We start from the raw sequence: 53555 nt of genomic DNA, 5'->3' as shown, positions 1-53555 counted from the left end.
CACATGTTATACTTGCATACAAGATTGATTCTCAGTTGGTCTTTCGATAAATTATGAAACTCAACACTTCGGATTAATTAGGTCCGCTTAAATTAACCGTCAAGTTTTCCTTAAGTTAATGAATTGGATGGGTTTGCGCAACGCAATTCACAACATTCTCCAAAAGTCCTTTACGTGAACAGCACAATAAAGATACAATCAAAGATCATTAAGTATTATGAAAACTATAAGTGTTGACGAGGCATTCGTTACTATGATGAGCATGAAACTCGTGCCAAGAATTCATTTAACACGATTGTTTATAAGCAACCTCCACTACTTGTGAATATAAGTTCATAACGATTAGGTGAAAATTACTTATATTCTAGCGTCATATTTATGCATGAAAATTAAGCGCGCATTCTTAATAAACATTCATAAATAAGTTATCAATCAAACGGTTAAACAAATTGAATCCACAACTTATGAAATTCCAACGAAAGTTAATCAATTCATATTGCAAATATAAACATAGTTTCGAATCACCCCCTAGCTAAAGGGGGTTTAGTTCCTCATACCTTTGAAATCAAAGAAACACCTAAACATTCCAACAACTCAAAACTTGAATTGTATGAACGTTTAAGCACTCTTCTCTTCCATTCCTTATACGTACAAAACAAAGAGAATTAAAATGAAACTTTGAAATCAAAGAAACACCTAAACATTCCAACAACTCAAACTTGAATTGTATGAACGTTTAGGCACTCTTCTCTTCCTCGTTGTTGTAGCACAAGGTTTAAGGATAGGTTGTGTGATGGTATGAAATGGAAGGAGAAGTGTTTGTGTATTGCAATGGAAAATGAGATGATTTGGTGAATGGAATGAATGGGTATTTATAGGAAGAGAATGGGTGTTAATGGATGTTTGTTTAAGGTATTTGGTGGATGGGAAAAGGTGTGGATGGTGGGAATTATGGTGGATGGATGGTTTAGTGGATGTAATTTAGGGTTTATTTAGGTGAATGTGGATGCATGGTTTAGTGGATGTAAAGGATAATGGGATGGTGTGGAATTAAAAGCTAAAAAAAATGGGATAATGGGCATTTAAGTGTGAATGGAATGGTGGGATGCACTAATGGAAATTATGGAATGGAATGGTGGGATGCACTAATTAGGAATTATGGAATGGAATGGTGGGATGCACTAATTAGGAGGAAGAATTAGGGTGAAGGGCTTAATGCATGGATTTGGGCCAATTAGGGTGAAGGGCTTAATGCATGGATTTGGGCCTAAAATGCCCCCCCTTGCATGGCAAGGGAAAGGACTTGGGCTAAAGCCCACGGCAATGGCTCTAAAATGGGCTAAGGTTAGGGTTTAGGTGCGGCATAGGCTTAGGGTCCACAAAGAGTTAGGGTTTAGGTCATCTAAAAGCCCAAAGCCAAGAATAGAAACTCACGACAATGGAAACCTCCAAGAAACTTCCAACTTTAGAAACTTTGGTTACCAATTCCGACTTCCTTGCTCTTCACTTTCATTTCTTCATTTCTTAAGCTCCTTTGACCTTCAACCTCGTTCATTCCTCGTGCTCCATTTGCATACACCACATTCCAGCTCAGTTTTGCTCCAAAAGCTCCCAATTGCATCATTTCATGTAATATGTCCTTTAAACCTGAAAACACATGAAAGTAGCTTAAAAGACTACTTTAACGAATAAAACATAACAAAAATGCATAAGAACTAGCTAACTAAGGCGCATAAATATGCTCCTATCAAATTCCCCCATACTTAGCTTTTGCTAGTCCTCGAGCAAAACAAACAAAAGAAAGAAAAACAAAACGAAACAAACTAACCAAAACCAAAAACTAAACCTTCCAATGTTCGCCTCAGGGATTTCCAATGAAACATGACATGTCAAAAATCATTACTCACATAGCTTTTAGTCTTACTTCCCCTCAAGCACATACTTAATCATAGTCACCATTCACTAGTTCGCATTTAATCAATTAAAACACATTTTGCATGTAGTAACATGCCTTAGAGAATTCCCTCAATTCCTCACTAGTTATGCACTCAATTTTCACTCAGATTTTCTGACTACACACCCTACACTAGTTATATGTGAGAAGATTGATGTAAACATGAAAGACCAGTACTCACATAGGTTATAACAAAGAATGCACTTTCTGGAGTAATTAAACGTGTTTAGATATGATCTCATGAATGGAATGCTACTACTTAGATGCGAGAACCAGTGACACCATATGCTCATACCAAATTCAAACTCCACAATTGAAATGCACAACACTCAAGATAGAAGTAGAGGGTTGTAACGGGGCTTGGGGTGTTGGCTAACAAGGAAAGGTAGGGATAAACAAAAGTTCTTTCAGCAATAATAAGTAAAGTAATGAAATTAAGACCTAGAATTCCCTTAGAATGCAGAAATCAACTTTTAAACAATTAGGGGAGATTCAAACAACTCGTAGGGCCTAATTCATTGTTTTGGGCCTTTACTTCAACAAACAATACTTTGGAACTCTTTTTCAAATTTTTTTTTTTTTTTTTCTTTTTCTAGCCGTGCCTATGGCACATCAACTCACATCAATAAAAATTCCCCCACACTTATTTCCTGCAACACATTAATCAAAAGGAATTCCTTGCTTACTATGCTTCAAGAACAAGGGTAAGGATGGTCCTAATCTAGGCTAGGTGAGGATAATGCGGGTTAACAAAGAATATGGGCTAACACGGCTCAATGGGGTTAAACTTAAACACAAAATGAGTGAAGGGCACATGGCTGTTTGGCTTTGATGGTAGTCACTACACAACTTCATCTTGAATATATGGTATGCAAATCAATGACATGCTTTGAATGAAATGGGCATGAGTTCTAGCATTTGGAACTAAGTGATGAAACGCCTTCTAAGTAGTAACCAAACAAAGAATAATGAGATCATGCAACGACTTTAGAAAACAATGACGCACAGATTATTACTCTCCAAATAACTTTTAGGCTCAAGTCTCACAGGGATGTAGCGTTTGTTTGAGTTCCTTCCTTCAAGCATGTTACAAAAACTAATTTTTATTATTTGTGATTACATGTGAATTCGTAAACTATAACGACAACCAAGCATAAACCAAAGAGTATATCAAACGTCCATCCATGTTTGTAACTTTCTTTAACCATCATGCAATTAAAAACCAAATCCTCATCATTGTGTTGGAAGGTGACCTACGACACAAACACACAAAAACAACTCTTTTTGGGTTTTTCAAAACAATTTTTCAAATTTTTATGGTATTTTCGGATTTTTAAGTCAACACACACTAAAACAGTTTAAAAACATTTTAAAACAGCAAGGAACAACACTTGAAGTTATGGGTGATAAAATCCAACAAATTTGCATCAACATACTTAGTTACCCCCCCCCCCCCCACACTTAAATCAAACATTGTCCTCAATGTTTTAAGCTTAAAACACACCAAACAAAAGAAAACATATAAAACAACAACTAAACATACTAAACATGGCAGAATGTATCTATCAAAGAGAAGAGTTTTAGAGATGCAAATCTGGTTATGGAGTGTAAATTCCATCTTCTCCTTGGTGATTGCAGTGAGGCTTCATCTTGAGTGATTCCACAGGCTTACTCTTGAAATGCGCTGCTCCCATCGTTGATTTTCCTTTGTGCTACTCTTGAACTGGGTAGCAGGCTTCCTTTGGTCTCCCCCGAAGGTCTGAGCTTCCTCCTCTTATCTGTTTCTTTGTTCAATCTCTTTGCTTTTGAAGAAGCGGTGAATGAATCAGCACATGCTTCCATCTACCGTTTCCTCCTGGGTCATCTGTACTCCAGGCATCTGGTATCATCTTTGGGGAAGAAGAAAAAATTGAGTATTTTGAAAGGCTTTGCTGGGAGTGCGCCCTCAGAGGTGAGAAAGAGTTGGGCATTTTCTTCAGTTCTGCTTTGCCAAAAAATGAAGGTCGACATATATAGGGAATTCAATAGCAAGTGGTGGTACTGTTCTTTTACCGTTGTCGACAAACGTTTTGATCCCGCAAATCCGGCTTTTTGAAATAGTGACGACTCTTCGATCTTTGAATTTGCCTCTTCGATTTCTGAACAGTCGCCCCTTCGATTTCTGAACGATGCCCTTCGCTTTCTGAACGACACGTAGTAGCGCGGATGCGGCTCTGTCTGAGATCTTTTGACAAGTGGCACGCGTTTTCTACAAAGCCGGGAGTTTTCGACAAATATGCACACGCTTTCTGGAAAGCCGGGAGCTTTCGGCTTTGTCTCCCACATTTGTCGACTAAAGTGTGCAGCTGATTTCTCGCCTTCCACGCGTCTTCTGAAAAGCTGGGATTGCGTCTGACGAGCTGGCGATCTTTACGCCGGAAATTCCGGTTTTGAAGAGTGGTGTCTCTTCATTCTGAATTGGTGAACGCCTCTCCTTTAATAGAGGTGATTGATCACCTCTAGCATGCACACTTGAAAATTGCCCAGAAATCGTCTCCGGCCCGTTTGAAAATCTACTCCGTCCACCCCTTCTCTTTTAACTTCGTGAACAATGGCTAGCTCATCCAACCCATCGAACCTTTGCTTAGATTTGAGTCTAAGCAGTGATCCGGTCGCGTCTCGTCAGGGTAAGGTATGGTGCCCGTCTTTCTTATCCTCCCATGGCCCTCTTACAGATGAGGACTCTGTGATGACGGATCCCACAACGGCTACGATAGTGGCTCGGAACCTCCTCACTCCCAAAGACAGTCAGCTGCTTTCTGGATGGTCCGATGAGTTGGCTGTTCAAGAGTCCTTGGCTCTTAGCGTTCAGTGCGCTGGCTCTGTGTCCAACATGGGCCAACGCCTTCTTGCTCGCTCCCGTCAGGTTGAATCCTTGATGGCGGAGGTGGAGAGTCTTAAGCAGGAGATCAAACAGCTTAAGTACGAGAACCGAAGTTTGCACGTGCTTGCCAACAATTATTCGTCAGGCATGAAGAGGAAGCTTGATGAGCTTGATGACCGTCAAAAGCTTGCGGCTTTCTTCCACAGGCACCTCTTTCCTGGGTCATCCAGCGTTCCACCAAGGTTTGAGGCCTTGAATGATCTATCTTTGGTACCTCCCGCTCCGATGCCTTCCGCTCCGATGCCTCTTGCTCCGATACCTTCTGCTCCGAGACCTCCTGCTCCGATACCTTCTGCTCCGAGACCTCCTGCTCCGAGAGTATTGCCATGTAGTGGGGCCTCACGTACACAACCCTTGTGAAGGCTCCATCTTTCTGCCATGTTTAGATACAATTGTAATTTCTCAAAAATAAATGAACAAGTTTTTTTTTCTTTTTTTTTTTTAATTACAATCACTCGGAAATCAATGAACAAGGTTTATTCACTGTATTGGGTTGCCTCCCAAGTAGCGCTTTCTTTTACGTCTTGCAGCCGGACGAAACCTTCTTAAGCTCATTTAGGACTCATGACATGGAATTTATCTCTGAATGGGGGGTGATACTTGAGATGATCCGGTAATGGTTCAAATTCTAAAGTGGGTGCCTGGATCATTAACAACATATTAGTATAAAAGAAAATTGAAATTCGGGGAGGCGGCTTACCTGTGTGCTCCGACAAGAACTCAAGGATAAACACATCTTCTTTGAACGTTTCAGGGACTTTGCACTCGCCCAAATGTGGTGTGAGGATTGGTCCTTGTCCTGTGTCATAAAATTCAATTTCTTTGGGGTTGTTTGCCTCAAGTATATCCTCTTCTAGACATTCCCCAGTCACATCTTGCTCTTGATTCTTTGGAAAGGATTCGAAGATGCCTTTCTCACCCTCTTCTTCCTTGGATTGCATGATCCTGCAAGGAATAGGGACATTCAGTGGAATGGGGTTAGAATTAATTAAATTTGGAACAACCTTACTTGAATTAGATGGCGTGAGAGCAATAGGTGCCTGCGGCAAAGGTGTTTCCACCCTTGCCATAGGTTGCGTGTGTTCCTCTTCCTCAAATTGCAACCTTTCATCTTCCTTGTAATTTGATTTAAGGTCCGTTCCAACCTCCATAGCATTTCCCAAAGTTATAGCATTATGGATTTCAAAATCTTCCTTCGAGTTTTCAATAGTTGAGTTGGAGAGTTCACTTTGCTCTTGAATTTGTTTCATGAACCCCATAATCTGCTCAATTTGCTCCTCCAATTCACCCAACTTCTTGTCTTGATTTTGTTCGTCCTTGTTTTGAGTTTGGACTTCATTGCTTTGGGCAGGTTGTGGTGGCTGCATAGGTGTTGTATAGAACTCCTCATATGGTTGCCAATATGCTTCTTGTAGAGCCTCCGTGGCTTGATTTTGTGACCCCTGCACCAAAGAATTTAATTCATTAAGAATTTGATTATAATCTATTGACGAACTTGAATTTAATTGAACATATTGCATATCAAGTTGTGGTGGCTGCATAGGTCTTGAATAGAACTCCTCATATGGCTGCCAATATGCTTCACGTTGAACTTGTTGAGCTTCCCACCACATAGAGTTTGAATGATCCCTCCAATCTCTTTGTGGACATTGATTGGCTTGAAATCCTTGCCTATATGAAGCACCAAACGTAGGGATACTCTGCATTGTGGTCCCTTCGGCATACGGCGACAATTGAGAAGTAAGATTTGCCAATTGAGCTTGAATGCTAGCAAAATCCATTTCTTACTTCTCTAGTACTTAACATCAAAGAAAGAGAACTAAATCAACTATCAAAAGTAGCAACAAACAAAGAAAACAACACTAAGTTAGAAACTAAAACGAAAACAACTAAACCAAAAAGAAAAGAACCAAGGGATTAGCAAAGTTGCTAATCCCCGGCAACGGCGCCAAAATTTGATGTGAGAATTACTTGACACTCAAATTAAACCCTCGTTTGACAATTGTAGTAGAATGGATAAGTGAGGGATCGTTCTAGACCGGGGATTAGGAGGGCTTGCTAAAACCTTCTAAATTGACTTAAGAACGTAAAAACAATATAAAACACTAAACTAGACTCAAAGAATGCAAAACTAAAATTTAAAACATTAAGACAAACCAAAAGACTCAAAACTAATTTTGGACGAATTTAAGATTATGGCTTGATTCAAAATACTTTAAAACATAAACTAAACAGATTCTAAGCACTAAAGAACAAGAAAGTAAAAGAGGGGGAAAAAGTTTTGATTTGACGAAAATTGAAATAACAAAACAAAGTAACAAACTAAGCGGAATGTAAATATGAATTTGTGATTAGGTCCGCTTAAATTAACCGTCAAGTTTTCCTTAAGTTAATGAATTGGATGGGTTTGCGCAACGCAATTCACAACATTCTCCAAAAGTCCTTTACGTGAACAGCACAATAAAGATACAATCAAAGATCATTAAGTATTATGAAAACTATAAGTGTTGACGAGGCATTCGTTACTATGATGAGCATGAAACTCGTGCCAAGAATTCATTTAACACGATTGTTTATAAGCAACCTCCACTACTTGTGAATATAAGTTCATAACGATTAGGTGAAAATTACTTATATTCTAGCGTCATATTTATGCATGAAAATTAAGCGCGCATTCTTAATAAACATTCATAAATAAGTTATCAATCAAACGGTTAAACAAATTGAATCCACAACTTATGAAATTCCAACGAAAGTTAATCAATTCATATTGCAAATATAAACATAGTTTCGAATCACCCCCTAGCTAAAGGGGGTTTAGTTCCTCATACCTTTGAAATCAAAGAAACACCTAAACATTCCAACAACTCAAAACTTGAATTGTATGAACGTTTAAGCACTCTTCTCTTCCATTCCTTATACGTACAAAACAAAGAGAATTAAAATGAAACTTTGAAATCAAAGAAACACCTAAACATTCCAACAACTCAAACTTGAATTGTATGAACGTTTAGGCACTCTTCTCTTCCTCGTTGTTGTAGCACAAGGTTTAAGGATAGGTTGTGTGATGGTATGAAATGGAAGGAGAAGTGTTTGTGTATTGCAATGGAAAATGAGATGATTTGGTGAATGGAATGAATGGGTATTTATAGGAAGAGAATGGGTGTTAATGGATGTTTGTTTAAGGTATTTGGTGGATGGGAAAAGGTGTGGATGGTGGGAATTATGGTGGATGGATGGTTTAGTGGATGTAATTTAGGGTTTATTTAGGTGAATGTGGATGCATGGTTTAGTGGATGTAAAGGATAATGGGATGGTGTGGAATTAAAAGCTAAAAAAAATGGGATAATGGGCATTTAAGTGTGAATGGAATGGTGGGATGCACTAATGGAAATTATGGAATGGAATGGTGGGATGCACTAATTAGGAATTATGGAATGGAATGGTGGGATGCACTAATTAGGAGGAAGAATTAGGGTGAAGGGCTTAATGCATGGATTTGGGCCAATTAGGGTGAAGGGCTTAATGCATGGATTTGGGCCTAAAATGCCCCCCCTTGCATGGCAAGGGAAAGGACTTGGGCTAAAGCCCACGGCAATGGCTCTAAAATGGGCTAAGGTTAGGGTTTAGGTGCGGCATAGGCTTAGGGTCCACAAAGAGTTAGGGTTTAGGTCATCTAAAAGCCCAAAGCCAAGAATAGAAACTCACGACAATGGAAACCTCCAAGAAACTTCCAACTTTAGAAACTTTGGATACCAATTCCGACTTCCTTGCTCTTCACTTTCATTTCTTCATTTCTTAAGCTCCTTTGACCTTCAACCTCGTTCATTCCTCGTGCTCCATTTGCATACACCACATTCCAGCTCAGTTTTGCTCCAAAAGCTCCCAATTGCATCATTTCATGTAATATGTCCTTTAAACCTGAAAACACATGAAAGTAGCTTAAAAGACTACTTTAACGAATAAAACATAACAAAAATGCATAAGAACTAGCTAACTAAGGCGCATAAATATGCTCCTATCACAACCATACCCATTTAGGTAGGAAATCCTTCAATTTCACGTCAAACCAGGGAACCTCGATTTTGGTCACTGTTCATGCATACGTGAAATGTTTTTTTTTTCAGGGAATTTGAAGCTTGTAGAAAGCTTAGTGAGGTCCTTAGGAAGCTTGGGGTGGTTCGTTGGAAGGTTTTGGATGTCGGGATCGTGAGTTACAGTTTTAGCCGGAATATCGTGGGTTTTTCCGGCGAGATTCTGTTGGTTTTAGGGCTCCAAAGTGGTAAGGTTTTGTTCTACTTGTTGTAAGCTTCATTTTGGTACCAATTTCGTGGGATTTGGTTGAGAAATGAAGAAGTTATGAAGTTTTGAAAATTTTCCCAGTTTCCGACAACGCAGACGGCGGCGGCTCCGGCGAGACTCACCGAAGAAGACAGGGGAATATTGATAGGAGCATATTCATGCGACTTAAATGGCTTGTTCTCGTGCATTTACGTTATGTTTCTCTAGTTATTTTAGTCCTTTATGCTTCTTTTGTGTGTTTTCAGGTTCTAAGGGCTTAAGGAAGAAAAAAGATGCATTTTGGAGCATTTTGGAGCAAAATTGGGCTTGGAATGGATGGCATATGATTGGAGCCAAAATGTTGGACGAATTTGAAGGCCTTGTATTCACTTTGGACATAAAACAAAGGGCCTAGCCCATTCTCTCTTAAACCAAGCCCTTTGCCATGCATTTCCTTCCAATTCCAAAGCCCACAATCAATTCAAATGCCATGCAAATCCATATTCAACACCCTAAACTACAAGCATGCATCATCTCACCAAGCAATCAAACAAGCCACATGCATGTCCCTTTAATCATTCAACCACATTCCCACTTTCCTAGCTAACCCTACATGCATTCTTTATTCACTCTTCATCATTGCACCACAAATCATTCACCCACATGCACTCATATTCCCATTTCCTTTCCAACATCTCACATGCATTTCCACCTTCCTACTTCATCATTTCACCACATTCTCCCTCTTTAATTCCACATGCAATTCTTCATCATTCCTTCACACAAATGCTTAAACAAACATCCATATGTTCCCTCCACTCCTCCTATAAATACCCTTGCATTCCCATTCATTCAAATCATCTCATTCACAACACAACAACACACCACAAACACATTCCTTTCTCCCTTAGAATCCAAAAACCATCTTCCATTTCCACCAATCCTCATCCATTTCCATAATTCCCCAACACTTCCATCCCCCCAACCAACCTATCCTTAAACCTTGTGCTACAACAACGAGGAAGAGAAGAGTGCCTAAACGTTCATACAATTCAAGTTTTGAGTTGTTGGAATGTTTAGGTGTTTCTTTGATTTCAAAGTTTCATTTTAATTCTCTTTGTTTTGTACGTATGAGAAATGGAAGAAAAGAGTGCTTAAACGTTCATACAATTCAAGTTTTGAGTTGTTGGAATGTTTAGGTGTTTCTTTGATTTCAAAGTTATGAGGAACTAAACCCCCTTTAGCTAGGGGGTGATTCGAAACTATGTTTATGTTTGTAATATGATTTGATTACTTTTAATTACGTTTCATAAGTTATGAATTCAATTTGTTTAACTGTTTGATTGATAACCTATTTATGTATGTTTATTAAGAATGAACGCTTAATTTTCATGCATGAATTTGACGCTAGAATATAAGTGAGTTTCACGTAATAGTTATGAACTTATATTCACAAGTAGTGGAGGTTGCTTATAAACAATCGCGTTAAACATATTCTTGGCATAAGTTTCATGCAATCATAGTAACGAATGCCTCGTCAACACTTATAGTTTTCATGATGCTTAATGATTCTTGCTTGTATCTCTATTATGCAATTCATGTAGGGAACTTGTGAGGAATACTTTGGATTGTCGTATGCAATCATCCAATTCATTAACTTAAGGAAAACTTGACGGTTAATTTAAGCGGACCTAATTAACCCGGGGCGTTGAGAATTCATGGTTTATTGAAAAGCAATTAGAAATCTTTTTATTATGCAAGTGTAACATGTGTGGAGATGAACCCCTTGGCTAGCATCCATTCATTCCATTTCATCAATTTCATATTTACATTATGTTTTAATTGCAATTTGTTCATTTAGTTTAATTCCGTCCAAAACTCAATCCCCCTTTACTTTATTGTTCAATTTAGTTAGAAATCATTTTAGTTTGTGTTTTTAAAGCATTTTGAGTCTTTTGGTTTGTCTTAGTGTTTTAACGTTTACTTTCACATTCTTTGAGTCTAGTTTAGTGTTTTATATTGTTTTTTACGTTTTTGAAGTCAAATCCAAGTGGTTAACAATCCCTCCTAATCCCCGGTCCAGAACGATCCCTACTTACGTACTTACTACAATTGATAAAAAGAGGGTTTAATTTGTGCGCGTATAATTCTCGCATCAAATTTTGGCGCCGTTGCCGGGGATTAGCAACTTTGCTAATCCCTTGGATTGTTTTATTTTCGTTTGTGTGTATATATTTTTAGTTTTATTTTGTTGATTTTAGAAGCACAACATGGCATTTGATAATGCTTATCTTTTGTCACAGCTCATGGAAAGGTCCCAAATGCAAAACGTTGATATAGTTGATCTTCAATCAAGGAATAACGTGTTTTCCAATACTTACAATTCGGATTGGAGTGATCATTCAACTTCTATGTGGTGGGAACCTCAAAATGTTCAACAAGAAAGATATTGGGAGCCACCTCATATTCAATATGCCCAACCAAACTCAAATTCGTCAATAGATTATAATCAAATTCTTAATGAATTAAACTCTTTGGTGCAGGGTTCACAAAATCAAGCTAAGGAGACTCACCAAGAAACATATTGGCAACCATATGAGGATTCATATGCACCACCACAGCCTTCCCCTCAATCTTCACATCCAAATTCAGGTATATCAAATTATTATAATGAAGTTATTCAACAACTGAATTCTGTGGAGCAGGGCAGGGAAGCTCAACCATTTCAACAAGACGCATTTTGGCGACCAATTGAGGATTTCTATCAAGCAAAAAAGTTGGCTGAGTGGAACAGTCAATTTAGGCAGAATGCAGAATGCATGGAACAAATTCAAGAACAAATGGTTGAAGATGAGCCCATGGATGAATTGCTACTGCTCGAAGAGGAGGAGGATGCACAAGGCACGGCAAGGGAAGAACAACCCTTGCCGCAACCTCCCAATATTCCTACACCACCCCATTCAAGTAAGGTTGTTCCAAATTTAATTATTTCTAACTTTGTTCCCCCAAATGCACCCTTCCCTGGCAGGTTCATGCAATCCATGAAAGATGAGGGGAAGAAAGACATCTTGGACACCTTTCCAACAATTCACGAGGAAAAAGTGGTTGAGGAGCATCTTGAATTCATCAAGGAGGAAATTGGAGTGGATCACACAGCCACAACCTTCAAAATGTCCAATCTGAATGAAAACATCCCTTGTGCATTTGTTGAATGTGCTGCGACTTTAGAGCCAATATTGCAGCCCATAGGTAAGCCACCAACTCAAAATCCAAAGTCGTTTTTGACTAATATGTTGTTGATGTCAATGATTAGGGCACCCACTCTTGAAATTCAACCATTGCCGGAACATTTCAAGTATCATCATCCATTCAATGATCAACTCCATGCCGTGGGTTCCATTAAGGCATGATTGTGTTCTTCGTCCGGCTACAAGACGTAAAAGAAAGCGCTACTTGGGAGGCAACCCAATACAGTGAATAAAACAAAGCTTTTTCATTAATTTTCGAGAAATTACAAATGTATCTAACAAATGGAGCTTCACAAAGGTTGTTTTTGTTTTTGTTTGCGTGAAGACCCACCACGAGGCAAAACTCTAGAAGCGGAAGGCATCGAAGTAGGAGGCATCGGAGCAAGAGGCATAGGAGCAGAAGACATCGGATATAGAGCATTCCAGGCCCCAATACTTGGCGGAACGCTGGATGACCCAGGAAAAAGGTGCCCCTGGAAGAAAGACGCAAGCCGTTGACGGTCACTTTGCAACCGACCTTGAGATTCTAGCATCTCATCAAGCTTCCTCTTCATGCCTGATGAATAATTATTTGCAAGCACGTGCAAAGTTCTATTCTCGTGCTTAAGTTGTTTTATCTCTTGCTTCAGGTTCTCCACCTCCGCCATCAATGATTCAACCTGACGGGAGCGAGCAAGGAGGCGTTGGCCCATGTTTGACACAGAACCAGCGCACTGAACGCTGAGAGCCAGGGACTCTTGAACGGCCAACTCATCGGACCGTCCTGAAAGTAGCTGACTGTCTTTGGGAGTGAGGAGGTTCCGAGCCACTATCGTAGCCATTGTGGGATCCGTCATCACAGAGTCCTCATCTATAAGAGGGCCATGGGAAGATAAGAAAGACGGGCACCATACCTTACCCTGACGAGACGCGACCGGATCACTGCTTAGACTCAAATCTAAGCAAAGGTTCGATGGGTTGGATGAGCTAGCCATTGTTCACGAAGTTAAAAGAGAAGGGGTGGACGGAGTAGATTTTCAAAGGGCCGGAGACGAGTTTCAAGAATGGAAAATCTTCAGAGTGTGTAAGTTGGCGGTGATCGATAGCTCTATAAAAAGCCAAGGCAACGCGTCCACCGATTCAAAAAGCCGACAAGCGCAAAGTTCGGCGACGCTTTATCTGTTTTTCAGAAAACGCGTTCAACACGTGGAGGCCATCATCACAACTACACGTCTTTAGCCGACAAGCGCAAAGTTCGGCGACGCTTTATCTGCTTTTCAGAAAACGCGTGCAGCTTTATCGAAGAGGCGTTTTCAAAGATCGAAGAGGCGTCTTCAAAGATCGAAGAGTCGTCACTATTCCAAAAAGCCGGATTTGCAGGATCGAAATGTTTGTCGACAACGGTAAAAGAACAGTATCACCACTTGCTATTGAATTCCCTATATATGTCGACCTTCATCTTTTATGGCAAGACAGAACTGAAGAAAATGCCCAACTCTTCCTCACCTCTGAGGGCGCACTCCCAGCAAAGCCTTTCGAAATACTCCATTCTTTCTTCTTCCCCAAAGATGATACCAGATGCCTGGAGTACAGATGACCCAGGAGGAAACAGCACCACAAATACATGTGCTGATTCATTCACCGCTTCTTCAAAAGCAAAGGTATCTCATATCATCAAGGGCAAAAGCAAAGGTATCTCATATCATGCTCTTTCCCTGTCTTTTCCTTTGTCCTTGATATTACTTGCATGGCAAAGTGAAAGAAGCAATCAGCCGGCACTTGGAGTCTATCTGGACTCTATTTCCTGGTTGCTTACCTAGCTTTGCTGAGCTATCCTCTAACCCTCTTCAATACGAATTGGAGAGATTGAACAAAGAAACAGATAAGAGGAGGAAGCTCAGACCTTCGGGGGAGACCAAAGGAAGCCTGCTGCCCAGTTCAAGAGTAGCACAAAGGAAAATCAACGATGGGAGCAGCGCAGTTCAAGAGTAAGCCTGTGGAATCACAAAGATCCAAGCCTCACTGTAATCACCAAGGAGAAGATGGAACGAACACTCCATAACCAGATTTGCATCTCTAAACTCTTCTCTTTGTTAGATACATTCTGCCATGTTTAGTATGTTTAATTGTTGTTTATATGTTTGTTTGTGTTTAGTGTGGTTTTTAACATTGAGGACAATGTTTGATTTAAGTGTGGGGGAGTTACTAAAGTGTTTTGATGCAAATTCGTAGGGTTTTATCCACCATAAACCTCAAATGTTGTTTCTTGCTGTTTTTAAGTGTGTTTAGTGTGTTTTGACTTAAAATTTCGAAAATCACATAAAAATTTGAAAAACATGTTTTGAAAAGCCTAAAAAGAGTGTTTTGAGTCGTTTTTGTGTTGTAGGTCACCTTCCAACACAATGATAAGGATTTGGTTTCTAATTGCATGACTGTTGAAAAGAGTTATAAACATGGAGAAAAGTTTGATTTACTCTTGGTATATGCTTGGTTATGGTTATAATGTATGACTTCACATGCAATCATAAAAGAAAAAAATTAGTTATGTAACATGCTTGAAGGAAGGAACTCAAACAAACGCTACAATCCTGAGAGACTTGAGCCTATAACGTTCTTTGGAGAGTATAATCTGTGATTTCTTGTTTTCCAAAGTTGTTGCATGATCTCATTATTCTTTGCTTGGTTACTACTTAGAAGGCGTTTCATCATATAGTTCCAAATGCTAGAACTCATGCCCATTTCATTCAAAGCATATTATTGATTTGCATAACACATATTCAAGATGAAGTTGTGTAGTGACCACCATCAAAGCCAAAAAGCCATGTGCCCTTAACTCATTTTGTGTTTAAGTTTAACCCCATTGAGCCGTGTTAGCCCATGTTCTTTGTTAACCCACTTTATCCTCACCTAACCTAGAATATGACCGTCCTTACCCTTGTTCTTGAAGCATAGTAAGCAATGAATTCCTTTTGATTAAGGTATTGCAAGAAAATGAGTGTGGGGGAAGGAATGCTTGTTCTTACGTTTATATGTATGTTTTGAGATTCAAAAAAAAAAAAAAAAAAAAAAAAAAAAAAAAAAAAAAAAAAAAAAAAAAAGTGAAAATAAGTAAGAATGAACTCACGAGCGTTGATGGTTGAAGAAAGGGTCCAAAAAGTGAATATGGCCCTAAAGTTTTGTGTGACTTTCCCTTGGGTGTTCAAAGTTGACTTCTGCGTTCTTAAGGGAATTCTAAGTGCCTGATTCAATACTTTGCTCACTATTGCTTTAAGAATGTTTGTTTACCCTTCACCTTTCATTGTTAGCCAATACCCTAGCCCCGTTACAACCCTTTGACTTCTATCTTGAGTGTTATGTATTTCAATTGTGGAGTTTGAATTTAGTATGAGCATATGGTGTCACTGGTTCTCGCGTCTAAGTAGTAGCATTCCATTCATGAGATCATATCTAAACATGCTTATTAACTCCAGAAATTGCGTTCTTTGTGATACATATATGTGAGTGTCGTTTTCATGTTTACATCAATCTTCTCACATATGACTAGATTAGGGTGTGTAGTTAGAAATTCTGAGTGAAAATCGAGTGCATATCTTGTAAGGAATTGAGCAAATTCTCTAAGGCATGTTACTACATTCAAAACATGGTTTTAAATGCTTAATTGTGAACTAGTATATGGTGACTATGATTAAGAATGTACTTAAGTGTGAAGATGACTAAAATCTGTGGGAATGATGATTTTTAACTTGTCATGTGCATTGGAAATCCCTAAGACGGTTGTTGGAAGGTTTAGGTGTGTTTTACTTGTTTTGTTTCGTTTCGTTTTGTTTTGTTTTTCTTTCTGTTTTGCTCGAGGACTAGCAAAAGATAAGTGTGGGGGAGTTTGATAGGAGCATATTCATGCGACTTAAATGGCTTGTTCTCGTGCATTTACGTTATGTTTCTCTAGTTATTTTAGTCCTTTATGCTTCTTTTGTGTGTTTTCAGGTTCTAAGGGCTTAAGGAAGAAAAAAGATGCATTTTGGAGCATTTTGGAGCAAAATTGGGCTTGGAATGGATGGCATATGATTGGAGCCAAAATGTTGGACGAATTTGAAGGCCTTGTATTCACTTTGGACATAAAACAAAGGGCCTAGCCCATTCTCTCTTAAACCAAGCCCTTTGCCATGCATTTCCTTCCAATTCCAAAGCCCACAATCAATTCAAATGCCATGCAAATCCATATTCAACACCCTAAACTACAAGCATGCATCATCTCACCAAGCAATCAAACAAGCCACATGCATGTCCCTTTAATCATTCAACCACATTCCCACTTTCCTAGCTAACCCTACATGCATTCTTTATTCACTCTTCATCATTGCACCACAAATCATTCACCCACATGCACTCATATTCCCATTTCCTTTCCAACATCTCACATGCATTTCCACCTTCCTACTTCATCATTTCACCACATTCTCCCTCTTTAATTCCACATGCAATTCTTCATCATTCCTTCACACAAATGCTTAAACAAACATCCATATGTTCCCTCCACTCCTCCTATAAATACCCTTGCATTCCCATTCATTCAAATCATCTCATTCACAACACAACAACACACCACAAACACATTCCTTTCTCCCTTAGAATCCAAAAACCATCTTCCATTTCCACCAATCCTCATCCATTTCCATAATTCCCCAACACTTCCATCCCCCCAACCAACCTATCCTTAAACCTTGTGCTACAACAACGAGGAAGAGAAGAGTGCCTAAACGTTCATACAATTCAAGTTTTGAGTTGTTGGAATGTTTAGGTGTTTCTTTGATTTCAAAGTTTCATTTTAATTCTCTTTGTTTTGTACGTATGAGAAATGGAAGAAAAGAGTGCTTAAACGTTCATACAATTCAAGTTTTGAGTTGTTGGAATGTTTAGGTGTTTCTTTGATTTCAAAGTTATGAGGAACTAAACCCCCTTTAGCTAGGGGGTGATTCGAAACTATGTTTATGTTTGTAATATGATTTGATTACTTTTAATTACGTTTCATAAGTTATGAATTCAATTTGTTTAACTGTTTGATTGATAACCTATTTATGTATGTTTATTAAGAATGAACGCTTAATTTTCATGCATGAATTTGACGCTAGAATATAAGTGAGTTTCACGTAATAGTTATGAACTTATATTCACAAGTAGTGGAGGTTGCTTATAAACAATCGCGTTAAACATATTCTTGGCATAAGTTTCATGCAATCATAGTAACGAATGCCTCGTCAACACTTATAGTTTTCATGATGCTTAATGATTCTTGCTTGTATCTCTATTATGCAATTCATGTAGGGAACTTGTGAGGAATACTTTGGATTGTCGTATGCAATCATCCAATTCATTAACTTAAGGAAAACTTGACGGTTAATTTAAGCGGACCTAATTAACCCGGGGCGTTGAGAATTCATGGTTTATTGAAAAGCAATTAGAAATCTTTTTATTATGCAAGTGTAACATGTGTGGAGATGAACCCCTTGGCTAGCATCCATTCATTCCATTTCATCAATTTCATATTTACATTATGTTTTAATTGCAATTTGTTCATTTAGTTTAATTCCGTCCAAAACTCAATCCCCCTTTACTTTATTGTTCAATTTAGTTAGAAATCATTTTAGTTTGTGTTTTTAAAGCATTTTGAGTCTTTTGGTTTGTCTTAGTGTTTTAACGTTTACTTTCACATTCTTTGAGTCTAGTTTAGTGTTTTATATTGTTTTTTACGTTTTTGAAGTCAAATCCAAGTGGTTAACAATCCCTCCTAATCCCCGGTCCAGAACGATCCCTACTTACGTACTTACTACAATTGATAAAAAGAGGGTTTAATTTGTGCGCGTATAATTCTCGCATCAAATATTCCATTAAGTTAACGGAATATTCTTAATAGCGTCAGGTTAGTTTTAACGAAATATGCTTATTGTTGGACGAAATATTGCCTAACGCCGTTAGGGATTCCGTCAGCGTGCCAGGCACGTGCCTGCGCGTGGGGGCGCGTGGGACGTCGAAAAATTATTTTAAAAATATAGGGATGTTCGTGAGGTTGAGTAGATCACGTTGGTATATTCATACACCCCATTTGAGCATTTAAATTAACGTTTTTATAGTTGTTTCGCATATAAGTGAGACTTATCCCAAGGAAAAGCGCAGTCACTCGAGGCAAGGGGGTTACGACCCTTCTACATACCAGTGAGTGGGCTTTTGGTTTTCCATAAATACTTATATACTGTGGTTTTTCCCAGAAAATGAAATGAAATGTTTATATGTTTTAAATGCCAGGCATAGTGTTTGCCAATCTATTTATGCATTAGTAGTTGCATATATGTATGTTTGGTGCTGCGGACGCACAGGTAAGTGCCAGGTAAGTTATGGTTATGAATTTTAATTAGTAGTTATGTGAGATGCATAGAGAGCTCATAACCTGCACCCCCGGTGTTAGTGCTCCCGCCTAGAGTAGGGCACAGTCCTTCACGTGATGTTCACCTTCCGCACCACACGCTTATCTTGGATCCAAGTTAGGTGCACAGTCCTGTCGTACAGACCACTATAGGTGGTTCCGACTCATAGGTGACCCGCGATTATTCACCCAGTCTTCACGTGATCGTAGCCCTTGAGCGTATTCATTTACACCCAGTCTTGTCGTACAGACCATTTTAGGTGGTTCCGACTCGTGTGCAGGTATAGTTAGTGAGTTGGAGATTTGAGCTCTAGATTCAGCCGTATAGGTCACGCTAGGTGACTCCGGCTGACATGTTACTTGCATTGATTGGCATTACCTGGTCTACTTACATTTTATGTGGAGACATTCGACATGGCATATTTTCTGAGCATGTTTTCTATATATGTGTATATTCTATTTTTCTGGGGAACTATACAGGTTTTACGGCGAGGGGTTAGAACTTTTGATAATGAAATGATTTTGAAAAGCTTTGTTTTTGTCCACTCACACTTTCTGTTTTTCGCCCCTCTAGGTTCTAGTTTGGATTGCTCTTTTGGTGGCTCTTGAGGGATTCACGACATATGTGATAGATTCTCACCAGTGTAGGACCTCATTTGGGTGTATTTTAGTTAGTGTTTGTTCCTCTGGACTGCACTAGGTTTTCTGTGCTCTGAATATTATTTTTCACACGTACGCTTGCACACGTATTTTAATTACTTTGTGTGTAGTTTGGTTTTATTTGTTCATACTTTTATTATTATTCTTAGCTTTTGCACTATGCACTTGGTTACGTCACTCTCACGTGACGGCCAGCACGCCCTGATTTCGGTCGGGGTGTGTCAGTTTGGTATTAGAGCATAGGTTTGGCCGTCCTGTATATTTTGTGAGTGTTTTAATTATTTTGGTGTCTTCTATCAGAACTATGCCGCCTCGTATGGAACCACGTCGCTCTGTTGAACCTAGTTTCCCTGATGTAGCTTAATTGGGGGAAGCTATCGCTATCGCTATTCAGTTGGCGCTTCGCCCTCCCCAGAGGACTCATCTGGAGACTATGTACAATCTGAAGCTAGATAAGTTTGAGGGCCATGAGGGTTTTAAGGGAGCTGAGTGGTGGCTGGAACATATTGAAAAGACCTTCCGAGTGTTGCATAATTAGGGGAATCTCCCTATTGAGAAGTGGCTTGAGACGACATCTTGGTTCTTAGGTAAGGAATCGGCATCCTGGTGGGAGCAGGAGGTTCGTCGTTTGACCCCAGAGGAAATGACTGACTGAGAGGTGTTCAGGGAGTTGTTTCGGAAAAGGTTTGTGCCTCCTGACTACATAGATCGCAAAAAGCAGGAATTTACCGAGTTGAGGCAAGGGAAGTTGACGGCGAACGAGTATTATCAGAGGTTTACTGATTTATCCCGTTATTATCCGGAGGTTGCTGCCAATCCGAGTGAGATGCTTCGTCGTTTCCGTTTGGGTACTAAGAAGAAGTGGCGTTCTATGGCGACCACAACCCCTTGCGACTCTTACCAGGAGTTCTATGAGATTCTGTTGAGGATTAAGGATTCTGAGAACATGCCCAGCGAAATTGAGGAGGAAGAAAAAGATAACAACTAGAGGAAAGACGACAAGGGCAAAGGTCAGGCATCTCTTGGACCTCGTAAGGCCTAGAGCTTTAAGCGAGGTAGGACTAGTTCCAGTTCTTCCAGCGGTGGTTTTAGTGCCACTGGTCAGGGTCGTGGTGGTATATTTGCTGGGGGTACTAGAGGCCTGATAGGAGCATATTCATGCGACTTAATTAGCTTGTTCTCGTGCATTTATGTTGTGTTTCCTTAGTTATTTTAGTGTTTAAAGCCACTTTTGCGTATTTTCAGATTATAAGGCCAAAGTATGCAAGAAGATGCAAATTGGAGTCTTTTGGAGCAAAAGAGGAATGAATGAGTTGAAGACTTGAAGAAACGATGAATTCCTACTCCAACGATGAATTCCTACCAAAACGAGGATTCCTACTCAAACAAGGATTCCTACTTGAAGTAGGAAAGTTAACCCTAGGTTTCCCGTTTTGGTAACCTTTCCTAATCTTAAACGTCCATATTTTTTAGCCACTTTGAAGGCCTTGTAGGCACTTTAGGACACAAAACAAAGGTCATAGGCCCCTTAAACCCCTTTGCCGTGGTTTTTCCCTTCTCCCCTTCCCTTGCCGTGCAAGGGGGGGTAGTTTTGTCCTAGGTTAGGCAATTAAACACATGCTCCTCTCCTAATTTAAAACCCTAGCCGCACCTTGCAGCCATTCCCTCTTTAATTTCTGATTTTATTTCCTAATTCTAAAAGCCTTTATTTTTAATTTTAGTTAATAAAAACAAGCTAGGGTTTTATTTTCTGAAACCCTATATAAACTAAAACCTAAGCCGCACCCTAGCTCTCACTTTTCAACCATTCTATTATTTCATTCAGCCACCATTCCATTCAGCCGCAACTCCTATCCCTTTCTTCCTTCAATCCGCCGCCACCATCACCCTAATTCCATCTTGCCGCAGCCTTCCCACCCTTCCAGCCACCATCCACACCTCCATACATCATCCCACCACCTTGCCGCACCACCATATTCCCATAAACCCATCCCTAAACCAGAAAAACATCCAAAAAGCCATAAAACCTTCTCTGCCACATCAAGAAGAAAGGAGAAAAATGAGCTTAAACGTGCAGAAATTCAAGTGGATTCCTTGGGCGTTTTAGGTGTAATCAATCTTTTGTTCTTTATGTTTAAATTCAATTTTATTTCTCTTTCTGTGAACATGAGAGGCTAAACCCCTAGTTAGCTAGGGGGTGATTCAAAACCATGTTTATGCTTGCAATATAAATTGATTACCTTTGGTTGGAATTTCATGAATTGTGGATTCAATTTGTTTAACTGCTTGATTGATAACTTATTTGTGTATGTTTATTGAGAGTGCACGCTTAGTTTTCATGCATGAATATGACACTAGAATATAAGTGAGTTTCACCTAATAGTTATAAACTTATATTCACAAGTAATGGAGGTTGCTTATAAACAATCGCATTAAATAAATTCTTGGCACTAGTTTCATGCTCATCATAGTAACGAATGCCTCGTCAACACTTATAGTTTTCATGTTGCTTAATGATCTTTGATTGTATCTTTATTGTGCTTTTCACATAAAGGACTTTTGGAGAATGTTTTGAATTGTGTATGCGCTGTCCCATCCAATTCATTAACTTAAGGAGAACTTGAAGGTTAATTTAAGCGGACCTAATTAACCCGGGGTGTTGAGTTTCATGATTCATCGAAAGACCAACTGAAAATCATCTTGTATGCAAGTGTGACATGTGTGGAGAAGAACCTTCTAGCTAGCATTCCATCCATATTTTCATCAAATTCGTATTTACATTCTGTTTTAATTACAATCTGTGCATTTTGTTTAATTTCGTCAAAAACTCAATCCCCCTTTACTTTAGTGTTCAATTTAGTTAGAAAGTGTCTTAGTTTGTGTTTCTAAGTGTTTTGATTCAATTTATTACCCAAATTCGTCCAAATTAGGTTAGGTGCTCAAAACTGCCCAGAAAGTGTTTTTAAGGCAGTTTTGAATGTTTTGGGGTGCTGTTTGAGTCTTTTGGTTTGTTTTTGTGTTTCAAGTGTTTAGTTTTGCATTCTTTGAGTCTAGTTTAGTGTTTTAAACTTTGTTTTACGTTTTTGAGTCAGTTTCCAAGTGATTTAGTAATCCCTCCTAATCCTCGGTTTAGAACGATCCCTACTTATACATATACTACAATTGTCAAAAGAGGGTTTTAATTTGTGTGCTTATTTAGTTCGCATCAAGGCCAGAGGCAGGGTGATACTGGTAGAGGAAGGGCTCCGGTTTACCGCAGTGTAATAATCTGCATTTTGGAGAGTGCAGGAGAGGCAGCAGTGGTTGTTTCACTTGTGGGCAGATGGGACATCGAGTTGCAAATTGTCCCCAGAGTAAGTAGAGGCCCCAACAGTCTTTCTTGCCACCACCTGCGCCGATCCAGTAGGTCCCTAGCCCTGGTAGTTATGGTTAGACGGGTCGTGGTGGTGCCTATTATTATCAGGGTGATGCCGTTCCTTATGTGCCAGGACAATATCCATATCCCCAAGATCCGTATTCGTAGAATGGGTATCCCCAGTATTCTGGTGGCTATATACTGTATCATCCAGTTCCAGCAGATGGATCTCAGTGGTACCAGGGAGGACAACCTTAGTAGGGGGAGATTGCTGCTAGTAGTGCGGGATCTTCAAGACAGTCTGGTCAGCCTAGTTAGGGGCGTAGTGTACAGAGTCGTGGTGGTCAGACTAGTAGATGTCATGGTGGACGGCAGCAGACCCAGGGGCGTATCCACAATATCTCTCTGCAGGATGCTCAGAATAATCCAGACTTGATGATGGGTACGTTAAATATCCTTGGTTATTTTGCTAGAGTATTCATTGACTGTGGTGCTACACATTTTGTTATTTCTCATACATTTGCTCAAGTGACGCAACCTCACCCTACACCTTTAGGGTATGATTTAAAGTTTGCTATGCCTAGAGGGGAGAGATGTATTGTTGATCGTGTGTACCCAGGATGTCTAGTGATGGTGGAAGATGTTGTTATGCCAGCTGACCTTATCTCGTTAGATATTGTTGATTTTGATGTGATTTTGGGCAAGGATTGGTTGCATTTCGATCTTGCCAATATTGATTGTTATGGGAAAATAGTTACCTTCCATCGTCCTGGATTACCTGTGGTTACTTTTGTGGGTGAGCAGAGTGGGGTGAGACATGGCGTTATTTCTGCTGTGCGAGCAAAAAGGTTGTTATCAAAGGGTTGCCAGGGATACTTAGCTCATGTGGTGTTGAACGATGTTGCTCTTAGTAGTGTGGAGGATGTAAGGGTAGTTAGGTATTTTCCTGATGTTTTCCCTGATGATTTACCTGGTTTGCCACTAGACCGAGACGTGGAGTTCACCATTGATTTGCTTCCAGGTACTAATCCTATATCCTTGACTCCTTATCGTATGGCTTCTGCTGAGTTAAGGGAATTAAAAGTCCAGTTGTAGTAATTGGTGGATAAAGGTTTTATTCAGCCTAGTACTTCACCTTGGGGAGCTCCAATGTTGTTTGTGAGGAAGAAAGACGGGACTTTGAGGCTATGCATTGATTACCGACAATTGAATCGGGTAACAATTAAAAACCGTTATCCATTGCCGCGTATAGATGATTTGTTTGATCAGCTTCGAGGTGTTTTTGTATTTTCCAAGATTGATTTGAGGTTTCGTTATTATCAGTTGAAGATCAGTAGGGAGGATGTCCCTAAAACAGCTTTCAAGACTCGTTATGGTCATTTCGAGTTTCTGGTAATGCCATTTGGATTGGCAAATGCACCAGTAGCTTTTATGGATTTGATGAACCGAGTATTCCAGCTGTATTTGGATAGGTTTGTCATTGTCTTCATTGACGATATCCTGGTATACTCTAAGTCTAAATCTGAGCATGTTCGACATCCTACTTTGGTGTTGAAAAGGTTGAGGGAACACCAACTGTATGCTAAGTTTAGCAAGTGTCAATTTTGGTTAGATCACGTGGCATTTTTGGGACATGTCATATCTGCTTAAGGTATTTTGGTAGATCCTCAAAAGGTAGCAGCTGTGGAGAAGTGGGAGCAACCACGAACCGTCACTGAGGTGAGGAGTTTCCTTGCTTTAGCAGGGTCTTACTAAGGGTTTGTAAAGGATTTTTCCGTGATTGCTTTACCACTGACGAGGTTAACGAGGAATGATGTTAAATTTGAATGGGATGATAATTGTGAGCAGAGTTTTCAGCAGTTGAAGTATTGTCTCACTCACGCACTTGTTTTGGCACTTCCAGACGATAGTGGTAACTTCGAAGTCTATAATGATGCTTCCTTAAATGATCTGGGATGTGTGTTGATGCAGCATGTAGGGTGATTGCTTATGCTTCACGACAATTAAAGCCTCATGAATTGAATTACCCTACGCATGGTTTGGAGTTAGCGGCCATTATCTTTGCGTTGAAGATGTGGAGACTTTATTTTTATGGGGAAAAATGCAAGATCTTTACAGATCATAAGAGTCTCCAATATCTTTTCACGTAGAGGGATCTTAACCTTCGTCAGCGAAGGTGGTTGAAACTGCTTAGTGATTATGATTGCACGATTGATTATCACCTTGGTCGTGCGAATGTGGTAGCTGATACACTTAGCAGGAAATCTTAGGGCCGTATCTATGTGTTCCTCTTCTGGCAGACTTGAGATCAACTGGAGTGAGGTTAGACGCAGAAGATCAGGAGGTAGCCTTACTTGCTAATTTTCAAGTTAGGTCGATTTTAATTGATCGTGTACTTGAAGCCCAGATGATTGATAAAGAAACTCAGGAAATAATTCAAGCTAGGAATCAAGGGAAAAGGAAGGATCTCAGAGTTCGTGAATCGGATGACATGCTTATGCAGGAGAGTAGAATGTTTGTGCCGAATAATTTGGATTTAAAGAAAGCAATTCTTGATGAAGCACATATCTCAGCTTATGCGATGCATCCAGGAGCTACTAAAATGTATCATACCATTCGACTATTTTATTATTGGCTGTGTATAAAGAGGGAGATAGCTGAGTATGTGAACAGGTGTGCCGTTTGCCAACAAGTTAAAGCTGAAAGGAAGAAGCCGTTTGGGTTTTGCAGCCACTTCCCGTTCCAGAGTGGAAATGGGAAAACATTACTATAGATTTTGTGTACAAGCTTCTGTGTACACATAATGGTTTTGACGACATTTGGGTGATTGTTGATAGGCTTACTAAGTCAGCGCATTTTATTCAGTGAGGGAAAAATATTCTTTGGGCCGATTAGCTGAATTGTTCATATCGAAGATTGTGAAGTACCATGGTGTTCCAATGAGATTGTCTCGAATCGTGACCCAAGATTTACTTCTAAATTCTGGGTGGCTTTTTAGGAAGCTTTGGGTACGAGATTACTCTATAGTACGGCATATCATCCTCAGACAGACGGACAGTCAGAGAGGACCATTCAAATGTTGGAGGATATGTTGAGATCTTCGGTGTTGCAGTTTGGCAATGCTTGGCACAAGCAGTTGGATTTAATGGAATTTGCCTACAATAACAGCATTCATTCGAGTATCGGCATGTCACCATTTGAGGCACTGTATGGTAAATCTTGTCGTACACCCTTATGTTGGTCAGAGGTCAGAGAAAGAGTTTTGGTGGGTCCAAAAATTGTTGAGGATACTACTCAAAATGTTTAGGTAATCAAGTTTAACCTGAAGGCGGTCCATGATCACAAAAGAGCTTAGCGGACAGACATGCTACTGATAGAGTGTATGAAGTTGGTGACTGGGTGTTTCTGAAGCTTTCACTGTGGAGAGATGTTGTACGATTTGGAAAGAAAGGTAAGTTAAGTCCCAGGTATATTGGACCGTATATGATTACTGAACGGGTTGGTGAAGTGGCTTATAGGCTTGAGTTGCCTTTTAAGCTGGTTAAAGTACATAATGTTTTTCATGTGTCCATGCTTCGTCATTATGTTGTGGATCTGTCACATGTGATACCTCCTTAACCATTGGAAATTAATCCCGATTTGACTTATGATGAGGAACCAGTAACGATTCTAGATTGGAAAGAAAAGGTTCTGAGGAGCAAGACTGTGAATTTAGTGAAAGTTTTGTGGAGGAATCACTCAGTGGAGGAGGCTACTTGGGAGGCTGAAGATCGGATGAGAGATTTGTATCCTCAGCTGTTCTTTGATCGCTAATGGTTGGTGTGAGTGGTTGCTATGAATTTCGGGACCAAATTTTGTTAAGGTGGGTAGGTTGTGACAGCTCGTCTCGGATTATTCATACCGTAGGTATGAAATGATGTTTTTGCCCCTAGTGGTTATGTTTCATTGTGTGGTTGTTTTGGGGTTATGGTTGGTTGCATCTGGACCACACACACACACCTACACTCTCATCCTCATCTTCTGCCCTGTCCTATGTGTCTTTCTCTCTTTCTCTTCTACGTTTTTCATACGGACAAAAACCAAGGCACTCAAAAACGTTATGGATTGAAGTAGAGAACTATACCTTTGTGTTCGTGAGGTTCTTACGAGTTCAACCATACCCATTTTAGGTAGGAAATCCTTTAATTTCACGTCGAACCAGGGAACCCCGATTTTGGTCACTGTTCATGCATACGTGAAATGTTGTTTTTCAGGGAATTTGAAGCTTGCAGGAAGCTTAGTGAGGTCCTTAAGAAGCTTGGGGTGGTTTGTTGGAAGGTTTTGGACATCGGGATCGTGAGTTGCAGGATTGGCCGGAATATCGTGGGTTTTTTCGATGAGATTCCATTGGTTTTAGGGCTCCAAAGTGGTAAGGTTTTGTTCTACTTATTGTAAGCTTCATTTTGGTACCAATTTCGTGGGATTTGGTTGAGAAATGAAGAAGTTATGAAGTTTTGAAAATTTTCCTAGTTTCCGACAATGCAGATAGCAGCGGCTCTGGCGAGACTCACCGGAGAAGACATGGGAATATTCCGTTAAGTGAACTGAATATTCTTAACGGCGTCAGGTTAGTTTTGACGGAATATGCTTACTGTTGGACGGAATATTCCTTAACGCCGTTAAGGATTCCATCAGCGTGCCAGGCACATGCCTGCGCATGGGCGGCGCATTTCTTGCCTTGGCCAGCGTGTGGGGGCACGTGAGACGTCGAAAAATTATTTTAAAAATATGGGGATGTTCGTGAGGTTGAGTAGATCACGTTGGTGTATTCATACACCCTATTTGAGCATTGTATGAGAAGTTATTACCTTGTTTTGGTTATGTGCTTTAAATTAACGTTTTTATAGTTGTTTCGCATATAGGTGAGACCTATCTCGAGGACGAGCGGAGTCACTTGAGGTAAGGGGGTTACGACCCTTCTACATACCAGTGAGTGGGCTTTTGGTTTTTCATATATACCTATATACTGTGGTTTTTCCCAGAAAATGAAATGAAATGTTTATATGTTTTAAATGCCATGCATAGTGTTTGCCAATCTATTTGTGCATAGTAGTTGCATATATGTATGTTTGGTGCTACGGGCGTACATATAAGTGCCAGGTAAGTTATGATTATGAATTTTAATTAGTAGTTATGTGAGATGCATAAAGAGCTCATAACCTGCACCCCCGGTGTTAATGCTCCCACCCAGAGTAGGGCACAGTCCTTCACGTGATGTTCACCTCCCTCACCACACGCTTATCTTGGATCCAAGTTAGGTGCACAGTCCTGTCGTACAGACCACTATAGGTGGTTCCGACTCATAGGTGACTCGCGATTATTCACCCAGTCTTCACGTGATCGTAGCCCTTGAGCGTATTCATTTACACCCAATCCTGTCGTACATACCATTTTAGGTGGTTTCGACTCGTGTGCAGGTATAGTTAGTGAGTTGGAGATTTGAGCTCTAAATTCAGCCGTACAGGTCACGTTAGGTGACTCTGACATGTTACTTGCATTGATTGGCATTACCTGGTCTACTTACATTTTATGTGGAGGCATTCGACATGGCATATTTTCTGAGCATGTTTTCTATATATGTGTATATTCTATTTTTCTGGGAAACTATACAGGTTTTACGGCGAGGGGTTAGAACTTTTGATAATGAAATGATTTTTAAAAGCTTTGTTTTTGTCCACTCACACTTTCTGTTTTGCGCCCCTTCATGTTCTGGTTTGGATTGCTCTTTTGGTGGCTCTCGAGGGATTCACGACATGTCTGACAGATTCTCACCAGTGTAGGACCCCCTCTGGGTGTATTTTAGTTGGTGTTTGTTCCTCTGGATTGCACTAGGTTTTCTGTGCTCTGAATATTATTTTTTACACGTACGCTTGCACATGCATGTTAATTACTTTGTGTGTAGTTTGGCTTTTATTTGTTCGTACTTTTATTATTATTCTTAGCTTCCACACTGTGCACATGGTTACATCACTCTCACGTGACGGCCAACACGCCTTGATTTTGGTCGGGGTGTGTCAATTTATATGTGTGTGTATGTGCGTATGTAACTAGCTAGTATTATTTCAAAAACTAGCTAAGTGATGATTGTTATAAAACTATTTCAAAAACTAGCCAGTATTATTTCATGTCCGTATGTAACTAGAGATATTTTTAGTTTGAATTGTAGAAATGTGATTATATTTTTAGGAGTTAATGATTGGTGATGATTCCCAACACAACACCCCCCGCCCCCCCCCCCCCCCCCCCCACCCCCCCAAAAAAAAAAATAAAATGGAGAGGTGGGATTCATATCCCTTATAGTTTGGACATGGCTTTTGAGTATTTGTCCACATGCATGGTAATGATTATAACATGATTAGATACTATTGCTTCCAATTACAAGATGTCCACATGTAGCAAAAGATTTGAGATATGTTATTGAAGGCTTAATTGTGGATTCCATTTCTTCATCCATAAAAGTAGAGGTAGGAGAGAAACAGGGGGAAACAACACCACACCAGCAACAACAACAACATAACCAGCAAGAAGATCCATTCACCCCTTTAAGATTACTTTTACCTTTCTTGACATGTTGTTAAGGTCCTTAAGCCAAAATCATGTATTGTAAATCCTCCATATATAGTGAAATTGAAATACAAACACCATCTTAATGGACGTAGCCGAATTGGTGAACCACTTAAATTATGCATTCATATTTTGAGATTGTTGCCATGCAAAACACTCCTACTTAACGATCAAAGTTTCATCAGTACACCCAAAGCCAGATCAAAATGAAGTAATGATACGAAATCCCATTAATAGACAACTGGAAACAACTAGAGTTTTATACCCCAAATGATCAAGGCATCCAACAACGTCAGTCTCGATCACCTCACTGGTCTCGAAAACACCACCACCAAGCAGCAACAGCAACTGCTACGCTTGGCCAGTCACACTCACCGATGGTAGCCATGGCGAACGACGACGATGTTGGGGTTAAGACGCATGCAACCGAGCAAGCTATATTTCAACAAAATTGCTTTATGAAACCAAAATGGGGTTATGGATCAATATCACCTAGAGAGAGATGAAGTAAAACGGTAAAGTAATATTTCTCAATTATATTGTTGTGTGTTATTAATACTTTGTTATTGATAATATAATATAATTTTGGCTACTAACTATTTTGATTAGTATTGCAGATTCTATATAGAGCATGTAGTTATCGATACATGATATATACATGAGCATTCATGCAAAGCAAAAAAAAGAGTTGTGCTGTGTCAAGTGCTCACTTGTGTAAAGTGTTTGAGTTGTGAGGATATTCAAGGGCTGGAGTTTGCCTGGAATATAAAATAATGAATCTTGTATATGTCAAGCGTTGGGGGAAGGGCTTGGATATGGAATTGGGCGTCCATGGAAGTACCTATATAAATAAAATGGAAATTGAGAATTTAATTATGAAAATTGGGTTTAAGGTATGGACAGGAGTTAACTCATATTCTAAGAGCCAGGTGGTATAAGCATGGTATGGGACGTGCAGGCTTGGATGCCTTAGGTATGTGTTAGCGGGATTAGAAGGGAGTGAGTACATTCATCCATCTCATTTGCATGTATTTTCATTTGAAAGAATTATTACATTCTAACTATTATTTAATTGGTAGTTTTTGTTGTGAATTAATTTGTGCACTATTGTTATTCCGTTGCGTATTCAATAAATTTTATGTAAGATTTTGTTATATGATGTATGGTGTAATCGTTATAAATTATTTTATTTTCCACCATATCTTGGTTGTAGAATTTATTTCTATAGTTAAGATATGGCTCACACCCTAGCTCGTTAATGGTCCTTATTTGCGGGTCGAGACGTGACACTTCTCCTCCTCCTTTAATCGTGCTTAAAATTAACATAGTAAGATAAACTTTCATAGGTGGAGTTTCTAGAAAAAGAGCAATGCATGAGAAAAAAGAACATCAAGAACTATTTAAAAGAAAATAAAATTGGAAGACAGCTCAACCAAGAGCTACAAAAAAACATAATTTATTTAAACAAAAAATCCATAACAAATTAGAATGTTTAAAAAGTAATGTTTTAATAAAAATGAGAAGCAATAATTGTTTAGTTAAATCTGGAACATTAATTAGGGGCATTAAAAAGGGAAAATAAAAATTTCTGCACATTAAGTACATAAAAACATTAATTAGGGGCATTAAAAAGGGAAAATAAAAATTTCTGCACATTAAGTACATAAATGTATTTGAAAGTTGATTCCACAGACATGAATTGAGTGGAAAAGAGATGTGGGGAAAGGCAAATGAGAAAGGTAATAATTGTCTTAAAAAAATCCACCAGTAGTTTAAAAACAGAATATTTTGAAAAAAAAAAAATCCAGAACAATTAAGAAATGTTTAAAAAATAAAATTTTAATAAAAAAGGAATGTAATAATTGTATGGTTATAATCTGAAACATTAATTAGGGCGTATTTGGAAAGAGAAGAATAAAATTCTTTAAACATTAAATCATAGATGTAAGTGTAAGTTGATGCCATATGGCTTGAAGTGAGTGAGTAAGGCAAGTAAGGAAAGGGAAATGAGGAATGTAGCTCGCATTTCTTATAAAAATTCATAGATATCCTAATGTATTCAATACGGATTTCATGTGAATTCATAAAAGTTCATATGTATTAAAAAAATCATTGGTTTTAAAAAATTTTGGTGGATTTCATAGGATGCTATAGTGTAAGTTAAGCCATAACAACTCTTGCCACATACTTTGATGGATTTTTATTTCTTTCCTTTTTCTCATTTTTTTTTAAATTTATTATTATTAAGGAGAGGGAAATGGTTTAAAATTATTACAATAATTTATAAAAAGGGGAGTTTTAAACCTAGAATGCATGGGTGAAAACTCCACACTCTATCCACTATGATATTGGATCACATGATCCTATAACCACGAAAATTAACCATATCCATAACTACAAATTAATCATCAAAGATTATCCATAACCATGTCCATTTAGGTAACAGATTACACATCGGTTAACAATTATTTCCATCTTCGTTAATGCAAAACAATTATTCGTTCAACTGACACATTATATTTTAATAGATACTAATTCCTTCATTAAATATCCTCAATCAAATCATAAAAAACATAATAATATTTTCTGGAGGTGTTCATGATAAACCAAATATGATAGCAAATTAAGGTAAATTGGTCCTAGGAAAAAAGAAAAGGGATGACAAATGCAAATACAACAGCCACTAAGAGAGGAAGATGAAACAAAATTATCAAATAATTTCAATACTTGTGAATATCATATACAGATAAATTACACGTTTATGTTATGTTATGTTATATTATATCATTATTATTCTGGTGGATTCATGGATGAATACGGATTGGGTATGCCTATAACCATATCTGAAATTGTAAAAAAATAATATTAATGGTTTTTACCATATCCAAAAAATATACCCTAATATTCGTCCCCCACTTCTCCCAATTCGGACGGTTATGCACGATTATCGGAATGAATTGCCATCCCTATCTACTGTCGACCAACACCTTACCGTGATTACCTCCACAATCACCAAATTTATCTCCAGTAGTCTCCCCATTTATCCATCTTTATCTTCTTATCTTCAACTCCAATTCTCAACTCTAATCATCTAGTCACAACTGAATCCGAGTCTTCCACCTAACTGAACAATCAAGAAGTTCGCTCTGACCTTCAATTACTTAACTAATATACACAAAGCCATGGTTTTCACATCTGAGTTTGAAAATGAGATTAGACATCTCGTGGAGTGAAATATGGTGGATGAGGGATGGAAACTGATGGGAAGTATATGCGGAGCACTGGAACAAAATCAAAAGCGAAGAAAACAAGGTTATTGACCGAACAAGTGAAAAATGGTTAATTCTAGTGCAACTATTAATGATGTGGCACAATTTTAACCCTTCAGATGCCTTCCATGGTCAAGATTAAAATCCATCAGAATTCGTCTAAATCAATTAAAATCTTCAATTGAAGTCTCATAAACTCTATTAAAATCCATAAATTTATATCTCAATTTAATACACCCCCTTTAATAAATAATATATATATATATATTTTTTTTGATAAGCTAATATCGTTTGTTAAAAAAAAAAAAATATAGTAGATATATTTCAGTCTAATAGGAAAGTTGATAATTACATACAAACAATTAATGTCTTTATTATATAGTACCATCAGTTACAATATTTTGGGATTACACAATAATTTGGGGTGTTCAGTAGTTACAATACTATCTTATATAAGAAATATGTTATACTAAAGTTTCATTGCTAAGAAAATAAGAATGGCTCCAATCATTAGAAGTGTGTTGATTCTAATACTGTTTGTAATATTACCAGTAAGCATCTGTATTAGTTTCGCAGACCGTGTACTTGTCGAGATCATCAATGGCGTCATGGTGGATCTGAATGCTCACTGCAAATCTAAAGACGATGATCTTGGTCTTCAAAAGCTCCGCGGTGATAGCCCCATTGGCATTTTTCGTTTCAGCTTTGTTCCAAATATATGGGGGACGACACTATATCACTGCAGCTTTGCCTGGAAGCAAGAATCTCACCATTTTGATATATTTGTTTCGAAAAGAGATGAAGGAAAATGTCGTAGTTGCTCATGGGTTATACTTGCTGACAAGCCATGCAGGTTCAATGATACGTCTCATCAATTCGACATTTGCTATCCATGGAAAGACCCTGTTTCCCTTCACAATTATATTCATATATAGAAGTTATTCTTAGCTGAAATGAAAAATCGTATACATGATTAAATTTATAAAATCAGTGAAGATTTTCATTTCAATATTGAGTTAGTTTTTTTTTTCTTGAACAATGATATTATCTACACTATGTTGGATATAAGTCAACAATCTGTGATAAATTAATAGAGTATGAATAATGAAATAATATTGAACATAAATATAGAAGATCGAGGCTTGCGTACCGCAATGTTCTTGAAACAGAAATTTCGTCCCTACTCAGTGCTTGTAGTTCTATGGACGTCTGCTTCACCAGGATTTAACGATCAAGTCAGAATTCCAGCACTGGAAAAATTGACTTCTGGCGAATTTCTATGTGGTTCTCTCAGTAAGGATGTTTTAGATTATAGAAGAAGAATTGTTTTTTTTTCTGTATATTAAATGCCATGCAGATGGATGTATATATAATATGATTATGCCTGTTTGCAACAGGTATGAGGAAGGGATGCATCTGTTGAGAGACATCTTCTCAGAGGGGTGTTTTCTTTCTGCGTTTTTTCACACTTCAGACTTCATCTGAAAAGATGAGTCTGTTGGTCAAAAAATAATTAATTAATTAAATTCGAAATTAATTAAAAATAATTATTTAAATCCAAAAATAATTAATTAATGGCCTTCTTTTGATAATTAATTATATATTAATTAGTACACCCCAAAGCCCAACCCCAAGGGTGAGCCCAATTTTAATCTCCAAGGCCCATCACTCCGATCACTTTCTATAAGGGACAAAGCCTTATAAAGTAAGAAAACCTTTTGGGAATGACCAATATGGGACAATGAAATTTCTACTCAAAATTTCCAACACACTAAAGGGGTGGGGGTAGAGCTTGGTACTCAAGCTCTTTTGGTAGAGCGCAATTCACACTTTTTGGTTCATATGTTCAAGCTTTTGCTTGGATTTTGTTTCGTATTTGTTAGTTTCCATAATGAATTTGTTGGAGAAGGCGTTTGAGGAAATTTCAAGTTTGAAGACTTTTGGATTTTTTGAGTCTAGTTGGAGATCTATTCTTTGAATAGTTTTGGTGATCACTTTTGTGTTTGTATTTTTGGTATAACAGTTTGAAGTTTGTTTTTGGAAGTTCGCTAATTTCTCGCTTAGGTGGAGATTGTTGGGTTTTGCGTCTCGAAATTAGGTATTTGTTACGTATTTCATTTTGGTGTCCTATTTGTGTTTGGATTTTGACTTCTTAGATGGTTTCCTTGCTTGATGGAGAGATTTTGTTAGTTACCTATTTGATTAGGATTTGGAATTACTTCCTATTAGGATTCCTATGTAAACCTAAGTCCTATGCTTTATAAATAGGATATTTGGGTTAGTTTATTTTGTGTGGCTCCTTCATGTGTGAATTTGTGAGTTAGAGAGCAATTTGGGAGAATCTTCTCCGCTTGTTTTGAGTTCTCTACTCGTTTGGTTTAGGTTTGAAATTTGTGGGATTTGGGTTATGAAAGTTTAAACACTCTTTTGTAATCTCTGTTTGTCTAGTGAAATTCTTCATCGTGTTTCGCCCGTTGATGTAGGCTTTATGCCAAACCATGTTAAATCTCTTGTTTTCTTATTTTTGAAATTGTTTGTTTCTTTGCTTTCACCTACGACGTTGATATTTGGTATTTTGTTCGAATTCGCTTTTGATTTCACATAAAAGTACAACAGCTTGAAGTTGGGGAATGTACTATCTTATTTGGATATGTTTGGTGCTATTTTCTATTTTTTCGGTGTGAACTGATGATGACAGTTAAACTATTAATGAACATCAATCTTTTGTTTTTGATTTTATATGATATTTTTGGCCTAAATTATTGTTATATAAATTTTTATTATTGAATATTTATTGTTTTAATTCCCCATGTCCATGTCTTGATTTTTAGAAATTTTTCGTTTTCATGTTGTGTAGTATCCAATATTCCGTGTTCGTGCATCATAGGTGAGCACAAGCTTTAGTTGGAAATTTTGAGTATAAATTTCATTGTTCCACATTGGCCATTCCCAAAAGGTTTCCCCACTTTATAAGGCTTTGTCCCTTATAAAAAGTGATTGGAGTGATAGGTCTTGAAGAATAAAAGTGAGCTCACCCTTGGGGTTAGGCTTTGGGGTGTACTAATTAATTGATAATTAATATATAATTAATATATAATTAATTATCGAAAGATCGGCTCACCCTTGGGGTTGGGTTTTGGGATGTACTAATTAATTGATAATTAATTAATAATTAATTATCAAAAAATGGGCCTTGGGCTCTGAGAATTAAATTCTTTAATTAATTATTTTTAATTAATTTTGAATTTAATTAAATTATTTTTGAACAGACTCATCTTTTCAGATGAAGTCTGAAGCCAATGAAAAAAAAAATGCAGAGAGTACAGCACCCCTCTGAGAAGATGTCTCCCAACAGATGCATCATTTCCTTATACCTGTTGTAAACAGGCATAATCATATTATATATACATCCATCTGCATGGCATTTAGTACACAGAAAAAACAATTCTTCTTCTATAATCCAAAACATCCTTACTGAGAGAACCATATAGAAATTCGCCAGAAGTCAATTTTTTCGGAGCTGGAATTCTGACTTAATCGTTGAATCCTGGTGAAGCAGATGTTCGTAGAACTACAAGAGCTGAGTAGGGACAAAATTTATGTTTCAAGGACATTGCGGTACGCAAGCCTTGATCTTCGATATTTATGTTCAACATTATTTCGCTGTTTATACTCTGTTAATTTTCTATTTGCATTTATTATTTATTAGCATATATAATTTTATAACATATTGTTGACATATATCCAACAATCTTGAAACCGAAATCATGGATCAATAATCTGTGACTGTGAATGGCACTGTGCCAAAATACTCTGAAAAGCCTAAGAAGTTCAAGGGGCTGGACTTCAAGAGATGGCAACAGAAGATGTTGTTTTTCCTGACAACCATGAATCTTGCTCATGTTATCAAGGAAGAAGCTCCGAAGTCTAATGAGAATCCAATGACGAAAGAGACTGTCATGGCAATTGAAACTTGGAATCATTCTGAGTTTTGTTGCAGGAATTATATTCTGAATAGTTTGGATGATAATCTCTACGACATTTATTCTCTGTGCAAGATAGCGAAGGAGTTGTGGGAATCCTTGGAGAAAAAGTATAAGACTGATGATGCCGGTTCAAAGAAATTTGTTATCAGTAAGTTTCTCAAATATACAATGGTGGATTCAAAATCTGTTGTCTCTCAAGTCGAAGAAATCCAGAAATTGATCTATGAATTGCACTTCGAGGGATGTGAGATCAATGAGCATTTCCAAGTTGGGGCGATAATCAAAAAGTTGCCAACTTCCTAGAATAACATCAAATTTATCTCAAGCACAAGCGCCGTGAGATGAATATAGAGGATTTGATTATGAGGCTACGAGTGGAAGAAGACCACAGAAAGGCAGACTGTTCTAGAGGGTTTGTTGCCATTGAAGCCAATGCAAATTATGTTGAGGGAGGAAACTCCAAGGCCAAGCTGAAGAAGAATAAGGCTTCGAAAACCAAGCAGTTTGTACAATTTGCCCTTGCTCCAAAAGGGAAGAATCTGAAGAAGATTAAGGGTGCATGCTATGTGTGTGGCAAATTTGATCACAAGGCACAAGATTGTTATCATCGCAAGGTCATGCCAACGGAAACAACAACCATGCTAACATGGCAACCACCAATGAAGAACTGGCTGCTGTTGGGTTCGAGGTCAACATGGTCTCAAATGGGAGTGAATGGTTGTTGGATACTGGTGCTACCAAGCACATCTGCGCTGACAGAAATCTGTTCACTAAATACCATCCTGCTGCCCATGGAGAAAAGCTGTATATGGGCAATTTTGCCTCATCTGCGGTGGAGGGCAAAGGCAAAGTGGTACCCAAATTCACATCTGGAAAGAGTCTCACCTTGCTGAATGTGCTACATGTTCCTGAAATGAGGAGGAACTTGGTTTCTGGACCTATTCTGATTGCTAAGGGCTTTAAACTTGTAATGGAATCCAACAAATTTGTACTTACCAAGGGTGGGATGCTTGTTGGAAAGGGTTATGTGGTTGATGGCCTCGTGAAACTCAATGTAATTGCCATTGATGATGCTAATAAAATAAATGCTTCTACTTATATTGTTGAGTCTTTTAATATTTGTCATGCTAGATTAGGACATGTTAATTTTTGTTCCATGCAAAGAATGGTTAAATTAAAATTATTACCTAAATTTGAAATTGATTTTAATCATAAGTGTGAAACATGTACTGAATCGAAATTTGCTAGGCAAACGAGAAAGTCAATTCTGGAAAGATCAAATGAATTACTTGGATTAATTCATAGTGATCTTTGTGACTTTAAATCCACACCAACTCGTGGAGGAAAGAATTATTATGTCACTTTTATTGATGATTGCAGTAAGTATTGCTATGTTTATTTGATTCATAGCAAGGACGAAGCCTTGAATATGTTTAAGACATATAAAGCCGAAGTTGAAAATCAACTTGAGAGAAAAATCAAAGCACTTAGATCTGATAGAGGAGGAGAGTTTGAATCTACTACCTTCTTAGATTTTTGTGCATAACATGGAATTATACATCAAACAACAGCTCCATACACACCACAACAAAATGGTGTTGCCGAAAGAAAAAATAGAACATTCAAAGATATGATTAATTCCATGTTAAATAGTTTAGGGCTTCCACACAATTTGTTGGGTGAAGCTTTACATACTGCAAATACCATATTGAATAAGGTTCCTCTAAATAAGATTGACGAGTCACCTTATGAACTATGGAAAGGACATAAACCCACTTATAAAACCCTCAAAGCGTGGGGTTGCTTAGCAAAGGTGCAAGTTTTGTTACCAAAAAAAACGAAACTAGGACCTAAAACTATTTATTGGTATTCATTGGATATGCAAATAATAGTGCTGCTTATAGGTTCCTTGTTGTAAAATCATCGATTTCTGACATACATGTTAACACAATATTAGAATTAGCGGATGCAGATGAGGATATATTTCCTTACAAAGACAAGGAATCTGGTTCTAATACAAAAAGGGTTCATGATCATAGTCATGATGAAGCCTCTTCTTCTGGTGTCCAAGATGTGGAACCAAGAAGAGGAAAAAGAAACAGAGTTTCTAAAAACTTTGGACTAGATTTCATTGCTTTTTTGTCCGAGAATAAACCTAGAACTTTTAAAGAAGCAATGTCTTCTTTCAAGGCTCCTTTATGGAAGGAAGCAATTAAAAGTGAAATGGAATCTATTATGGAAAATAACACATGGGAATTGGTTGATTTGCCTCCAGGTAGTAAACCAATTGGTCATGATAGGAGCATATTCATGCGACTTAAATGGCTTGTTCTCGTGCATTTACGTTATTTTTCTTTAGTTATTTTAGTCCTTTATGCTTCTTTTGTGTGTTTTCAGGTTCTAAGGGCAAAGTATGCAAAAGGATGCCTTTTGGAGCCTTTTGGAGCAAATTAGAGATTGGAATGGATTGCATATGCTTAAAGCCAAGTAGATGGACAAAATTGAAGACCAAACCATTCACTTATCACTACCATTCATTTATCACTTATCATAACCATTCACTTATCACTTCCATTCACTTATCACTTATCACTTCCATTCACTTATCACTTATCATAACCACAACCATACCTTCCCCTTTTAATCCACATGCACTCCCATCCATTTCATCATTGCAACCATTGCATATTTACACCAACAAACATCTCTTTGCCGTGCCTTTCCCTTAGCCTAGTTGTTTTATGCCATTTTCAGATTTCCACCATTCACACACACATGCACTCACATGCATTCACATGCATTTCAAGCACCAAACATTCAAGCTTGCCGTGCCTTTCCCTTAGATTTTCAGCAACCTTTCTTCATCATTGCACCATTCACACACACATGCACTCTTAATCATTCATCCATTTCACCACAAATCATTCTTTGCCGTGCACATGGTCTTCCCTTTCACATTCACCCACATGCACACACATGCAATTACACACACCATCTTCCCTTTTACAAAACACTTGTGCCGTGCTTATACATCCTTTATCCCATCCCATTTCCAACCTTTCCACATGCAATTTCTTCCACATGCATTCCCACTTTCCTAGTTGTCACTCACATGCATTCACACACACTTCACATAAACAAAATTCACATGCAAAACAGCAATCATTCCAACACAAAACAGCCTACACATTGCCGTGCATTCCTTTCCATTTTCTGCACCTTTCCTCCTTGCAATTCCACATGCATTCACTTCATCATTACACCACCATTCATTCTTTAATCCACATGCACATTCAATCATTCACTCAAGCACCCTTGTGCCATGTTTCCCCCTTTGTTCCCACCCATCACATGCATCATCATCAAACAAACAAGCCTAACCCGTGGCATTCACTCCCATTTCCAGCATAAACACATGCCTTTCCAGCTTTCCCTTTCATTTCCAGCTCTCATTCTTCATCATTGCAGCCACCTACATGCATTATTTATTAAACTCTTCATCATGCATCCAGAAAATCATCAAAAACTTGCCAAACACATGCACACACATGCAATTCCAGCACCAACAACAAGTCATGCCGTGGGATCCTTATGCTTTCCAGCTTTCACATGTTTTCCTAGCTGTTTTTCCACCACATTTCAGCCACATAAATGCTTAAACAAGCAGCCATTCTCTCCCTATAAAAACCCTTGCATTCCCATTCATTGAGGACATCTCATTTCATACACAACACACCACAAACACTTCCATTCCTTCTCTTTGCCATGAGTCTCCCTTACAATCCAAACACCATCCTTCCATTTCCATCACTCCCCACTCCATTCCACACTTCCATCCCCCCAAACCAACTATCCTTAGACCTTGTGCCACAACGAAGAGGAAGATAAGAGGGCCTAAACGTTCATACAATTCACGTTTGAGTTGTTGGAATGTTTAGGTGTTTCTTTGATTTCAATGTTTAATTTCAATTCTCTTTGTTTTGTATGTATGAGGAACTAAACCCCCCTTGGCTAGGGGGTGATTCGAAATATATGTTTATACTTGCAATATGATTTGAGTACTTCTAATTACGTTTCATAAGTTGTGAATTCAATTTGTTTAACTATTTGATTGATAACCTATTTATGTATGTTTATTGAGAGTTCACGCTTAATTTTCATGCATGAATATGACGCTAGAATATAAGTGAGTTTCACGTAATAGTTATGAACTTATATTCACAAGTAGTGGAGGTTGCTTATAAACAATCGAGTTAAACAAATTCTTGGCATAAGTTTCATGCAATCATAGTAACAAATGCCTCGTCAACACTTATAGTTTTCATGATGCTTAATGATTCTTGCTTGTATCTCTATTATGCAATTCATGTAGGGAACTTGTGAGGAATGCTTTGGGTTGTCGTATGCAATCATCCAATTCATTAACTTAAGGAAAACTTGACGGTTAATTTAAGCGGACCTAATTAACCCGGGGGGTTGAGAATTCATGGTTTATTGAAAAGCAATTAGAAATCATTTTGTATGCAAGTATAACATGTATGGAGATGAACCCCTTAGCTAGCCATCCCATCCATTCATTTCCATCAAAATCGTATTTACAATTTGTTTTCTTTGCAATCTATCCATTTTAGTTTAATTTCGTCCAAAACTCAATCCCCCTTTACTTTATTGTTCAATTTAGTTAGAAATCAATTTAGTTTGTGTTTTTGAAGCATTTTGAGTCTTTGGTTTATCTTAGTGTTTTAAAGTTTAGTTTTGCATTCTTTGAGTCTAGTATAGTGTTTTATATTGTGTTTTTACGTTTTTGAGTCAAATCCCAGTGATTAACAATCCCTCCTAATCCCCGGTCCAGAACGATCCCTACTTATACTTATACTACAATTGACAAAAAGAGGGTTTAATTTGTGTGCGTATAAAACTCGCATCAAATTTTGGCGCCGTTGCCGGGGATTAGCAACTTTGCTAATCTCTTGGATTGTTTTATTTTCGTTTGTGTGTATATATTTTTAGTTTTATTGATTTTAAAAGTAAGACATGGCACTTGATAGTGCTTCCCTTTTGTCACAGCTTATGGAAGAGTACCAAATGCAAAGAGTTGGTACATTTGATCATAATCAATCAAGGAACGACGTGTTTTCCAATACTTACAATTCCGATTGGAGTGATAATTCAAACTCTATGTGGTGGGAACCTCATCATATTCAACAAGAAGGATATTGGCAGCCTTATGAGGAGTTCTATTCAACGTCTATGCATCCACCACAACCTCATATACAATATGCCCAACCAAACCAAGGTTTGTCAATAGATTATAATCAAGCTCTTAATGACTTAATTTCTTCGGTGCAGGGCTCACAAAACCAAGTCGAGGAGGCTCAACAAGGAGAATATTGGCAACCATATGAGGAGTTCTATACAGCACCTATGCAGCCACCACAACTTGCCCAAAGCAATGTAAGTAATTCAAGTGATAATGAGAAGATTTTTCAATTACTTACTACTTTAACGCAGGAAGTCCAAACTCAAAACAAGGACGAACAAAATCAAGACAAGAAGTAGGGTAAATTGGAGGAGCAAATTGGGCAGATTATGGAGTTCATGAAACAAATTCAAGAGCAAGAAGTGGATGAGGAGCTGCTAATTGAGGAAGACGAAACACCTTTGCCGGAGGCACCTATTGCTCCTATGCCATCCAATTCAGGTAAGGTTGTTCCAAAGTTAATTATTTCTAACCCCGTTCCACTGAATATCCCTATTCCTTGCAGGATCATGCAATCCAAGGAAGAAGAGGGTGAGAAAGGCATCTTCGAATCCGTTCCAAAGAATCAAGAGCAAGATGTGACAGGGGAATATCAAGAATTCGTCAAAGAGGACATATTTGAAACCACAAAACTCAAAGAAGTTGAATTTGATGACATTGGACAAGTCATAACCATCACATGCAATCTGGCCAAGTCCAATATCCCTGAAACTTTCAAGGGAGTGGTGTTTGTCATTGAGTTCTTGTCGGAGCACACAGGTAAGCCGCCTCCCTGAATTTCAATTTTGTTTTATACTGATAGGCTGTTAATGATCCAGGCACCCACTCTAGAATTTAAACCATTACCGGATCATCTCAAGTATCACCCCCCATTCAAAGATAAATTCCATGCCGTGGGTTCCAATTGAGCCTAAGAAGGTCTCGTCCGGCTGCAAGACGTAAAAGAAAGCGCTACTTGGGAGGCAACCCAATACAGTGAATAAAACAAAGCTTGTTCATTGATTTTTCAAGAAATTACAATTGTATCTAAACATGGCAGAAATATGGAGCCTTCACAAGGGTTGTGTACGTGAGGCCCCACTACGTGGCAACACTCTAGGAGCGGGAGGCATCGGAGCAGGAGGCATCGGAGCGAGAGGCATAGGAGCGGGAGGCACCGAAGATAGATCATTCAAGGCCCCAATCCTTGGTGGAACGCTGGATAACCCAGGAAAAAGGTGCCTCTGGAAAAAAGCCGCAAGCCTTTGACGATCATCAAGCTCATCAAGCTTCCTCTTCATGCCTGTTGAATAATTGTTAGCAAGCACGTGCAAACTTCGGTTCTCATACTTAAGCTGTTTGATCTCCTGCTTAAGACTCTCCTCCTCCGCCATCAAGGATTCAACCTGACGGGAGCGAGCAAGTAGGCGTTGGCCCATGTTGGACACAGAGCCAGCGCACTGAACGCTAAGAGCCAAGGACTCTTGAAGGACCAACTCATCGGACCGTCCTGAAAGCAACTGACTATCTTTGGGAGTGAGGAGGTTCCGAGCTACTATCGTAGCCGTTGTTGCATCCGTCATCACAGAGTCCTCACCTGTAAGAGGGCCATGAGAAGATAAGAAAGACGGGCACCATACCTTATCCTGACGCGGCGCAACTGGATCATTGCTTAGACTCAAATCTAAGCAAATGTTCGATGGGTTAGATGAGCTAGCCATTTTTCAAGAAGTTAAAAGAGAAGGGTTGGATGGAGTGAAATCTCGACGGGCCGGAGACGATTTCTGGGCAATCTTCAGAGTGTGCATGATAGAGGTGATCGATCACCTCTATTAAAGGAGAGGCGTTCACCAATTCAGAAATGAAGAGACACCACTATTCAAAGCCGGATTTTCCGGCATAAAGATCGCCAGCTCTTCAGACGCAATCCCAGCTTTTCAGAAAGCGTGTGCCACTTTGTCAAAAGCTCCAGGCTTTTCAGAAGACGCGTGGAAGGCGAGAAATCAGCTGCACACTTTTGCCGACAAACGTGGGTGACAGAGCCGAAAGCTCCCGGCTTTCCAGAAAGCGAATGCAACTTTGTCAAAAGCTCCCGGCTTTTCAGAAAGCGCGTGCCACTTTGTCAAAAGCTCCCGGCTTTTCAGAAGACGCGTGGAGGACATCGCCGCATCTGCACTACCACTTGCCATTACAATTCCTATATACATCAACATTCATGGCAAGGCATACACCCACAAACGCATAACTTTCCTTCTCGGGCGAAAATGTAAGCTGCAACCAACCCTCTCAAACATGTTCAGTTTTCTCCTTCTCTTGAGAACACACTTTCAACCATGAATGTATCCCCCAAAGAAGATACCAAATGCCTGGAGTACAAAGGAGGCAAGAGGAAATGGTGAATCGAAGCATGTGGAGACAAGCGCAACAAATATATGTGCTGATTCATTCGCGGCCTCTTCGAAAGTAAAGGTATCTCATATCATCAAGGGCGAAAGCAAAGGTATCTCATATCATGCTCTTTCCCTGTCTTTTCCTTTGTCCTTGATATTACTTGCATGGCAAAGTGAAAGAAGCAATCAGCCGGCACTTGGAGTCTACCTGGACTCTATTCCCTGGTTGCTTACCTAGCATTGCTCTCGAGTAGTCATCTTCAAAGGTTGATACACTTCCAGAGAAGGGACCACTTCTGCAAAGGGGAGCAAGTACGGCAAAGGAAAATGATACATTGAAGCATGAGGAGACAAGCATATGATGAGCTATCCTCTAACCCTCTTCAATACGAATTGGAGAGATTGAACAAAGAAACAGATAAAAGGAGTAAGCTCAGACCTTCGGGGGAGACCAAAAGAATCCTGCTGCCCAGTTCAAGAGTAGCACAAAGGAAAATCAACGATCGGAGGAAACCAAAAGAATCTCCAGCTCAGTTCAAGAGTAGCCTGTGGAAAAACTCAAGATGAAGCTTCACTGCAATCACCAAGGAGAAGATGGAATTTACACTCCATAACCAGATTTGCATCTCTAAACCCTTACAATCCAAACACCATCCTTCTATTTCCATCACTCCCCACTCCATTCCACACTTCCATCCCCCCAAACCAACTATCCTTAGACCTTGTGCCACAACGAAGAGGAAGATAAGAGGGCCTAAACGTTCATACAATTCACGTTTGAGTTGTTGGAATGTTTAGGTGTTTCTTTGATTTCAATGTTTAATTTCAATTCTCTTTGTTTTGTACGTATGAGGAACTAAACCCCCCTTGGCTAGGGGGTGATTCGAAATATATGTTTATGCTTGCAATATGATTTGAGTACTTCTAATTACGTTTCATAAGTTGTGAATTCAATTTGTTTAACTATTTGATTGATAACCTATTTATGTATGTTTATTGAGAGTTCACGCTTAATTTTCATGCATGAATATGACGCTAGAATATAAGTGAGTTTCACGTAATAGTTATGAACTTATATTCACAAGTAGTGGAGGTTGCTTATAAACAATCGAGTTAAACAAATTCTTGGCATAAGTTTCATGCAATCATAGTAACGAATGCCTCGTCAACACTTATAGTTTTCATGATGCTTAATGATTCTTGCTTGTATCTCTATTATGCAATTCATGTAGAGAACTTGTGAGGAATGCTTTGGGTTGTCGTATGCAATCATCCAATTCATTAACTTAAGGAAAACTTGACGGTTAATTTAAGCGGACCTAATTAACCCGGGGCATTGAGAATTCATGGTTTATTGAAAAGCAATTAGAAATCGTTTTGTATGCAAGTATAACATGTATGGAGATGAACCCCTTAGCTAGCCATCCCATCCATTCATTTCCGTCAAAATCGTATTTACAATTTGTTTTCTTTGCAATCTATCCATTTTAGTTTAATTTCGTCCAAAACTCAATCCCCCTTTACTTTATTGTTCAATTTAGTTAGAAATCAATTTAGTTTGTGTTTTTGAAGCATTTTGAGTCTTTGGTTTATCTTAGTGTTTTAAAGTTTAGTTTTGCATTCTTTGAGTCTAGTATAGTGTTTTATATTGTGCTTTTACGTTTTTGAGTCAAATCCAAGTGATTAACAATCCCTCATAATCCCCGGTCCAGAACGATCCCTACTTATACTTATACTACAATTGACAAAAAGAGGGTTTAATTTGTGTGCGTATAAAACTCGCATCAGGTCACAAATGGATTTTCAAGAAGGAACTTAAGGCGGATGGAACCATTGATAAGTTCAAGGCACGTTGAGTAGCCAAAGGTTATCGCCAAAAGGAAGGGTTGGATTATTTCGACACCTATTCTCCAGTTTCTCGCATAACGTCAATTAGGATGTTAATAGCGATTGCGGTTGTATACAACCTTGATATACATCAAATGAATGTAAAAACAACATTTTTAAATAGAGAACTAGATGAAGAAATATACATGGAACAACCTAAAGGGTTCATGCTTAAAGGACAAGAAAGCAAAGTGTGCAAATTAATTAAGTCATTATATGGACTTAAACAAGCACCAAAACAATGGCATGAGAAATTTGATCATACTTTGTTGACAAATGGGTTCAAAATAAATGAATATGATAAATGTGTCTACATTACGAGTAATGATAAAACTTGCGTTGTTTGTCTGCTTGTATGTAGATGATATGCTCATAATGGGAAGTGATAAAGATGTAATAAACAAAACAAAGAAAATATTGAATTCAAATTTTGACATGAAAGACTTAGGTCAAGCCAATGTCATTTTAGGAATTCAAATTAAGAGAAATAGTGAAGGGTATGTCTTTACACTATCCCATTATGCAGAAAAAAATATTACGAAGGTTTGGTCAATTTGACTGCAAACCTGCTGCAACTCCTTTTGATGCTGGATGCAAGTTGGAGAAAAATAAAGGTAATGTCATATCTCAACTTGAATATTCTCAAGTAATTGGAAGTCTAATGTACTTGATGAATTCAACTAGGCCCGACTTAGCTTATGTAGTAAGTAGGCTTAGTAGATATACAAGTAATCCTGCACAAGAGCATTGCAATGCTTTAATACAAGTGTTAAGGTATTTGAAAAATACACTTGACTACGGATTACACTACACAATATATCCACCTGTTGTAGAAGGCTTCAGTGATGCTAATTGGATTTCTGATACTACAGAATCCAAGTCGACAAGTGGATATGTTTTTACCTTAGGAGGTGCAGCAATATCATGGAAATCCTCTAAACAGAAATGTATAGCTCGGTCTACCATGGAGTAAGAGTTTATAGCTTTAGACTTGGCTAGAGAAGAAGCCGAATGGCTCAAAAATTTTCTAGAGGATATTCCAGTGTGGCCAAAGCCTATTACTGCTATATGTATACATTGTGACAGTATGGCTGTGCAATCAAGGGCCAAAAGTGATGTATACAATGGAAAGTCGTGACACATCAGGTGTCGGCATAAGACTCTTAAGAAGTTGCTCTCCAATGGAATAATATCCATTGATTATGTAAAGTCAAAGGAAAATATACCTGATCCTTTGACAAAAGGCCTACCAAGAGAGCAAATATTATTTACATCAAGGGGAATGGGTCTCAAGCCAATTCAATGAATCGAACTGGGCGGAAACCTAACCTAACTGATTGGAGATCCCATGGTCTAGGTTCAATAGCCAAACTAGTTGAGTTTGATTCAAAAGTTGAACACACAACTTACCCATTCTTATGATAAAATGTGTGTTATCTGTTGAGTTTGAGGGGTTATGTTTTATACATTTAATGACATTAATATCTTGTTATCAAGAGGAATATGGTAGACTATTCTTAATTAATGTCACCTATATAGGAGTAAATGGGGCTGCATTTATGAGAATTGAAATGGCTAAATTCTCTAAAGCTCCTACGAAATCCGAGATCTATTCAGGGCCAAAAATGAACATAACTGTATGAATTGACGTGTGGCAGACGTGATATGTGTGTAGCATATTGTCTCGGGTTACTACTGCGATGAACAGTTCAAGATCTTCCACATCCATTGCGTCACCAAGTAAACCTAATATGTTTTCACTAGGGTAAGTTCAAGTCCAAAAGACACTTCACCCGATGCATATCATGTATATTCTCTCTTAGTTTTAGGCAGCCTAGTCATACATTTGCATTTACATTTGCATTCAAATGTGGGGTCATTGTTGGAGTTTGAATGAAATTTCAACTCAAATGTGGGGTGTTGTTGGAAAATTTGAGTAGAAATTTCATTGTCCCACATTGGCAATTCCCAAAAGGTTTCCTCATTTTATAAGGCTTTGTCCTTTATAGAAAGTGATTGGAGTGATAGGCCTTGGAGAATAAAAGTGGGCTCACCCTTGGGGTTGGGCTTTGAGGTGTACTAATTAATTAATAATTAATATATATATATAATTAATATATAATTAATTATCAAAAGATGAGCTCACCCTTTGAGTTGGGCTTTGGGGTGTACTAATTAATTGATAATTAATTAATAATTAATATATATATATATATATATAAAATAAATTTATAATTAATTATCAAAAGATGGGCTCACCCTTGGGATTGGGCTTTGAGGTGTACTAATTAATTGATAATTAATTATTAATTAATTATTAATATATAATTAATTATCAAAAGATGGGCCTTGGATCTTGGGGCTCTTGGGCTCTGAGAATTAAATTCTTTAATTAATTATTTTTAATTAATTTTGAATTAGTTAAATTATTTTTGAACAAACTCATCTTTTCAAATGAAGTCTGAAGCCAATGAAAAAAAAAAATAAATTCAGAGAGCACAGCACCCCTTTGAGAAGATGTCTCCCAACAGTATCCTTTCCTTATACCTGTTGCAAACAGGCATAATCATATTATATATACATCTATCTACATGGCATTTAGTACACAGAAAAAACAATTCTTCATTTATAATCCAAAACATCCTTACTGAGAGAACCACATAGAAATTCGCCAGAAGTCAATTTTTCCGGTGCTAGAATTCTGACTTGATCGTTGAATCCTGGTGAAGCAGACGTCCGTAGAACTACAAGCACTGAGTAGGGACGAAATTTCTATTTCAAGAACATTGCGGTACGCAAGCCTTAATCTTCAATATTTCTGTTCAACATTATTTCGTTATTTATACTCTGTTAATTTCCTATTTGCATTTATTATTTATTAGCATATATAATTTTATCACAGATTGTTGACATATATCCAACAGCTTCTAGGTTGCAGCAGTTAGCATCAGTCCATCAAAGGTCACAAGCATTACCTATTAGTCCATAGTTCGTTCAAATCTTCTGCACCTAAATCTCTTAGTGACCTCTTCACGTCCTATTTATTTGAATGACACATGTTCTTTTTACTTATCCCTTTTTTTTTTTTTTTTTTTTTTTAAAGAAATAAATTGAAGAGTTAACATTGTTAAGTAGGTTTAAATGAATGGTTAGGTGTCAACAAATTTAATAGGTCATGGAAAGATCACTGAGAGTTTTGGATGCAGAAGATTTAAACTCATCAGTCCATGTAATAAACTCGGTAGTTCCAATACATCAGAACTAATTCCCAACACTCTAGAATACAAGGAGGAGGTTTTAACATTCCGTTACCTGTATCAGTTTGACATTGCTTTCATCAAGATATATAGCTCTCATATTATCTTTAACTTGTCAAATGGGTTTGAAAATTACATACTCAACAAAAAGGTGAAAATTATAACTAATACAGAGACAATACAAACGCTCAACTTGTAATACGAAGTCACATTACCCCTATGTGTACGCAGTTCTGCTTCAAGAGCTTCCAAATCTTTCAACCATAATGATTTTGCAGTCTCGACGTCCCCAACATATCCAGCTCCGCCTTGGCCTTAACATAATCATCCCCAAGAGCATCACGTCCCTCGATAGTGAATGTGTCAAAGCTCACGGATGTTAAAAATGCATAATCTTTATTCCTGCTAATCACCCTTTTCTTTGTCAGCTCATCGATCAAATCAGCCTTTTTTCTCCCTACAAAGTGATCGTGCCTTCAAGGACTCCACAAACAAATTTATGCTTGCAAACCAACATTGTAACTAACCTCTTTGCGAATATTTTCTCGTCACTTGATCTACATGCAGTATAGAAAATCAGTTCAAGGTTGTATCCTAGTTGAAAAGTATCAAAAATACAAACATCACTTTACTGAACGTAAGAAAAAAAAACTCACCATTCTCTTCTCATATTTTTTCAGTCTTATAGTATAAAACTCCTTAAGAACTGCATCCTTGAAATATAATCTGCTTAGATACATTGCAAAACAAAATTGATAAAAACAACCAAATTGTGTTAAATCATACTCTCATCTGGCGTAGTATAATGCTAAAGGCGGCCTTCACTATTAAACAAGTACATATTTGAAGTGAGTATTTTGGTTTCAAGTTTGAACTTTTTTCCAAACCTACATTCTTGGCTCTTGTAAGTTCATCGTTGGATATAGTGACACACTAGTAAATTTTACCCGCACGTTGTTGTGGGAGCGAAAATATAACTATAGATTATGTTTTTAACATATAAATAAGCAATGACTAAGATAAACATTAATAGAAAATGGAGCAAATATTTTTACAAAGTTGTCTAAGTTTATATAACTTACAGAAAAGACTATCAATTGCCTTGTCATTGATATACAAAAATGGCTAGCCTAGTATTACCCGTTGACAGCCATCCCAGTGCTTCATTTGCATAACTATTTGAAAATAAAATATCCCAGAAGAGCACATTGCTTATATACACAAAAAGAATGGGGAATTCATGTTAGGATCAACTATTCAAACATGACAACATCCTTTTAACACTTTAGGAAAACTTTTTTTCCTTGAAGCAGTCACTGCAAATAAAATAATTTGGATCATTAGAAGAAAAGAAGGAAGCTAAAACTGAAACAAAATGTTAATACAGTTGCAATAAATTAATTTTGAAGATGAATAGATTTATAGCATGAAAGAACTAGTAGTAAACCAGAGTTATATATATATATATATATATATATATATATATATATATATTTTTTTTTTTTTTTTGTGCGGAGCAAGATCTGTTTTTGAGCTACTTGGGGAGGATTTTCTTTTCAACTACCTGATCTGAACTTGATCAATATCTTGTATATCTGTTTCAGATATTTCTTCTGCTTCACTGTGTTAAAAATGTCAAAAACATTGAAAACATAAATTTAGATTAGATTGAGATCAATTTGAGATGGAATTAAAAATATTGTTATGCAGAGTATAACCTTTTCTCAGACGCTATAAAAAGAGCTCTTCTAATTGACTCTCTCTTTCATTTATGCTATTCGCCGGTTGTATCAATAGGTGTAGTGGAAGATGAAACTGTTGTAGACGAGACTGTAGCTTCTCTAGCCAGAGATTGTGAAGTTGCTGGCTGAATGGTCAGGTCCTCAGAAATGTTGTAGATTGGAAAATCATTTGAGTGCAACGAATTTCTCCTGCTTCCAAATCGAAGGTGAAATTTTTTTTCTTTGTCCTATAAGCCTAAGAAACTCACTTGGCAGTGGTTTTTGGTCTGCTAATCTCTGATTGATAACCAAATCTTTACAGGGCATGCCAAAAACTTTTTCACCTGATTTCCCAATAATTAGAGCATTGATATCGTCTGTTTCATCTTCAAGGACCAAAAACACTTTGTACCTTCATTTAAAAACATAATGCATATATTAGAAAGCATGAATTCTTTAATGAGTTTAAGCTGGATTCGTATTAAATTTTTAAATGTTATAGTTTAATGTTAAGATGAACCATATGATAAAATTGAAGTATACTATGATTCTTTATTTCAGTGTATCCATTATGTTTAATTCTTTTTTACTACGTTTTTTTCATGAAAGTATAATCATTATATTATTTTCCAACATAAAATATACATCGAATAGACATTTAAAAGAATGCTCATCTATGAAAGTGGCTGGCGATACAATGATGCTCTAACCAATTATCATCTATCAAAGTAATAAACAACAGTAAATTATTTTCCAACTTTGTATTTCTAAATAAGTTTGGATTTAATGTAATCTAAGTTTGGGAATATTCATAAGACACATAATAATATGTTGAACAATTGTGATCTATCAAAGTAATAAACAACAACAAATTATTTTGTAACTTTGTATTGGTAACATTTTTTGGATTTAACGCAATCTGTGTTATATTGTGTTATATTGTATTGATTTGTCAAAGTGTACCACCATTCATACCTTGTGTTATATTGCTTGATTGACACTTTGCACAAAAACGCAAATTTTTTCTTTAAGCAAGTGGGCCTATGTTTCGAAGTGAGAAAGACAGAGATGACGGATGCTCCAAGAGAGCAGGGGTTGAAGATTTTTTGTGTGACTTTACTTATGTCTAAATTGTTGTAGGTCTATTTTATTGAGTAATTACAGAGAGATGGAGTGAAGCAGCAAGCAGAGAGAAGAGAGAATTGGGGTGAATTTTGTGGTATGATTTCTTACTTCGTTCCTTTATTTATAGTATTAAGAACGGAGAATCCTTATCTTTCAAGTAATACATTACAATTAGAAAACTATTTAAAAGATATTGTAAAATACTACAAGGATTTAACAGGATATACACAATTACATCCTTGTCTTTCAAGTAATACATTACAATTAGGATACTATTTAAAAGATATTGTAAAATCCTACAAGGATTTAATGTGACATACACAATCACACTCCCAATGGAATTAGAACTGCAACACTCCCCTTTCAGTGTGTAAATACTCAACTAAATGATGCATCACGTCTTCTTGTCTTCTTGTGATGATGTAGAAATAGCTGATGAAGTCATCTCATCTAATCGACACAATGAGTGAACACGAGTCTCATATCATACGAAATAATGCATAGGTAGTAAAACTCACAAAACCTTGCTATGGCAAAACCCAAGGTGTGATAAAACCCCATAAAAAGTCTAAATAGAAAAGAGTGATAAGTTCCATAAAGTCAAAACTAAACGCCTTCAAGATGCAAGTAGAACACACACAAGAGTATGACTAGTCCATGATATGTGTCTCGTTAAAACTAATCAAGTTGCAAAAATCCAGGGGAAAAATGCTCCTAAGTTGGAAAAAATAGTACATTAAGGTCAAGTGACTGTAGTTCTAGATATCCTCTGAGTTTGACAAAACTTTCAAATGAGAACTACAAGCATTGCAAATGAATAGTTACACATTCCAACTCTTCAAACAAGCTTTTGAAAGTTGACTTTGACAATGACTTCGTGAAGAGGTCGGCAAGGTTATCTTGGATCAAATAGCTTGAATCTTCTGATGCTCTACTGATGTGATGAGTGCGCAATATGCTTGGTGTTAGCTTAATTTGTTGATTTAATTTACTCTATTTACTAATATGTGAATTCTAACTTGGAAGCAAGGGTGCGGGCACAAGATGGTGAATCTAGTATTTGAAAATCATGGGGTTCTGGTGTACAAGATTTATGTGCGTGGAACGCAAAAAAATTTGTCAGTCTTTTGGTTAGTCGAGCACTTAGTGGACATGTTGCTATGACTAGAACTGTCGACAACTTCCAAAGACTAATATCAAGGCTTTTCAGTAATCGTAACCACTGCCAGTTTCTGCCAAAGAGGCATTTCATTGAACAAA

General features: G+C 37.9%; 1 protein-coding gene across 1 annotated transcript; it reads left to right on the top strand.

The window, feature by feature from the left end:
* The first annotated feature begins 32671 nt into the window (after window positions 1-32671).
* Window positions 32672-33625, top strand: LOC125473637 (S-protein homolog 2-like). Its single transcript, XM_048576749.1, has 2 exons — window positions 32672-32733; window positions 33259-33625. The coding sequence occupies exons 1-2, from the start codon at window positions 32672-32674 to the stop codon at window positions 33623-33625; spliced, it is 429 nt and encodes a 142-aa protein (XP_048432706.1).
* Window positions 33626-53555: the final 19930 nt, after the last annotated feature.

This window comes from the organism of the source record quoted next, unplaced genomic scaffold (genome assembly GCF_019419815.1).
Source record: "Pyrus x bretschneideri cultivar Hongxiangsu unplaced genomic scaffold, Pyrus_bretschneideri_v1 Contig90, whole genome shotgun sequence".
Taxonomy (NCBI): domain Eukaryota; kingdom Viridiplantae; phylum Streptophyta; class Magnoliopsida; order Rosales; family Rosaceae; genus Pyrus; species Pyrus x bretschneideri.
This window is presented reverse-complemented; position numbering and strand designations above follow the sequence as displayed.

Bases quoted from the DNA above. Each gene is read 5' to 3' on its own strand.
- LOC125473637 (XM_048576749.1), top strand. From the start codon at position 32,672: ATGGAAACTGATGGGAAGTATATGCGGAGCACTGGAACAAAATCAAAA. The intron at 32,734-33,258 runs GTTATTGACCGA...CATCTGTATTAG, and splicing joins TCAAAAGCGAAGAAAACAAG to TTTCGCAGACCGTGTACTTG.